General features: G+C 43.4%; 2 protein-coding genes and 1 pseudogene across 11 annotated transcripts; 2 read left to right on the top strand and 1 right to left on the bottom strand.

Moving 5' to 3' along the window:
- Positions 1 to 12,373: 12,373 nt before the first annotated feature.
- LOC148000882 (disks large homolog 5-like) lies at positions 12,374 to 22,232 on the top strand. Of its 9 annotated transcripts, none has more exons than XM_087586815.1 (7): positions 12,374 to 12,711; positions 15,137 to 15,242; positions 15,458 to 15,595; positions 16,337 to 16,499; positions 17,642 to 17,773; positions 18,231 to 18,407; positions 21,350 to 22,227. In XM_087586815.1, exons 2-7 carry the CDS (start codon positions 15,221 to 15,223, stop codon positions 21,372 to 21,374), a joined length of 657 nt encoding a protein of 218 aa, XP_087442941.1. In that variant the 5' UTR covers positions 12,374 to 12,711; positions 15,137 to 15,220; the 3' UTR covers positions 21,375 to 22,227. The 9 variants fall into 9 exon arrangements, with proteins under 9 accessions (XP_087442941.1, XP_087442943.1, XP_087442945.1 ...); XM_087586817.1 differs by having other exon boundaries at positions 12,381 to 12,711; positions 15,368 to 15,595; positions 21,624 to 22,232; XM_087586819.1 differs by having other exon boundaries at positions 12,381 to 12,711; positions 15,368 to 15,595; positions 21,350 to 22,231.
- Positions 22,233 to 38,212: 15,980 nt separating this feature from the next.
- On the bottom strand, positions 38,213 to 49,038 carry Rrs1-ps14 (ribosome biogenesis regulator 1 homolog, pseudogene 14; annotated as a pseudogene).
- On the top strand, positions 46,631 to 59,545 carry LOC148000881 (uncharacterized). Of its 2 annotated transcripts, none has more exons than XM_087586809.1 (7): positions 46,631 to 47,038; positions 49,491 to 49,569; positions 49,695 to 49,923; positions 50,666 to 50,828; positions 51,987 to 52,118; positions 52,576 to 52,752; positions 56,320 to 59,545. In XM_087586809.1, the coding sequence occupies exons 3-7, from the start codon at positions 49,773 to 49,775 to the stop codon at positions 56,402 to 56,404; spliced, it is 708 nt and encodes a 235-aa protein (XP_087442935.1). In that variant the 5' UTR covers positions 46,631 to 47,038; positions 49,491 to 49,569; positions 49,695 to 49,772; the 3' UTR covers positions 56,405 to 59,545. The 2 variants fall into 2 exon arrangements, with proteins under 2 accessions (XP_087442935.1, XP_087442934.1); XM_087586808.1 differs by having other exon boundaries at positions 46,702 to 47,038; positions 49,464 to 49,569.
- The last annotated feature ends 11,977 nt before the right edge of the window (positions 59,546 to 71,522 follow it).

Below are 71,522 nucleotides of genomic sequence, written 5' to 3'. Positions count from 1 at the left end.
ACCTTGAGATGTGGCATGGAACACGCCTCACATTTACCTTTTGACGACTTGTCCATCAACAACCAACCACCCCGAATGAGGCAGGTCTACATTCCTCATGAAGAGATTTTTACCATGTTCCTTGCCGTTCTGCTGTGTTTGAAAGGCCAGCAACGGGCTGGACATATATGTTGAAAAATCAGCATGAATTGAATGCTGACTAATTTACTTGTTCTATTTGGTTTTTACTTTGAAGTTTGGTTGTTTTATGCATTTGTTTTTATTTGTTTAAGTTTGAAGTTTTTTATTCATTTGTTAACTTTAGTGTATTTAATTAATATTAATTAATGAATTAATATTCCTAAGGCTATACACATTGAACTCATTGACTCCCCAATTTAAAATGTTCTTGAATAAATTAATGTTTGCCTATAAATAAAAACGTGACCTTTAACCCTTCACTCACAAGACCGTCCTGAGTCGTGTGTGGTTCTTCCTCCGGTAACAGCACAAGTGTAAGGCAACAGTGGTTTTCTGCAAGTCTCATGCAGCGTAGGCTTCACCATCAGTTCACAGCCAGCCAGAGCTGCACAGGAAACTGTGCTCTTGGTGTAGACAGTGTGTCATGCTCTGTGGAACCCCCTTCATGATGAAAAATGTCCTTGCTTTATCCCTGTGCTCACAAATTTAGTTTCCTTTATAGTGACAAAGAAAGGACAAGCACAGAAGTATTTCTCTAATACATTAGAGGATATAAAAACATTCATTATGGGAATATAAAGTGTTCAGGGCACACAGAGTTTGATGCCTATGGATTCCTTGAAATATAGCATCAGCTATGACTGCACATTTAATGAATTCCACCAATTTTAGAGGAATGAATTTTTTTGTTGTTGGTTTGTTTGTTGTTATTGATAATGATGCTCTGCTGAGTTCATTTTGATATATATCATAGCTTCTTTTGGGCGGAGGTCTTACAGTTTTGAATTATTTCTTTTTGCAATTTGTAGTGATATTTTTATCTATATTTAAAATATTATGCCCCTTTCCAGTTTCATCCCAGAAAACCCCTATTCTCTCCCCAGAACGCCTACCTACATGTGGGTGCTACCCCAAGTGCCTGTCCTCTCCCTCCCACCTCCCCATATTCGTTTGCATGCAATTCTGCCAGGGACCAGCAGAGGGCAGTGGATTTCACTGGGATGTGATGTGACAGAGAATTGTTAATTGCCCCTTAGGTCTTCTGGGATTCAAATTCTCAAACAGATGTCTCCAGTCCCTGTCCTGGACTTTTGTAATGAATTCTATTATTTACAACTAGTCTGCCAATTCTGTGAGTTCATTGAGAGAGCATTATCTAACTTGTCATTAATGAGTTTTTAAATGGCCATTTACAGAAATGGTAAACATTATTTCCCTGTGCACATTCACTAATGGGCTTATATAAAACATATTTGAAAAACTAAAACACTATATACAAACATAATTCAAATGCGGTATATATATAAGCATAATACTCACAGTTGAAGAAACTTAAATGACCTACAAACTCATGTTAAATATGTATCATCCTTGGACACTACAGAAATGCCAATCAAAATTTTTCTGAGATATTTTTTCATACCTTTCATAACTTAGTTCAGTAACACATAAGAGAATTCCCTCCTCCTGGGTATGGAGCAAGGGGAACATTGAGAGTCTCCTGTAGATTTGCAATGCAAATTTCTGTAGCAACTTTGGAGATCAGAATGCTGTTTCTTCAGGAAGGTGGTAATGGGTAAACCTCAAGACACAACACCAAGGCATATATCCTAATGTTGACTCATCCTAGTATAGACGCCCTTTCTCCACCATGTTCAGTGCAGCTCTCTTATAATATTCAGAATTTGGAAATATTCAAGTGGTCCCTTACGAGATGAGTGCATAAAGAAAGCATGGTGCATTTCCAGACTGGATTGCTGATCAATAACTACAAAAAGGAAAAAGGAAAGCATGTAATTTTCAGGACAATGAATGGATCTTGTAAAATCATCCTGGATGTGGTAATCCAGATCAATGAGGACAAATGGGATTCGTATTCACTTTAATCTGAATGTTAATTCTTCAATCTGTGTGACTGTGTGATCAGTTGAGTGTGAGGGTCTAGGGACGTGGGCCAGACTGTCCCCATTTAGGGAAGTACAAGTTCACTCATGGATGCTGAGGGACAGTGTCAGGACAGGAATGTTGAATGTGAAGAGACAGGGCGAGGGCGGCAGTGGAGGGAACATAGAGAGGGACAGCTGATATTGAGGGTCATTTGAGGCAGTGAACTGAAGCCTAATGGAGTAGAAATACAAATTATTTTTTCAAAATTTTTATCGAGGTAACTAAAGATTTATTATGGGTGCAAGGACAGAAGATAAAATATCGATTGGGTTCATCTATGTGAAATTTCAATAAAAATGAGTCACAAAACTTATGGAGTTCAATCTTCAGTTAATATAAGTAACAGACAATGTATATCTGGTCCTTATGGAGACATATGTCAAAATCTCTGTTGAAAACATAAATATATTATCAATGTGCAAATGTGTTCTGGGCACTGTCCAACACTTTCCCTTCTATTAGCTTCTGCAGATCTGGGTTTATGTTAATGTCCTTGATCCACTTGGACTTGAAATTTGTAGAAAGAAATGGAAATGGATCAATTTGCACTCTGCTACATGCAGACCACCACTGAAGGTAGCGTCATTCTTAAAATGCTTTCTGTTTTCCATTCAGTTGTTTTGGAATCATCGTCAAAGATCAAGTGATCATAGGTGTGTGGGTTTATTTAAGGGTCTTCAATTCTAGTTCACTCCTCCACCTGTCTGTGTTACCATCACCACTAAGCTTTTTCTCACTGTTTCTCTGCAGTACATCTTCATGCCGGAATGGCGATTCGCGCCGAAGTTCTTATATTATTGAGAATTGTTTGGGCCATTCTTTCTTTCTTTTTCTTTTTTTTTTTTTTTTTTGTGAAGAATTGAGTTGCATTTTGATGGAGATTTTTTAATCTGGAGACTGCTTTTGTTTAGATGACCTTTTTTTAACCATGCTCCTTCACGATGATCCCTGAACACAGGAAACCTCCCATCCTCTGAGGTCCTCTTTCATTGCATTCCTAAGAGACTTCTATTTCTTGCCATATGGTTTTTCACTTCCTCGGTTCGAGTTATGCCAAGATTTTTTTTTTTTTTTGGAGAAATGCAGTGACGCTTTTAATCAATCACACTTGTGTTTTCGCACTTGACCGGGACAAAAATAAGGTCCGCAGTCTACCTTCTGACTGATGTTTTCCTGAGACAGGGTCTCATGTAGCGCAGCCTCACCTCAAACTCTCTGTGTGGACAGTGATAACCCTAACCTTCTGATTCTCCTGCCTCCACTTCCCAAGTGCAGGGATTAGGGGTGTGCCGACAAGCTGATTTCTGTAAATGGAGTTCTGGGAACTTAACCCAGGGCTCCATACGTGGTAGGCAGGCACTCTAGCCAGGGACCCACACCCTCAGGTCACTGTAGCTGATCTAGAGCTACTGAGACATCAGGATTATCCATCATGGCCAGAGTAGCTGCTTCATGACAAACTCTCAATAATCAGATACTATTTTAATAATTATATCTATAACCAAATACTATTATAGATAATATTATTAAACAATCAAATAGTATTTAGGGAAAAACTTTAAAGTTGAGTTTCATGTAGAACATTACATTTCTCCCTGGAACTGTCATTTGATTGATTAAAAACTAGAAATGATATGAATGCTTTTTCCAGTCACAGTAGTTAAGTCCTCCTAAGTCACTAGACATCCTCCCATAGACATTGCTGGAAATGTACACTCGCAAGTTTGTAGGACCTTGGCAAACCATATTCTTTCTTTGAGCTTTCAGAGATGGTGAGCCTGTTTGGGTCAGTCTGAGCGTTATGATGGAGGTTTGACTGTGGCATCAGCACATAAGCAAAAAGCATTCTTTCTTGTATAAATCTAGACTGTCCCACCCACTCACACCAAACGAAATTAAGACAGTATTTCTAGTGTCCATCTCATCCCCCTGAGAGAACTCTAACTTGATGACATTGAGGTATTACCAGTCCACATTTGAGGTATTACCAGTTTGTGTCAAGTATACTAAACACCCGGGAAGCTTCGTAAGTAACAAAGTAAAATATTTCCCCTTTCTGCTAATGAGAATAAAAGGCACCATGGGTAAAATGCACATCGTGCATTAAGCTTCCCAAATACCAAAGGCAGCATCTTAGGCCGGCCCTTAGAAAACGGGATACTGGAAGACATTTTTAAAGTTTTCCAAATCTGTACAAATGTAATTCACATTGCTGTGGAGTCCAACACATTCACAGATGACAACCACGTACTTTGTCCCTCTCACTGGGCACACAGCCCCCGGTCGCGGTGGGCTCCTTCCCTGACAAGGCCGAGCACTATGACATGTGCTCCTTGAAGGACCACCTCTGGCTGTCTGAGTTGCTACAGTCTCGCAAGTTCGGAGCAAAGGCAGAGTTGAACTCCTCCTCTGTGGCCTCCACACATTTCCTGCTCTGCCTGTAGCCTAACGTGCCGTCTGTCCTCCTGTAGGATGAACTCTTGATTCTCTGGAACCGTATCTTTCCAGAGATCCGGGATAAGGATCCTTCCCTTCCTCCACTGCTATGCTTTGAGACTCTGGGGCTCTCCGGAGTTGCCCAGGTACTCAGAGGTGTTCCAGTCAATGACATCGATAACCGGGCACACCACGGCCGACTCCTTCTCGTGGATCCTCTGCAGCTGACTCCAGCCACCCCTCATGACAGTCACAGTGACAGTCCAGAAATGTCAGCCTCAGAGGCTCCCAGTAGCCGGCTTGCACTAGGCCCTCTCTTGCTAGCTCGGATCAGGCGCACTGTGGGCAGCTGTGACAGCTCTTGGCCAGGGGCTCCTTCAGGTGATCTCTGTCCTGTAGTCATCTACCAGAATGATCTCCTCCAGCAGGATGTCAGGGGAAGTCTCGAGAACACTGTAAACTGTCCGAAGGAGTGTGGACCAGGCTTCATTATAAAATGCTATGACAATGGATGTCTTGGGCAGGTTATCATAATCATACCCGCAAGTCCATGGAAGCGGGAACCTGGCATCCTGGAAAGGTGCTAAGACAAGCACAGGGCTCTGGGCTGCACTCCTACCTCCAGTGGCGCCAACCAGCTATGGGCCCTCAGCGCCACTCTACAACTAACTACCTGGTGGCCGGCTATGCTGCTTAGCCTGGCTAAGAGGCGCTCCCACCACCCGCCTTGCCGCTCGCGCCCTACTTACCCTCTGGGCAAGGCCCACGCCCCTGCCTGTGCCCATGCCACCCCGTCCACGCCCTACGGCTTCCAGCCCATGGTGTGTTGCTGAAGCACAAGGGGGTGGACGAGGGCGCGGAGACCCGCTACCACAAGTACGGGTACTAGCCCACCTCAGAAGATGTCCAGTGTTGGGAGAAAGCGAAGCCACGCGGGGCGACAGAGGATGGCAGCAGCGGTGCTCTCAAGGTCCCTGGCTCCCCCACCTACAACCCGCAGCTGGAGCCCTGTGACAAGTTTGCAGAGCGTGTTCCTGCCAGGCACAGAGGCTCCCTGGAGCAGTCAGGGGAGCCCGCCAAAGGAGTGGACCCGGGGCGCTGGAGCTGGTGAGTGGCAGGATGGTGGACTGTGGGCACCTGGTGTATTGGTTAGACATGGCAGGTCAGGGCTCCCTCCGCGGACGGTGCTGTTCTTCAGGTCCCGCGGCTGATTCAAGGAGCTGCTGGGGCACTGCCTTGCCACCCAGCTTGGTGCCACGCTGCTGAGCCCATGGGAAAAGGCCTGGTGGCCTCCTGCCCTGTCAAGGGTGTGCACCTCCTGCAGGCAGCCTTTGCTGTGCTCTGAGGGAGCTGGAGCTGGCCTCTTAGTGCAGGGCTCCCAGGGCTTCTTTGGGGTGAGCTGGGGCAGTTGTGTCAGCAGGCAGCAGCCCAGGCCAGCCTCTCCAGAGTGCACAGGTCCCTCTCCTACAAAGACATGGAGGCTGCTCTAGCCAAGGTGGGCCCTCGGGCTCCTCCCAAGGAGCTGTATTCATTATTTGAGTGGGACAAACTGTATGGGTCCTGACACTGAGGGTGGCAGAGGAAGTCAACTCTGCCTGGGGCGTGGGGGGACTGAGGTGGAGATGGCTTTGGCCAAAGGAGTGATGAATGTGGGGTGGGAGAAGAAAGGCTCTCCTGGTGGATTTGTTTTTATGGGAAGGAAAATGCCTGCAGATTGATGTTGTAAGCGCCGGTGGACTCAAGTTTTTCCTATTTATTGTGGACGGGAGGTTCGCCATCTCTGCTCAGCAGACCAGACACACCTGACATGAGTTGGCATCGGGGCCTAAGGAACTCCTGCTCTCTCTCCTTAGCCTCTGTCTCTTGTCCTCTGGACCACACCCTCCTTTCCCATTCTACTTTCTCAGTACTGGCCTAGTTTCCTCCTCAGGGTGTTGTCACTTACCCCTTCCTTTTCAGCTCCTCCTTCCCACCCCCATCTATCACCCTCTGCTTCTGTCTCTGCCTCACCCTGTGTCTCCCTGACGCTGTGCTTTAACCCACCCTCCCTCATTGTTCTGACTAACACTGCAGAGACTCTTGGCAGAAGTTCTTTTGGCCTGGAGGCTGAGAAAGGTGGACCAGGTAGCCCCAGGCCTCCTCTGTACCCTACCCACCTGAAATCTTGGGGTCTTAGGGGTGGGACAAGGATAAAAACTACCCAAAGAAGGCTTTTGTTTTGCTCTTTGGTTTGTTCATTTTTTTTTTGAGGGGAAGTCCCAGAAATGCAGGTTGCTTAATAATTTAGGTCTCTTATTTTTGTAATATGTATTTTGTATTTGATGTGTTTTGTTTTATTTTGACAATTCAGGAAGAAACTGACCTCAGAAAGAGTGTTTGAGTTTGGCTGCTCTCCTATTACTCCAAGCCCTGTCCCTGGGGAGTAGATTCTCCCAGACCAGAGAGGTTTGGGCTAATGAGGAAGACCAGACATGAGCCCCATACTGCTGTTCCAGGGATAGAAACAATGTATCTAAGAGCTTCCTCCCCAGGACTAGCTTGCAAGCAAGAGGTGAGGATGGGTCAGAGGCCCCAGAGGAAGGGGCTTGCTGCTTTCTTGCCATTCTCCACCTTGGGCCCCAGTCCTCAGCTTCCAGTGGTCTGCAAACCTTCCAGAGAGTTGGGGTACTCTTGTCCATTTTCTGCCTTAGAGGTGACCCAGGCAGAAGGTTCTCAGGCTATGTGACTGAAAGTAGGTTCTGTCAGAGATGCTCAATAAAAAGCTAAGAGGATTTCCTCAGGCATGAATGTGGTCTGGCCACAAGTCTGGCTGGGCAAACTATTGAATACTAGGACCCAGGCCACCTGTGACAAGGCAGAGCAGTGCCCTGGAAAGGTTTCTGTGTCTCTGTGTGGGGAATGTCTACTTGTCCCTGTGGAGTGCTGGGTCTGGCTAGACCTGGAGGGCCTGAAGGGAACTGGGTGTTTTCCTATGATTCTGGTCCAGAGCCCTTCTCTGCAAACCACATCCCTCCTGCTCCTTCTCTTGACAAGGCTTCACCTCCTTGGCCCCTCAGGCCATTTCACAATCTTTGGTGCAAGAAAGGACCCCTCCCCCCATCTTTGTCCCACCTTAACCTCCCTGCTTTGCCCCTACAGCTCCTAGGTCTCTTCATTTTCTGGATGCTGAGGCTGCCATGAGAGACATGGCAGGGGAGGAGTGCTGAGGCAGATGTGAGCAGAGGAGGGTGAACAGGGGAGTTGCTGTGTCCCCTTCATGTTTGTTCTCTGCAAGCCACTCTCTGGAGCCAGCCAACCAAGTGCAGGACTGGGTACCTCAAAGTAGCCTCGAGTGATGCTGCAGATGACCCTCCATGGGGCACAGAATAGGGGAATCTCTAAGATCTCAGGGTGGGGGTGGGGATACCAGGGCAGGGAAGTGAGGTTGGGAACCCAGCTGTCCTTTCAGGCAGCAGCATCACAAGGGGCTAGGTAAGATATAATGGACCAGTACCTAAGGTCCCCACACTTGCTTTGCTGGGCTCTTTCTGTTTCCAGGTTTGGAAGCTTTTCACAAGAAGATAGTCCCCAGCGGCAGCACCTACCCCACGAGCATGGGGCAGGATGGCAGGGCAGAATGACAGGGCAGGTTGAGCCCTAGCAATGTTGAGGTCATAGCAAAGAATCCAGGGATAGAGCACAGGGGAGGGCACACTGGCCCTCCATCCCCTCTGCTAACATTGGTTTGGGATCCTCTCTCAGTTGTGACACATTTCTACCTCATTCTGCTGTATCTTGTACATCCTGTTTATCTCCTGTCTGATGATGCTCTGTAGTTATGGTCTGTCTGCCTCAGAAGAGACTGTATTTTAAAAGAAAATGTTATGCAGTACTAAAGATTAAGAAAAAGAAATAGAAACACAGAGAAAGATACAAAGAATCAAGAAAACCAAGAACCGGTTCTTTGAAAACCTCAGTAAGATAGAGAAACCTGTAGACAAACTAATTCAAAGTCACAGCGATTGTATCCAAAGTAACACAATCTGTAATGAAAGGGGGAAAACACCAACAGAAAATGAGGAAACTAAAAAATCATGACTCACCAGAACTGGGAAATCTAGAAAAAATGTGAAATTATACACAGATACCATGTACAAAGTTAAGTCAAGTTCAGTTAAACTATGTAACCAGTTCCATAACATAAACTGTTGTCCTTTTAACCCTCCCAACAAAGTAGCCCTGTCCATAGGAGGCCTCTAAGTCTCTAATCTGGAGGGAGAGTGTACAAAACATTTTTGAGGCTTTACAGACAGATGATTTGGTTCCAATCATAGAACTTCTATATGTCTCCAAACATTTTCATCCATAGGATCATGAAAGAAATGTTACTGCAAAGTATGTGTAACCACTCACCGTAGTCATGCAATCCCGGTCCAAGTTAATAAACCCTGCAGCATCCGGCTGGCCCAAAAGTCACCTCAGAGAAAGGAGGCTCACACATCTGCTGCATTGCAGGCTCACTGCTGGTTCTGTGAGTTATGACACAGAGTTAAGCAAAGGATAAAAGGCTAGAACTTATATGTGCAGACAGAATTTGAAAATAATCTGGATATGATAAAAAAAGAAAAAAGTCTTGTAAGTGGACAGGCCAGGTGTTACGCAACTTTAATCCTGGCACTCAGGAGACAAAAGCAGGTGGATCTCTGTGGGTCTGAGGATAGCCCAGTCTACATTGCAGATTCCAAGAAAGCTAGGGCTACCCACTGAGACCCTGCCTCAAAAATAAATAAATAAATACATACATACATACATACATACATACATAATCTATAGGACTGAGGAGATGGGTCAACCAATAAAGAATGTGCTTTGCTAGCATTAGGACCGGAGGTGGATTCGCAGAACTCATGTTGAAAACAACAAAAAACAAAATCAAAAACAAAAAGACAAAACCAAGAGAGGCAGTGAGTTCCCGAGGACTTTCTGGCCAGCAGTCTAGACTATGTGGCAAGTAAATTCTAAGCCAGCAGGAGACCATGTAGATGGCATCCCTAACGTGACACTCAAGGTTGTCCTCTCTCCTGCACACGAGTGCACCTGTGTGCATGCACACACACACACACACACACACACACACACACACACACACACACACACACCAATGAAAACAATACTAAAAAGAAGAGAAATTTTCTGAGCCTTTAACAAATGTTTCGTCTCCTGCAGCAGGCAGGAGAGAGTGTACCAATGGGGAACAGGACACAGGACTGCAGCCAGCATCAGCAGGATGAAAAGGAGGCCAACACTGGGAGCTCAGCCCATGCAGCATGAGAGATGGAGGGGGAGGGGAGGGCCAGAGCAGCTTTACCAGTGAGGGGGTGAGGGGTGTGAACCAGCAGAGGAAGACCAGCCCAGGGGAGTTTAGGGAGACATCAACTGGAGCTCCCACTCCCCACCAGGACACTCATAGAGGTTTATCTCTCCTCCCAGGCACCCACCTTGGCCCCTTGGCAAACTCCACAAACTTCCTCCCAGAGAACAACAGGGTTTGATGAGCGATGTTAGGGTTACACCCTACATCATTATTTTACCATATCATCACTACTACATTTCAGAGAGTGCAGTATAATTTGTTATTGCTCAAATTAATGTAACATAGATGCTAGAGAATATACAATGAACTGAGCAAGCCTGTGTGGTCCTCTCTGTGCCGGTACCCGGGACACCGTTCCTCATCTGATTCCCCTATTCAGGTAACTTTACATATCTCAGACTGAGGCCATTTCTATAGAGCAAAAAACACAATGTTTTGTATAGAAACCATCAGCTGCAGAAGTCATAGTGTAAGTTCTGCTTACTATTTAGAAGAATCCATGAAGAAGAGTCTCAATCACATAGGCGCTGCGGAAAATTTCCTGAACAAAACACCAATGACTTATGCTCTAAGATCAAGAATCAACAAACGGGATCTCATAAAACTGCAAAGCTTCTGTAAGGTAAAGGACACTGTCATTAGGACAAAACAGCAACCAACAGATTAGGAAAAGATTCTTTACCAATCCTTTATTTGATACAGGGCTCATATCCAAAATCTATAAAGAACTCAACTAGTTAGACTGCAGAGAGCCAAAGAACCCTATTAAAAATGGGGTACAAAGCTAAACAAAGAATTCCCAGCTGAGGAATATCGAATTCCTGAGAAGCACCTAAAGAAATGCTCAACATCTTTAGTCATCAGGGAAATGCAAATCAAAACAACCCTGAGTTCCACCTCACACCAGTCAGAATGGCTAAGACCAAAAACTCAGATGGCAACAGATGCTGGTGAGGATGTGGAGAAAGAGGACCACCCCTCCATTGTTGGTGGGATTCCAAACTGGTACAAGCATTCTGAAAATCAGTTTGGAGGTTCCTCAGAAAATTGGACATTGCAGTGCCTGAGGACCCAGCTATATCACTCCTGGGCATATTCCCAAAAGATGCTCCAACATGCAAGAAGGACACGTGCTCCACTATGTTCACAGCAGCCTTATTTATAATAGCCAGAAGCTGGAAAGAACCCAGATCCCCTTCAACAGAGGAATAGGTAAGGGAAATGTGGTACATCTACACAATGGACTACTACTCAGCTATCAAAAACGATGACATCATGAAACTCATAGGCAAATGGATTGACCTAGAAAATATCATCCTGAGTGAGGTAACCCAATCCCAGGAAAACAAACATGGTATTCACTCACTGATAAGTGGATATTAGCCCAAAAGCTTAAATTATACAAGCTACAATCCACAGACAAAATGAATCTCAAGAAGAACAACCAAAGTGCACATGCTTCACTCTTTCTTAAATGGGGGAACAAAAGCATTCATAGGAGGGGGTATGGAAGCAAAGTTTGGAGCAGAGACTGCCTCACATTGGTATACAGCCCATATATATGACCACCAAAACTAGATAAGATTGATAAAGCTAAGAAGTACATGCTGACAGGAGTCAGATGTAGCTGTCTCCTGAGAGGCACAGCCAGAGCATGTCAAATACAGAGGCCAACGCTAGCAGCAAACCACTGAGCTGAAAGCAGGATCCCCGTTGGGGAATTAGAGAAAAGATTCAAAGAGCTGAAAGGGCTTGCAACCCCATAAGAACAACAATGCCAACCAAGAGCTTTCAGGGATTAAACCACTACCCAAAGACTGTACATGGACTGACCCAGGGCTCCAGCTGCATATGTAGCAGAGGATGGCCTTGTTGGGCACCGATGGAAGGAGAAGCCCTTGGTCCTGCCAAGGCTGGACCTTCCAGTGTAGGGGCATATGGGGGGGAGGAAGGTGGGCAGACGGGTAGGGAAACCCTTAGAGAAGAATGGAAGGGGGATTCAATAGGGGACTTCTGTTTGGGGATCCAGGAAATGGAATAACATTTGAAATGCACATAAAAAATATCCAATAAAAGACAAAAGGGAACATGGCCTGCCTAGTGTACTGTGATTGGTGTAGCACTCTGTGAACCTACCTTTCTTTCAGCATTAAAACATTTACCGTGTAAGGTGTGACACTTCAGTGAACATATGAGAAAATAATGACACACAGTGTCCCACTACTAAAATAAACCAAATACTAACCCTAACTTACTGAATACGATTTGCGGTTGATGTTTTCTGTAAAAAACTCTCTTTTTATCTTGCTATAAACACAAGTGTTGGGCCCTACCTTGGGGTATTTCCCTTCCCCCTGGCTGAGCCTTTCAGCTTGCTGTGGCAAGAGGTTGTTGATGACCTTGGCAGCTGCTCTTGCCCCTGTTTTGGGGTGGGGACTTTCCAGGACGTTATTTCCTGGTTCCTGGTTGGGGTCTTCCAACTGCTACTTTGAGACGTGTCTAGTACTTTTCCACTGCTTTTGCCTCTTGTATATAAGGAAATCTCAGTAAAGCCTGGACGGCTTTCTCGCAGGCCCACGACCGGTTCTAGTGTGGTAATGATGCAGGAGTCCCAAATGGAGGTTCCACTGGGATTGGAGAGGACAACTCAATGAGATCATGCCAGGAATCCGGCCGGTGAAAAAGGAGGGATATAGTGGGGAAAATGGGCCACAAAAGGCCTCCAGTAATCAAGATCCAGAAGGACCACCAGAATTGAAATCACGTGCAACGAAAAATAAAGATTTGGGCTAGTGGTGAGTAAACCTTGTAAAAAGCGACAAGGTAATGATGATAAGATGTTTTTTGTGTATGTGTTCTTTTAGAGTTATGCTAAAACCTAAAGAAGTGATGTCAATGCTCATACATTCTTTTAGTCTTTGGACCCTGACTAGAGACCGGTTATACCCTAGACAAGAGAGAAAATGGGTTTAAGAGAAAAACAGTCCTTCTGGACTCTCCACAGATGCTTTGGTGAAAGAAGGAAAATGAGCTTAAGCTTTTTTGGAGCTCTCCTGGGGACAGAAGGAGGGCGGCAGACGTCCTGGCTGCTTGCTGGCTCCTATTGGAGAAGTGCTTATATCTGGTTCTGGGTCCTTTAAGTACGATATCTGGGACCTTTTGGTGGGACACCATCTAGCTCCTTCCCTCTATGTCTATTGTCTGTCCTTGGTGCACCAAGCTGTCCACGGATGTCAATTTATGTCTGGGTTTTTGCTTCTCGTTGCTTGAATGTTCTGTGTTTCATGTTTAAGAGAAAAAATGGTGAAAACTTTAAATGCTGGTTGATTCCCCCCTTGATTTAGTTTTAAGTCCTTTCAAGAAAGAAACAAATAAATAAAAACAGTTTCAATTGACCTTTGGAGCCCTGCATCCTAGATAACTGTTTATCTCTGGTGTTAACTATCATGCGTGTCTGTGACTGAATCCGGCCTCAATGGAGGAATGTAGCTAGGAGCATAGGTCTGTCCACTGGGGAAGCTCCCCAGGGGGCTGGCTAAATGTCTACACTAGCTGGCCTTCAAGGTGCCAGCAGCTTCAAAGCTTCTATGGTAATGGAGCTGATGTCTGTTTCTCTTAGAAAAATCTTAGATTGTGATTACTGGATTCAACAGGTAATAAGGTACTTCTTTTAAAAATGACAGCTACAAAAAGTAAGAATGGTGTTTGATCTAAATACTAAAGATATGTGTAATCACTTCATTTTTTCTGTTTGGTTTTAAATGTATAATACGCTCTACATGTCTTGGCTATAGGTTACTGGCTTTTAAGTTATTGGGTATGGTTAAAAATTTGTAACATTGGTAACAGAAAGTTGGCTTAAAACTGGAGTCATTCTAGACAACACGTGGCATGAGCCAACCCAGGGGAACAGGTCTAGATTGGGATACTATTTGAATATAACTCTTATCATGGAAACCGGACTTATAAAAGAATTTAGGGCAATGTCTCTTTGTTGGGGTATTAGAGCCTGCAGCATCGTTCGTTCATATGCAAGGCTTGGCCGTCATACTTTATAGCATGAGGAATGGACTTGTTGTTTTGGAGAGACTGGATTTTGGAGGATAGATAGTTTGGTGGAGGGTGAGTTTTGCTTTCCAAAGTTATGGCTGTGCTCAGGTGTTATAAGGGAAACTTAAAGATTGTGGTTAATGATTGCCAGTGTTACATTGGCTACAGTTTACAGTTCGATCACAGAGAGATGCAGGATTCTAACTCACACATATTTGTAATTAAGGAAGAATCAAATAGGTGGAGATTGTTACGAAGGGTTGATGAGGCTATGGAACTTATAAGAGCATTGCAGCCTGGTTGCTTACTGCAACTGCTATTTCAAGAAATACGTATAGAATTTTTATAGGTTTAAGAGATTGTTTTTATGCTGTTTCTTGCACTCTTGGGTTGTTGTGAAATATTTCATTTCTTGTGTTTCCTTGGGTTTTGTTTGACTTGCCCATACATTTGTATGTCTTTTTGAAAGAAAAATGTATTCGTTTTTACTTATTTTGGTGAATGGTTCTTTGGATGACTTTTGTCTGTGGTTCCTCTGAATGCAGTTCCCTCGGTGGCCAGATGAGGGCACCAGAAACCAAGTTATAAATGATGGTTAAGCACCCAGTAGTTCCTCTGAGTGAAGCCAGCAGGTTGCCCAGGTCAAACTCCAGTTCTAGCTCCTGTGCACCATGATGTGCTACAGCTTCTCTGCTTCCTCCTGCTCTTCCTTGGCCAGCAGCACCTCTGCATTCTGCCCCTCCATGGCTCTCGCTTGGGTCTCAGGTCCCTCACTTTTGGGGATTTTAACTTTTAAGAATGGACAGAAAGTTTACAATTTGATGTTTGCCCTAGATGTGAGCACCTATGTTGCCAGGAAAAGCGAGGTTCCATTGCACAAAATGGGATTGTAAGACAGAGATTTCAGGAAAAAACATGGGTGAATATATTGAAACCATTTCTCCTCCCAAGGCACACTCTATGAAACAACATTCTCCAACTTGCATATATTTAAGGGTGTAGGAAAAGAAATATTGGCCTCTAGGGAACAGTATAAACTGTGGGAATTGGATTATATGTCACACACATGGACCCTGGACCCTGGGTTTATACATTTCAGGAAGAAGAATATTCATCATCCAAGGTCTTTAGATCTTTGGCTATTAACAAATATGTTCTATCCGTTTCAAGGCCTGATACAACTCTCCCTCTCCTCAGCAACTGAGTTGTAATGAAGCAGTGACAACTCTGAAGCTCTGGAAGGAGAGTGTGCGAATGGATGTTCCCTCGCTCAAAAGTGAGTCTCTGGGAAAGCCACTGCAGAACCTGGTCAGTCTGGGTGGAGGTAGTTAGCAAGTAAGCTATGGCATTTCCCAGTAACATCACCGGTAGTGTCTTCCCTGGAAATTCTCTTGTATCCAGGAGACACTAGAATCTTCTGTGATGTCAGCAGTGTTGTGGTGACACCAAATGCCTGAGCGATTTCCGTTCATTTCCTAATGGGTTCCCGAGGAGGCATGTTCTCCAGGATCCTCAGTCTCTTTTGGAGGGACAATCATATCCATGCAGAGACCAGACCAAGGCAGAGGGAGGCCAGCCTTCTATCACGTTGGAGAACAAGACGAATGGAAAGGTCCTTGAGGAGGTCACGTGAGTACTGGGCAGGGCAGGGGAGCTTCCTGGAGGAGGTTGGCTTGAGCTGGTCCTTCCAGGAGTAGGATGTATGATTTTGAGCCTCAGTTTTCCTAAATGGCAGACCCAGACACAACAATTTCTGATCATTAGTTTGACAGAGAACCAAGAACTGTTATATGTCAAGGGGCTTTCCTTGGATCTCTTTAGTGTCATGGGCAGTGTCAAAGAATACCAGGATGAGTGTCTGTAAGAATAACAAAGTGTCTCTCTCAGGATAGGCTGTTGAAGCACTTCATTCTCAGCTGTGTCCTGTAGACTACATGGGTAATTGATGCCAAGAGGGATACTCTCCTGGTCATATATCATGGTCTCAGTTACTTTGTACTTGAACACACGTGACTAGGGATTCAAGATGTTAAACAGTTTGGACTCAAGGACTTACCTGCCTCACATCATACATTAGCTTAGAAGGTCCTCGAATTCTTCTTCTTTAGGCCAGCTTTAGAATTTCAGTGCAGAAGAATGGCTGTAGGAGGTGTGGTCTATATCTATGATGGCATATGTCACCATATGTCTATGATGGTGGGGAACAGGGACTGAGCTGAGTTCAGCTTAAAGATAGCTTTCTTGCTCCGTCAGGGATTCACTATATCTGTAGAACTGTTCATCCTCAGACTTCTGTTTTAGAGTAAGCATAGTTTTTCTTGACACTATGTCCACATATATGCCTGTTTACTGGTGTTTATCTACCTACAGAGTCTAATCAGAAGGCATCATCCCAACCCTCCACGACACCTGTTGAAGAGGAGAGAATGAAGCGTTTGGAGAACCTCAAAATTGCCCTCCACAAGATGCAAAAGGAGAGAGATGAACTCAGGAGAATCCTGGCGGATTACCCTGGAAAGAATTTAAATGACAGGTAGTCACAATGCAAGTTCTGTTAAATCCACATTTCCTCACATCACAGTAGGCTACAACTCCAGGGTGGGCTCATGGTCAAAATCACTTTCCTGATTGCATCAGAATGTGAAGATCAGATGGGAATGAGATGGTGGCACAGGCTATTTTAATTCCTACAAACGTAAATCATAGCCTGTGGCCTCAGTTACATACTGGGAATGAGGGTAGTAGTGTGTGAGCTCTCAGTGTGTGGTTTAAGTAGCCTGGACAGGTGTTGGGTTGTGGGAATTTCTAGGTGCTCTGATTATGAGCAATCATTGTTGTAATTGACGTGGAGGTGCTTTGGGTTCAATAGGTCCTGTGAAGAGCTGGAGGGGCCTAATCCCTCTTGCTGCCTCACGTGTGTGACTGCACTGTCAACAGGTTATCATTGCTTTTCTCTGATTTTATTGATTGTATTTTGAGATAATGCCACATTCTTGTATTTATTTGGCATTCTAATTGTATGAGAGAGAGAGAGAGAGAGAGAGAGAGAGAGAGAGTTTTGTGTGAGTTTGTGTGTGTGTATGCATGTGTGAGTGCGTTTGTGTGTATAACTTAAGATATGGGTATTCTGTGTTCTGATTTGGCCTGAGAATTATCCTATGTCAATTTCCATGGCATGATAATGATGTGGCTGAGAGCCTCACTTTGAACAGTACAACATTTCACATCTGGTCAGGTGGACACACATGGGAATCTCCTGGTGTGTGTTATAAATTCTTTTCCCTGTAAATACTGTCCATGTTCCTTTGGGTTTTCATGTAGCAATAGATTCTATGATTGAGAATTGTTACCTAAGAACAGGAGAATAGGCTTCATGGGTTTAAGTTGGAGCCTGGATGGTGGCACAGGACCCTCGAATGTTCTTGGCAAGCTAGTCTATTCCTTCAAACCCTGTCAGGGAGCTCAATCAAATCAGCTCCCTGCTTTTGTTTCCTGGCACTGCTGTCCCTGCGGCCATAATAATAAACTTAATAAATACCAAATGGACCCAGTACCAAGGAGCAAGGGTGTGGCATGTCCTAGGCTGGGGTAGTTCAGGATTCAGTCTAAATTCATATAATTCTTGTATCCTTCATTCATAATGTTATTTGATCCTTGGACCACGCCCTGCCACAGGAACAAGTTTGAGTCCGAGATGCTCATGATGCAGCACGAGGAAGTGATGACCGACATGAAGAAAATGAGCGAGCAGATCAATACCGCTTTGGTCAAATGTAAAAACCTTACACTGGAAAATGACTGGTACTGGTGAGTAACTTACAAGGTTGTGACCCCAGCACTAGGCAAGCATATGTCAGCCCATTCTTATCTTTGAAATAAAGTGAGGATCAGGCTTTATAGTGTTTGAAGCAGACCAGGAAGCCTGTCTCTAAGGAAGGCTCTAAGACATACAGGACACAGAAATATTGGCCTCCAAGGGACATTCTAATAAAAAGGACATATAAGCACACATAATGATTAAGTCCTCTTCTGGGAAAAACTTGAATCAATGGTGTCAGGTTTTTGAGAAGTGCCCTGAGTCTTCTGGAATGTTGCTCTTTTCTCCATTTGACCTGTCTCTAGGTTATGCTCCATGGCTACTGTGGACGTGGACTATAATCTGGGGCTCTCTTCGGATCAGGATCCTAGAAGGAGGAATGGACTTGGAGAAGTGGGAGGAAGTTGGAGACTGGCTGGGATTCACCATTTTTTCTTTGTGTCTCAGCCGCAGCTTCTGCCCCCTCCTAACTGAGTGTTTTGAGCTGAAGAACAATGCCCAGAGAGCATGGAATGAGTACAAAGGGCTTCTAAGGGATCAGATTGCACTGGAAGAATCCACTAAGGAAACAACAAGGTTCTGTGGGGAAGCCAGTATGAAAATCCATGTAACAAGCAGCCTCAGGTAGGGTGAATGAAACATCAAGGGCAGGTTTTCCTGATATCTCAGCATAAACCAAGTCAAACCAATTTAACCTTTCTCTAACTTATCCAGACACTCTCCTAGGACTCATCCAGTTGTTCATTTCTTTGCCCATTTACAAAACTTTCTGTGATCCTAGCTTCATGCAAGAAACTGGAGGATTGACAACCAAGTCCTCCTGCTCAACTAGAAAATGCATTTCCTTAAGGGGGATCTGTTGATCACACATTGCACACTTACATGCCATTATGCTAGAGGGATGCCATGTGGTAGCCATCTTTGTAGTGCACAGAACTGATTAGAGTTCAGTTCAATTGCCAAAGAATGGCTCTCACTTTCAATTATGATGGGGCTTGTGGACTTTCTCTCCTTTTCCCTGTACATTGAAAATGGTCCCTTCTGCCTGTCCAAATCATGGTTTACAGTGACAGAGCTTGAGAAGCAGTGTGTCAGTCCTGTTCTATGTCAGTGTTTTAGTGTTCTTTCCTGTGTCTCATGTCCTGGAGCTGACTGGATGAACAGGGATGTAAGAAAGGCTTCTCTCAGGGTGAGGGTTTGTGTGAGATATGTGAGGGTTAGAGGGAAATTTTTCTCCAACTCTCTCAACCTCGTGTGCCCAAGAAGTGCATTCCCTACACAGGTTTACTCTATAACTGATGGATAGCAGTGTCTACGCTCTCACTTGACACATTTCCTTTGCCTAATCTGTATTCAACAACTGTGCTTCCAGAAGGATGGCCTCCTCATTCTTTTCTGCTTCTCACTTGTGATTTCTGTCCTCTCTCTCTCTCTCTCTCTCTCTCTCTCTCTCTCTCTCTCTCTCCCTCCCTTCTTCCCTCCCTCCCCCTCTCCATTTCTCTCTGACTCTGTGTGTGTGTGTATGTGTGTGTGTGTGTTTGTGTCGTTGGGCACAGATGTGTGAACATGGTTATGGCTATGGTACATATGTTACATTGGGAGTTGCTTGTTTTAAGTGTTTGCGGTATGGGTGCTTACATATAGAAGTGTGTGTATATGTGTGTTTGTGCATATGTGTGTGTGTGTGAACACAACAAGTTTCTGAACACAGACACATATTTATATATATTGTATTAGTCTATATGTACACATATAGAAATGTAAAAGAGAGAAGAAGAGGAAACGCAATGTTTCCAATTAGTTTTAAACTGTTCTTAATGGGGTTTGATTACTATTGGAATTATTACAGTGGGAAAACTATTCATCAACATTGACATTACTTGGAGAAATCTCAGGAATAGGGTACAGGGATGTGAGGAGAGGCTGCTATGTGAAATCCATGTACCTGAGTGTGGAAAGTGATGACTCAGGGCTCTTCTGCCTCCTTTGCTCTCGGTGTGCAGTAACACTGGAAGGTCACGTGCTTGTTGTGTCTTCTCAACATCCTGGTTATGTTAATCGTTACCTGCCACCACTTTCTCTCCAGAATCGCCTAAACTTGGTTGAATATACCTTGGCTTTGGAGTTTTCTCTGGAAATTGTTAATTGAAAGATTAATTTGCTTAGAGTTGCATCTGGAGGTAGAAGATGTCCAGGAGTTATGCTGAGGTGGAATCACATCTTTGCCTCAGACAGAACCTTAGGCTCAAAATAGTCCACAGCACTCACCCTGTGTTGGGTTGTGGCACTCTTAACCATTGTTATTCAAAATCATTTGATCTGAGTGAAAATCATCTGCAAGGAGGGTTTAGAAAGTGATGACCCTTAGACATCGCTGGAGGTGTCAAATGGGTAGCCCTGTGAGAAGCCATGTACAACTCTTGTGAAAGTTCAACCTTTGACACAGCGATTCCAGAACAAGAAGTAGGTGTCAGCAGAGAAACTGTGGCACATTAGTGTTGTAGTGGTTCACCTCAGAGCAGCCATGAAGCAAAATTATCCAGAAGTCCACCAGTCAGAAAGTGGAAAGGTACAATGTTGTCCAGCATTTCCATGGACTGTGGCTGAGTTTGATTATACCTGCCAGCATTTGGCTTTGAATCAGTCAGCCTTATCTCACTCGAATTATATCTGATAGTATCCCATTACACGTTTTACCTTGGATTGTGGTTATGGAGATTTCCTAGCTGTTTGTGCTGGTAGTTTGGCTGCCCTGTCAGGTACTGTATCCTAAAGGGACCTCATATTGAAAAATGCAGCTCACTTTGCATGCACTGGGAAACAGTGAGCAGAGGACAGAAGAGGCTCACCTGCCCCCACCCAGTGCTCTGTTGCCTGAAATCAGCCTCCTGTGCACAGCCTTGTGAACTTGCTAAGCAGGCTTGGCTAACAGGCCTAGATGTCACATTTCTAATTCCTGATTTTCAGGGGAATACACTTTAGTGGCTGAGAAGATGCAGCATCATTTCGGTGTCACTGAGATGATTTGAAAGCACAGGATGAGAGGACCCAAGTAGATTCCCTGTGCTTATGAACTGTCTTATTGGGTGTGTGAATTTCATCATAGTTCTCAGCATCTGTCAGCTAGGAGCAGCTCAGAATATTATTCCTGTCCATTTTAAAAGAAATTCCATCCATGAAGTGTATGTGATCCATAGAGATTCTGGCTATTGTGTACTGATCCCTCCAGTCTGAGCTCTCTTGTATTATCTGAGCCCAGTGCCTTTAAATCTCCCCACAAATAGTTTATGATACCCATAAACAAAAGAGTGGTATAGTTTACTTTCTGCATGAGTATCTCCTTTAGAGTTCAATGCCTTCTCTTGGCAAGATTTCCATGCAGTCTATTCTTCCCATATATAATATCACTTCAGTGTGCATGTACTTCTTGAGATATTGTTTCTCTGGGTCTTTGCAGATAGTAAGGTTGTCAGGTGGACCCCAGGCATATTCCTGCACTGGAGGAATAATAATAGTCTTCATTTCAGTGATGGCCAAGCTTCCAAGGCCTTCCTATTGTTTTCTAGGTTGTTCACATCTCTCCTCATCTGACATTGAGACATTGCTACATGATATTAAAATGTATGTGGGCGGTTGGAGTTATCTGCTGTTCAGTGTTCAATTATTAGCAGTTTTAAAAGCTGGGAAAATATGCAGGCCTGTGGGATCTCTTACCCTTCTGTCTTGGGCATGAGAAAATGACCTCAGATGAAAGATCATCCTGGATTATCCTGCTGAATTGTGTGCTGTGTATGGGAGAAGTGACATGGCAGGTCCTCACCAGGCCTTTTCCACCCCTAGGTATGAAACACTCCAGCAGACGCTTTCCCGTGGCCCAGACCAGGCCTACAGCTCTCAGAGACAGACCTGTCCACCAGGAGCACTGAGGGTGCAAAGATTGACAACACCTGCCGCATCTCCGTCCTTGTAACCGTTCCAATCTTGGGCTGAATTTGAAAGACCTTGAGATGTGGCATGGATCACGCCTCACGTTTAACCCTTTGACGACTTGTCCATCAACAACCAACCACCCCGTATGAGGCAGGTCGACATTCCTCTTGAAGAGATTTTTACCATCTTCCCTGCCGTTCTGCTGTGTTTGCATGGCCAGCAACAGGCTGGAGTTACATGTTGAAAAATCAGCATTAATTGAATGCTGACTAATTTACTTGTTATATTTGGTTTTGAGTTTGAAGTTTGGTTGTTTTATGCATTTGGTTTTATTTGTTTTTTTTTTGAAGTTTTGTTATTCATTTGTTAACTTTAGTGTATGTAATTAATATTAATTAATTAATATTCCTAAGGCTATATACATTGAACTCATTGACTCCCCAATTTAAAATGTTCTTGAATAAATTAATGTTTGTTTATAAATAAAAATGTGACCTTTAACCCTTCACTCACAAGGCCGTCCTGAGTCGTGTGTGGTTCTTCCTCCTGTAACAGCACAAGTGTAAGGCAACAGTGGTTTTCTGCAAGTCTCATGCAGCGTAGGCTTCACCATCAGTTCACAGCCAGCCAGAGCTGCACAGGAAACTGTGCTCTTGATGTAGACAGTGTGTCATGCTCTGTGGAACCCCCTTCATGATGAAAAATATCCTTGCTTTATCCCTGTGCTCACAGAAAATTTAGCTTCCTTTATAATGACAAACACAGAAGTATTTCTCTAATACATTAGAGGAAATACAAACATTCAGTACGGGAATATAAAATGTTCAGGACACAGATTTTGATGCCTGTGGATTCCTTGAAATATAGCATCAACTCTGACTGCACATTTAATGAATTCCACCAATTTTAGAGGAATGAACATTTCTACTATTTTTGTTGTTGGTTTGTTTGTTGTTATTCATAATGATGCTTTGCTGAGTTCATTTTGATATATATCATAGCCTCTTTTGGGCGGAGGTCTTACAGTTTTGAATTATTTCTTTTTGTAATTTGTAGTGATATTTTTATCTATATTTCAAATATTATCCCCTTTCCAGTTTCATCCCAGAAAACCCCTATTCTCTCCCCAGAACGCCCACCTCTATGTGGGTGCTACCCCAAGTGCCTGTCCTCTCCCTCCCACCTCCCCATATTCGTTTGCATGCAATTCTGCCAGCGGCCAGCAGAGGGCAGTGGATTTCACTGGGATGTGATGTGACAGAGAATTGTTAATTGCCCCTTAGGTCCTCTGGGATTCAAATTCTCAAACAGATGGTCCATGTCTCCAGTCCCTGTCCTGGACTTTTGTAATGAATTCTATTATTTACAACTTGTCTGCCAATTCTGGGGTTCATTGAGAGAGCATTATCTAATTTGTCATTAATAATTTTTTAAATGACCATTTACAGAAATGGTAAACATTATTTCCTTGTGCACATTCACTAATGGGATTATATAAAACATATTTTAAAAACTAAAACACTATATTTAAAAAAACGTAAATCAAATGGGCTATATATATAAGCATAATACTCACAGATGAAGAAACTTAAATGACTTAGAAACTCATATTAAATATTTATCATACTTGGACACTACAGAAATGCCAATCAAAATTATTCTGAGATATTTTTTCATACCTTTCATAACTTAGTTTAGTAACACATAAGAGAATTCCCTCCTACTGTGTAAGGAGCAAGGGGAACATTGAGAGTCTCCTGTAGATTTGCAATGCAAATTTCTGTAGCAACTTTGGAAATCAGAATGCAGTTTCTTCAGGAAGGTGGTAATGGGTAAACCTCAAGACACAACACCAAGGCACATATCCTAATGTTGACTCATCCTAGTATAGACACCCTTTCTCCACCATGTTCAGTGCAGCTCTCTTATAATATTCAGAATTTGGAAATATTCAAGTGGTCCCTTACGAGATGAGTGCATAAAGAAAGCATGGTGCATTTCCAGACTGGATTGCTGATCAATAACTACAAAAGGAAAAAGGAAAGCATGCAATTTTCAGGACAATGAATGGATCTTGTAAAATCATCCTGGATGGGGTGATCCAGATCAATGAGGACAAATGGGATACATATTCACTGTAATCTGAATGTTAATTGTTCGACCTGTATAACTGTATGATCAGTTTAGTGTAAGGGTCAAGGGACGTGGGCCAGACTGTCCCCATTTTCGGTGTTGTTTGCCTTGATCATACGGTCGTATGCCTTTCTGAAAGAGAAATGTATTCATTTTTATTTATATTGGTGAATTGTTCTTTGGCTGACTTTTGTCTGTGGTCCCTCTGCATGCAGTTCTCTCAGTGGCTAGAGGATGGCACGAGATATCCTGTTATAGATGATTGTTAAGAGCCCTATAGGTCCTCTGAGTGAGCAGCAGATTTTGCATTGGGTTCTGTTGTTTATGGTTTGCCTCTCCCCAAATGGTTATCTCTGATGTTAACTGTCATGAGTGTCTCTGACTGGATCCAGCCTCATTGGAGGAATGTAGAGCTCTATGAGCTGGGCAACAGCTGATCTCCTGGGAGTCAGGTAGTACTATCTCTGTTTAGGGTGTGCCTCCTGGGTCTCTGGTTTGAGCAGGCCTCCAGGGTCCCTGGAAATACAAACCCACAGGCCTCATAGAATTTTGAGAGAGTCTGTACTGTTATTTTCTAGCTTCCCTTCCCATTTCCTACATCTTCAATAGAGCACAGAGTTGACAACTATGAATTATATTTCCTAGGTGCCTCTCAAACCAAGAGTTTGCATGTGACTAAGTTTTGTCCAGAAACATATGAACGGAGTCCATGGGCAAAATGTCTGCCATTGTCTTCATGATGTTTACCCTCCGTAGTATGGAGGATCAAATTTCCATATTCTTAAAGATAGTTGATTTATACAATATCAAGAATGTATGTGTAAGTTATCAATATCCAGTGTTCATAATTGTCTTATTTTGGCTCCCAAAAAGTTGTACTTCCAGACCTGAGGGTCCCTGAGGGCTTCAAGTTGCCATTGCCAATGTTTGGACAGAAAGACATAAGGACAGGGCAAGGGATTGGGAGGGAGTGGAGGATGAAGAGAATTACCATGATCCAGAGTTAGAAGGGTCAGATTTAAGAGCTACAGAAGAGAAAGCAGCCTACAATGTAGGTGGAAGGGAATAGGACCCTATTGGGGGAGTGGGGTGTTTCCCAGAAGGTAACAGGCAGCAAAGATAAAACATAGATATAAAAGGTATTAATCCTGGGATGCTGGGTGGAAGGGAGGTGTATGGTAGCTGTCAGGAGGATTAGAAATGTCCAGACATTGATTGTGTGTGTGCCTGTGTGTGTGTGTGTTTCATTCTCAAAATCAGAGAACTCTTGGGCAGGTGCCATGACTGCACTAAGGAGCCAAAGCTGTTTAATTAATTCACTGCTACAGTCTGGTACATTGAGGTACCAGGTGAGGGTCATATTAACCTGGACACGGGGTACACCGCCCAGTCAGCCAAGGCACAGTTTATTCAGTTTCATTTCTGTTAAAGACAAAGCAGGATAAAAGTTTCCCACTGTTTCTAGTCTCTCCAGAAGCTGTTTCCCTAGCCATAGCATATCTTGGATCTTAGTGACCCAAACCACCTTGCAGAATGAGAAACATGTCAGCTATCCAACTCTTAGACGTGTTAGAGGTGCTTCTGTCTAATTAAGCTATAAAGAAAGTTACTTTCTCGTGAGAAAATGACCATGAAGTCCACGTCCTCAGGTTTGCAGCTTCCTTGGCAGACAGAGCACCAGGATCCTCTGCTTGAGGACGTTCACCTCCTCTGTATCTCAGTGTGGTGAGAGTGAGCGAACCATCCTAGGGTGCCCTGCCTCTGGAAAACTAGGAACAGTCGCCTCACGGCATTTCTCTACAGTACAGTAAAATAGTGTCACCCCTAATCCCTAGAGAATGGCTCAGCAGACAGAGGGACCTGTGGCCCTCAATAGCCGGAGAAATGCTGCCCTCTGTGGATTGGCTGCCTAATTTTGGGCTATCACAGGCAAGGAAAAGTCTCAATATTTGCACCAGATCCAGCCTTTTCCAATAGTTTGGCCCTAATAAATTTAAGGACACAGTCATTTTAGTATTAGTAATTTATTCCACATTTCATCTACCTAATCCAGACTGTACCTAAATCGGGGAAAATGAAAGGAAGTAAATTCTTAGTCATCTCAGATGTCAGAGTCAGGGACTTAGAGAATTATACAACGTTTGTTGTGTGACTAAACCTTCAAGAAGTTCCTCTTAAGCCTTGAGTGTGACCAAGGAAGACTAAGCCAGAAAGCAACATTCTGGTTCACTTTTATACCAGACTCAAGGACAATCATACACAACACACAGTCAGTCAGACATTTTATGGCCTCTCCTGCTCACATGGAAACCATGGAGCCAGAAACCCAGACGATAAACTTCAGTCCAAACAAAAGAAGCCAATTAAAACAACAACAATAAAGAAACCTGGTTTGGTGGCACACACCTTTGCTGGGGAGACAGAGACTCCATGTCCTCCCTAGCCAGCCAGCCCAGCTGACCTGTCCTATTCCGAGGCAATGAAAACTCCCGGTTTATAAAAATGGTGGACGGCACCTGTAGAGTAACAACCAAGGTTGTCCTCCGGCCCCCACACATGAAAGCTGGATTCTGGATGGTGTTTTCTTCTCCTCTGGAAGACACAGGAAACTCTACCATTCAGCTCCTCCAAGGCTTCAGGCATCTGCATGGATGGCACAGCAAGAGGAGAGACAGTGTCAGTGCATCCACTGCTCCACCATAGTCTGCTTTCTCATTAATAAACAAAAGGCCTCCCAGGAATTCTGAGGCCTGCAAAGAAGGAGGTAGAAACAGCTTTTGAATGACTCCAAAGCGTTTTTAAAAAATCTATTGAATGGGTTCTCATTTGAAGTTAATAGAACACTCACTTCCTAGTTTGAAAATTGGTATTTGAGGAGCAAATTAAACATCGAAGCTTTTTAAAAATGTATCTTAAGGAAACCAAAAAGGTCCAAATGATGACTGTTCTATGTATAGAAGACTGTTAATTAAGAATATGGAAAGCAAGACAGAATCAGAAAAGCCCACATTCTGTAATTCCTATTAAATTCAGCAATTTAGTTACTATGTTGAATTCTAATTAAAATGTTTAGTTGTTGGGACATAAGAAAGTCACATAGGACCAAAAGTAACACTGCAGAGATTGCTTTCTTGTGGTTGGTGGTGAGGGAGGGGCTAAGGGATCAGTGAAAGCTCAGACTGGACCAACAAGCTCATCAGGAAAGGAGATTGCCACCAAGCCTGGTGACTTGAGTGTGATCCCTGGAATCAGGTCCAAAGGAGAGAACTCCTCCCAAAAGTTACACTTTGCTACATAGTACACAGTGGCAATCATGTACACAAGTGCACACACACACACACACACACACACACACACACACAGAGAGAGAGAGAGAGAGAGAGAGAGAGAGAGAGAGAGAGAGAGAGAGAGGAGAATAAAAATAATATATTTTGTAAAGGTTCGAACGTCACAATGCCTAAGAATGAATCTTAGCATCCAATCAGTGTTGCAGAACAGAAGGGAGAAGCAGGCCACATTCAGCAGGAGCAGTAGGCCAAGTCTTCAGCAAGCAAGCAAGTTTCTAAGAAGGTGGGTCCTGAGGCAAAAACGGTTGGGAACCAGGCTGTGTCCGAACAAATGGACCATCAAAGGATTTTTTGAGAACTCGATGCAGACATTTGCATTTGTACCAGAATTATTGTTAATGTTGGCATTCATTCTACACTCCACCCAGCAGTTACCTAGCAACAGCCAAGTAGGCCTGGCTTGCTATAAAAGAGACTCTTTAGCCTCTCATGTTCCCTGACTCTAACCCCTTTGCTTTCCCTGACCCATTCCCCTTTTCTTCCCCTGCCCCATTGCTCTTCACATGCCTGATGCTCTAGAAAGCCAAAGAGGGCATCAGATCCTGTCAGTTTTGAGTTGACAGGTTCTTGCTAGAATAGAACTTGGATTCTCTGAAAAAAAGTCCAATGCTCTCAACCACTGAGTCAAGCTCCCTGGGTAAGCCATCCCCAAATAGGAGTTGAAGTGTCATTTCCACATCTAGATACCAGGATAAAGAGTCCCACCTCTAAATCCCATCTGTGAGTTCAGAGCATTCCAGGGGGATCTGAAAAGATCTTCCCAGTACAGGCCCAATACCTCTGAGACTTTCTCATGCTCTTCCCACCCCAGCTTTAGTCTCCTTGATGTTGGCCTGGGCCCTTGAAAATGAAAGAAGTAAAAAGTTCTTGAGAAGCTGTGGCTTTTTGTTTAGCTTCTGGTTCTTGGTGTCTTTAGGGAAAAGCTGGATTATAGGAAAAAGATTTTGCACATGAATTTGGGATCCTAGAATTCACATCCAACAAACTGGCGAGACTGGGCTCAGAGCTGGAGAGGGGAGACTCAGGTGGAACTTGAGAACTGTGCAAAGCTGCATCCCATTTCCCTTTGCAACTGCAAGAGCAGGAGAGACCGATTTCACAGTTGTGCTGTGTTGTGCTGTACTAGGCTTGGTAATGAGGAAGGACAGGGCCTCCCTTTGTAGCCTCAGACTCCAGCCTCTGCTGTCTCAGTTCCCCAAGCATCAGGAGGGCAGGTGTGGGCTGCCACAGCGCTAGCAGGAACAGGAAGATTTCTGTGTTCTGTTCTCTTCTTCATGGGCTGAGGCTGAGCCTGGAGTCTCCATGTCAGTAGCATCCTTCAAGGCTGTTCCTCTGCAGCTCTGAAACCTTTTTTTTTTCAATGTAAACTAAGTTTATTTTTCCTTTGAAATAGTGTTCATATAGCACTACAGCTAGGTAAAAAAATGTGACATAATATAAGTCTTCTCAAAAGCCAGAGTTTTGTTTTCTTTGCTGTTTTTTAGTGAGCTTTTTAAAAGATGCAGCCTATTCTAACAGGATAAATATTTTTAACCATTTCACTTTGAGTTAATGATGGCTCACAAATGAGCAACACTCCTCATTGAGGAAAACAAAGAGCTGTTGTCCACAAGGGACAGCTCACTCACCCAAACAAAAGGAGTTGTGTAAAAATCACTAACTGTTCCCATATTAAACCTTGACCCCTGGGGAGATGCCTGGGGAGGTTCACTGTCAGAATATTCAAGTCCTGGTGCTCCCTCTAGAGGAACGACTTGATAACCTTCAAAACTTCATTTGGAAATAACAATTAAAATCTGATTTTAACTAAGCTATAAAATTTTAAAGCTGAGAGGTAACATTTGAACATTTTTAGTTGGAAACCTCTCCGGAAGGTGTCATGCTCTAAAGCACCCATGAAATGGGCACAGCCAGTGTCCTTGCTACTCTTCTAGTCCTTTCTGTACAGCAACACAGGGACAATCATCTCCAGTTTCTGAACTGCAGTCAGCTGTGAGCCTTGCTCCAGTGTGGGACACCTAGCTTTCCTCCAGTCCTTAGGGATAGCATTCTTAACCTTTGAATGCCTGCAGCATTGCTCACCTTTGGCCCTTCTTCCTCCCTCCTTCCTGTCCTTCTATTTGTCTGTGCTAGACAAGCTTCTGCCATTAGACTGTCACCCCACATCTGAGTTTCTTTTCACAGGATTAAATCACCAAATCATATAAAGTGACATCCCCTGAGATGACAGCTTGTTTCCATGTCCCTTCCTTGCGGCTCTTCTCTTGAGAAAGGCTCTCAATGCACAGCCCAGGCTTAACACAACCTAGAGCCCTCCTGCCTCTGCCTCCCAGTCCACATCGCTTTCATGTGAAATGAGATTCAAAGCTCAAATTTCAACATTTCTCCCTAGTACTGGGAGCTTCTCTCTTGAGGATGCTCTGATAATTTACTGGACTAGGGTTGATTCCAACCAGTTTGACTTTGGGTTAGTAAAATTTTTCACTGAGTTCATGGACTTCATTTCTTCTCTTTGAGAGTTTCTGAGAACCTGTTTCTTATTTTGTTCTTCAGGGCCCAAGAGTCCAGAGATTAGAAATGTACCAAAGGTGAAGGTTCTAGTAAGAAACCTCTTCCCATAAACTCAGGCCTTAAAGGGAAGGCTAAGGATGACTTAGAAGTAAAGTATTTTTACACCCTCTTCATGGGGAGAATAAAAATCAGTAAGATAGACAGAAAGAGGACACTAAAGAAAACAGAGCCCTGCCCATGAACCTTACAGGTACCTGTTGGTTGGGGTTCTCTGTGAGCTTCTAGCCCCAACATCATCTCACCTGGATGTTCTACTAACATCATGCCTGGTTGAGTTACAGTTGTTTAAGATCAGACATAGTACCAGTGTCGTAGTCAATGTTCTATTGCTATGAAGAGACACCATGACCATGACAACTCTTATGAAGGAAAACTTTAAATTGGGACTGGCTTAACATTTTCAGGGGTCCAGTCTATTATTGTCATGATGAGGGGCACACAGGAAGTCATGGTACTAGAGAGACAGCTGAGACTTCTACATTTTAATCAGCAGGCAGCAGGAAGGGAGCAAAGACATTGGCCTAACCTGACCATTGTCAGAGTCTCTTTTTGATCCCAAGAAACAAATAGATTTAGGTCTGTGGAGATTTCCAGACAAATGTGGTGGTTAGACCCTGTAATTCTAACACCCTGGAGACAGAGAATCTGTCATGGTGAAGACCACCTTCAGCCCACAGTGAGACCCTGTCTCAAAACAAACACACACATACACACACACACACACACACACACACACACACACACACAACTAAAAAAAAAAAAAACAAAAGAGCCTGAGGAAATGGACCACACCTTGATTATATAACCTTCTGGATACCCTGAGGGATTACTACGGTCAGGCTTGTTGCACAATAAATCTTAAGAGTGAACAGCACTGATCAATCCATAGGCCTTGACTGAATACAAAGAGAAAGGGTGTGGAGCATAAGCATTCATTGCTCTCTGTGTCCTCAGGGTGGATACAATAGAGACAGCTGCTCAACCTGTCATGGTGGACTGTGGCCTCAATTGTTGGCCATCATACACCCCTTCATTAAGTTGATTCTCCGGCATGTGTTTTAGTAATGGAGAAGGAACTCATGTGGTAGGACATGTAAAAATCAGTGTGAAAAGGCAAGCATGTTAAAAGTAGGGAAAGGGTCCAGAGGAAGCTTCATAAACAAGAAAATCTCCAAATTGCAGACCTTAAGCATACTGTATATACAACACCAACATTAACAAGTAAAACACACCCAAATTTCAAGGAGAGACATTCTAGGCATGTTGGCACATGTGTGTAATCCGGCACATGGGAATATGAAGCAGGAGGATCCCTGTGAGTTTGGGTCAGCCAGGATACATAGTCAGTTCAAAGCCAGCTTAGAGTTTGTCTAAAAAGAGTTTTTTTTAAGTGAGATAGCAAGTCCAGAATAGATAAACAGAAACGTCCAATAATAGAAGTGTTACTGAGGATGCAGACTGATAGGAAGCACCCAAAATCCTGGGATGTGGTGTAAGTTGGAAAACATTTTTATGCCAATAAAACTAGGTGTGCCCATCCTCTGTGATCCTGAAGTCACAGGCCTGTGTACACTGTCTTAGAGGATCTGCCTTCTCAGACCCAAATCCTGCATTTCAAGATGCAGGAAGCAGAGCCACACTGGCTGCAGGTTGAGTCCGCAGGGTGAGTCCGCAGCCATAAGTGCTGTGGATCCCCCTCAGTCCTCCAATTCTTGAGGGAACCAGCTACTAATGGTCCAGATTTGGCTCCTCAACCCTTGGTTAAGTTGTTAGAGTGAGCAGGCTATGTAGTCTCTGGGGCCTGGAAAACATTTGACTGTCATTCTTGGAATTAATCTGCTGTGCTTGGCTAAAACATCTTCACCCAGTAACTACTAGCCGATATCTTGGTGACATTAAACATGTACCCTTTGCCTGGAGATTCCCCGGGGTGACCTTAGATTGGTCCCATTTCTAGCTGATAGAATTGGAGGTAGAGCTTAGATTGGCTATGAGCTCCCTGCTTCTGATATTTTGGATTGTCAGGGTTTCATGTCTTTCCTACAAACAAAGACAACATAAGAAAATGACAGTTTATTGAGGTTGGAAGCCCACTCTGGCTGGCATCATTGCCATGGCACCATTCTGTGAATGGCATATAAAACTGGGCTCTAGCATTCATGTGGTAATTTGTGCTAAACCAAGTTTGCTGAGTGATCAAGACAAGAGAGATGAAGAAATAGAAAATATTTGGTAACTTAACATACGATTTTATAGTTTTAAGCTTGGAAAGTTTTATAATCGTACAAATATTATTTTAAAATGTTTTATGTGTTCAAGCATGTATGGATTAATTAAATGATTAGTGAAACAGATAAATCTAAAGAAAATAAGAAAACTATCATTATAAGAACTGTGTCTGTTTTGTCTTTAGTGTGTTAGAGACTCTGGGGGTGACCTATATTCTGTAGCCCCGTTTAGCTGGGTGTGGTGACAGTGGGTGCTGAGGACTGCAATATATGGGCTTTCACTGTTGGTTCCAAGCTCTGTGTCAGGATCCTCTCTGTCCACATAAGGTTTCCAGTCTGGAACATTTGGTCAAGCTCAGACATGAGCAAGGGTTCAGCCTTGTGAATAGTCCTCTGGGTCTGTTGCAGGGTCTCCAAGAATGTGATGGGGGAACGGCTAGTAACTTTTACCTAGTGAACATCTCAATATGGGGGGCATCTGACCCTTAGGAGGGCAAAAGGTAGGAGGTTAGCCTAATTTTCATTGGTCTCATGGACACATTTATTTTACCGTTCATGAGTTTTGCAGCCTCTATGCACAACGTAATTTTAGATGAACATTTAGGGCCTTTGCCAGATTTAGGGGAAACTTTGGTCATGAAGGTGAGGGCGTTTTCAAAATTCAGAGGTAGAGGCAACCCATATACAGAATTGTTTGTCTTCTGAGAACAGCAGAGTATGGGTCTTTTGTTAAACAAGAACTGCCATCCATTTGCCTCCTGTTTCTTTTTGTCACTTCATTTCTTCCTGTGTTCTTCTTTGAAGGTGAGTGGTCCCCTCTCTCTAAAGAGGGCCCAAGGACACTGGCATTGGCAAATGCATGTCAACTGTTCATAGTGTGCATGTCTTTGCCCTTCTCCCAGTAAAATGAATGGGATGAGGCCAGAAGGTCAGCCCTTTGTGCTGAAGTCCATTGGCTGAGGGACTGGGCCTGTACCATCCTGGGTAGGTGACCACTGCAACCTAGTGTACCTGATTCCATGTTGAAGAAAACTGCTCCATATAAACCTCTCCATGTGTGACATTGGACTGCATCAGTCACTTTTAGGAAGGGCAGAGTGCAGCTGCAGTGGAGCCCAGAGTGGAAGCCAGAGGCTTCCAGCCAGCCCCAGAGCAGGGCAGGATGCAGCAGCCACAACTGCAGAGGTAGCAGCAATCAGGCCTGGGTTCCTGCTTAAGACTGGAGATGAAGCTGCTCACATCCACCTTCTACCACAGCTGTGGGTGTTTCTGGATTGCCAGACCCTGCCTGCAGGATCTGAGCTTTGAGCTCCTGTTGATCAGAACTGGAGGAGCCAGAGCCTGGGCAGTTCCTGGAGTACATTTCCCCTTAAGAGGGTTGGTAGAGTCCTATCCACATCCACGGCTATGTCCCTCCTCTGTTCGGGGGAGTCTGATGACCTGAATTTGGCTGCTGTCTTGGAGTGGCTCCTTTGGGTTATCATCTGGTAGTGGGCTGGCTGGGCTGACGGCTATCATTTTATTAAGTCAGATATAGGTCTGGCCCAGAAGACCTGCCTCATAATGGGTTATTTCAATGTTATGCATCCACTTACTGCAGTTCCCCTCATGAGGTCCATTACAATGATGGAGATGTAAGTTAATAACAGTTCCTGGCACAAAGTCAATGTGTTTATTATTGTGGTTGTAGCCCCAACTGCTCACAAAAAAGGAGGCCTAACAGGATCAAGTCTTTTGGATAGATAGGCCACTAGCCTCCTCCAGGGTCACAGTGCCAGAGACATCCATCATAGCCATCCTACTGCATAAAACCCCTTCTGGGCCTGTGTCCATCACCCACAATACTACTCAGGAGTCCTTCCTGCCTGCATCACCATAGCAACAGTAGCACCGACTTACAGCCACAGTTGCTGCCAGTAGAGGGGTACAGCATGAATGGGCCAGCATGATCAGTGAGCCTATGGGAAGTTGTGTATCATCCCAGGGGCACCAGTAGCTGTTGTCCCAGGAGGGCTCACTTCCCTTCTTTTTTAGATCTTTGACTCGAATCAGTAGAAGTGACAGAAATATACAGAGAGATAAATACATAGAGAAGATTATCAGGATCCCAACCATACATTCATGCACCTGAAGAGACCATAAGGACCTCAGTCATACATCCTCACCTCCTGCATCACATTGGTCCCCTAAACAGAAGGTGCCTTCACCAGACTTAACTCTAGAGTGACAAACCAGGCAACTTTCAATTTTGTTCCTTTTGTGGAGTGGAGGTGTCAGATTCTTCAGAAGTGTTGGGCAGCAAACCATCAAAGGGAATTCATGAGGCTCTGGAACGTCTCAGGTTGTACAACAATCGGAGTTCTTGACCTTTACATCCTTTCCAGCTCCAGGGGACTCCCAGACCACCAGAGCTTTAAGGTCTGGAGGCAAGATGGAGGTGTGTTAGTGGGAGTGGATTTTGAGGCGTCAAAGGCGCCCACCATTCCCAGGTAGCATTTGTTTCTTCTACTTCTTCATCAACACTGGAACTCTCAGCTGTTCATCCCACATCTTCTTGCTCTAAAACTCTGAAATTGAAAGTCCCCAATTAAATATGTTGTTCTATATGTCACCTGGGTCACCTGTTTAGTCCTTCTCCGTTTTAGCATTCTGTTAATAGGAATAACAACAGAAACCAAGCTTTCTGAATTTTGTAGATTCTTTGTCAGGGCATGGTAAGACATGCTACCTTCTATGTGATGATTTTCTAGACTAAAGTGATTTCTAAATCTTGCTTTTCTCAAGACTGGATTGGTCACCTTGTCAATAACAGATGGGGCCCGCTGATTCTTTTTAGTAAGTCAGGTAATTGTGAAGGGCAGGAAAAGGAAGCCCCAAACACCCAAGTGCAATTAGCTGTGAACTTAGCTTTGCTGCACCTGGAGGCCATTCTGGGAAGAGAAAGCATCCATTCCAGGCCGTCCAATGAGAGGAGGTGATTGGCTTCATCCTGAGAATAGGTTGAGTAGAGTTAAAATTTGCATTTCTGATAATTTCCAGGTAATGAAGCTACTAGTACTTGTCCAGGTCACAGTTTCAGAAGTGTTGGTCTAGCATGCCTGACTGGTAAGTGAGGAGGTTATTCAGATTTTGATATTTGTGGAATTTCTACTTTCCTGAACTTCTAGGAGTACATGGCAAGAAGGCTTGAGTCTAAATGAAGAACTTGTCTTCATAGTTTGCATGGTGGTTAGTGTTTGTTGATCGTCAACTTGACAGCACCTGGAATCTCCCTGGAGACTCAGCTCTAGGCACCCAAGTGGAAGATCATTTGATTATTAGCTCTATTATATAAGGCATTACTAGATGTAGGTTAGCCTCGGGACATGCCTGTGCAGAACTCTTCTGATTAGACTGATTGAAGTGGGAAGACCCACCCTCTGTGGTTGACTGGGACAGTGGACTGGATAAGAGGGATGAAGTGATCTGAAGACCAGCATCTTCCTCTGCTCTCTGCCTGCAGTCAGTACAACAGCTCTCAGGCTCCTGCTGTCCTAACTTTCCACTGTGGTGCATCTTGCAACTATAAAACAAAGTAAACTTCTCTCCCTTAACTGTTGCTTTTGTACACATATTTAATCCCAGCAACAGAGAAGTGACAAAGCCAATCAACTGTCACTTAAGCTCCTGAACATCCACAGGAATCTCAGCCAGGAGTCATAACCTATTGTCCAGGAAAACTGGAAATTTAGGGGAAGAGACACTCTTTCACCATGCTTCTCCATTCATAAGCATTTTATGGGAACACAGACACTCAGAGACAAAAAGTGGTCAAATGCAATGGAACTTAAAGTACACAGCCCCCAATGACATGGTGGATCCCATGAGTCACGTGGTAGATGCCATGAGTCACATGGTGATTCCCATAAGTCACATGGTGGTTCCCATGAGTCAGATGGTAGATCCCATTAGCTCTGCTTCCTAAGCTATTGTGTACTTACCTCCTTTTCCCCTGCTACCTGAATCCAGCTCCATCTTGCCTGAATCTTTCTGCCATGTGTCACAGTATTACCACTTTGATTTCCCATGATTCTGTGCCTTTCCCTTTGTATTCTGATGGCCATGGTGCTTGTTCAAAAACCACCAGCTGTGATGGATTTACTCCTGGTGCTATCCTATAGCCACATAGTTGAATTCAATCATTAACCTTAGTGGTTTCAATTCTGCTGAGTCTAACACTAGTTTTTGTTCACATTTAGAGGACAGAGCCTTTGACTCCTTTTTATCTTTGAGGGGAGTCTTTCAACTAAGCTTCTCTGCCCCTGCACATAGAGTCTCTATGCCCCCTTGCAAGTACATAAATCATTAAATACCCCTCCGTCCGATTCGGTTGGTTTCAAGGCATGAAAAACCAGGGCCAGGCTGTTTACAGATTCATTACTTCCTTACCTTGTCCAGTACAAAGACTGCAGCACTGTATCAGGTGTGACACATGCTCTCATGCTCCCTGTTGCCCCTGCCCTCCCTGGTCAGAGTCCACATCCTAGGGTGAGCCTCCAACTCCATCTATCAAACTGCCCTCATTTCAAAGCCCCCAGTTATAAAAAGGCAGGGCCTGCCAGTACTCTAGCTCCTACTGCTGACCCACCCATTACTCCCCAGTGTGAAAACTGCCACTCTTGCAGGCCTTCTCTGTGAGGTTTGGGTCATGAATCCACACTTGGGACAAGACGAAGCTCCTAAGCCTGCTGCCCTCCTTCATGCCTGTCTGCCTCTGCTCATTCTGATGCCTCAGACCCAAAGCTCACCCTGGTTGCCTTTTCCTCCTATTTTCTCAGTTTAGTTCTAGACACTTTTTCAAATGAACTTTCATGTAAAAAGAATACTTATTCTCTCAAATCTTGGAAAACATAAAGAATTATGGACAAGAGCAACTGTGATTCATACTTTTGATTTATTTTTGCAAGGCATTATCTTTGTAGACATATTTATTATTCCCATCTGTAAGTAGTTTGTATATAAATGTGTGTTTGAATTTGTTTGTTTAGTCCTTATCCTGGTAGTATCTTTCATTTCTTTCTTTTCTTCTACTTATCGTAAGGCTACAATTTTTTAAACTGTAATTTTGACAATATCTCTAGTTCTTCTTTTCGGATGGAATTTCAGGTTGGAAATGCTGGCACCCTAGGACTTTTTAGGCTCTTAGTGTATCTGTAGCATGGCTGTTATCAAGGAAGGATGTAGAAATTGACAAACTTCCCAGAGGATCGTGAATATTTACATCTCAATAACCTCCCTGTAGGTCACAGAGTTTTGCTTGGCCGTCCATCATTTAATTCAGCGTCTGTATGTCTGTGATTAGGCTGCATGGTTTTCTACATTTCTCAAGGATATGTGTTCCTTCTTCTGTGCACTGTCTTTGAACGTGCTGTCAGTTTTCAGTTGTCCTGTGTAGCCATTCTCAGTGCTTTAAGGAAACACTTGCTCCCTGAGAAGTTCTTCAGACAGGTTTGCTCTGCTGGGGACATGTTAGCACTGCAGGAGCACATTGCTACTGAGAATCTCCATTTACATTAAACCGTTCAGTCTTGTCTCCCTCTAGTGGACAAGGAGCAAAGTGCACCCAGCCAACTGCTGTGCATGAGGTCTGTGCCAGGGGTTTAATACTTTACTGATCAACCAGTGAGGATCCCTGCCCAGTGGACTGTAACTGGACATGGCTGTCATCAGAGCAGTTTGTCAGCATTTCATGTAAAACAAACAGGAACATTAAGCTCTTGGATAAGCCTAGGGAATTTTGTTTAGGTAATATTAAGACCTACTTTGGAAAATCCACACTTGCATAGCTAGAGATTGAAATATTGATGCCAATTATTTGCTCATAGAAACAATATCAGATGCTTTTCTTTTACATAAAAAACATCATTCTTTGAAAACCTTATAAAATTACATTTATGGATTCATCTGGCGCTTTATTAAATTCTCTAACAAATACCATAGCACACCTTCTAACAGTAGAACACAAAAAATTACACCTACTTGGAAGTGTGGTCACCGTCTCTCTCATTTCTGCTTCACGATGCCAGCAGTAATAGTGGTGACCGTGACCACTTAGACCCTTCACTTCCCTGGCACAGTCCTGTGGCTTTTAACGTTTTCATGTTCTTCTTACAAAAGACTCAGTCATTGTCTTCATTTGACAAACCTAGGAATGGGTTAAACAGCCAAACAGCACTGTCCTTCAAGTCAGCTTAAATATCACCCTTTCTAGGAGTCTCTTTGAGATGGTGTCTAAAGGTCTCAGCATCCAGGTTAGAATCCTCTCTTCAGAGTCGTGGCTTTCAGGGAAGATGGAGACATCTACATCCAGTTTTCCTAGTTTTATGGGAAAGTCACTGCTCCTGCTTTCCATGATTCTCAAGCCGGAATGCGATGGAGTGAAGATGGCTTCAAGAACAGGTTCTGGGATATTATAAACACTTGATAATGAACTCGTGTATCATTTGCTCAGCAGGAGGTGCCCCTTTAATCTGCCAAGCTCTCCTTTAGCCTTAATCATTCTTCTCCCTTACAGTCTGTGCAGATGCATAGGATGTTTTTCGCATTGTGTATCTCATTCAGCTACAGTGTGCTGGATGAGGTAGGTAGGATGAGGTCTGATGTCTCCTGAATGGATAGGACTCAGACCACAACCTTAAATTGATTTAGAACCAAACATTTCACAGATGTGGGATATATTTCTTGGTTATGTCCTCAGAGAGAGGTGTGGTGAAATGTAATTCCAACCAAAATTCCAACCATGTAAGAATGATTGATAAAGGAATGGTTCTTGTATAACTAAAAGAAACAGTATACTTATAAATTAAAAATATATTTATTTATTTTATATGTTTAGGGTTAGAGGCATCACTGTACACATGTGGAAATCAGAAGTTAACTCATGGGAGTTTGTTCTCTCCTTTCTACATGTGCATTTTCAAATCATTTGTACATGTCTGTGTGTGTGTGTGTGTGTGCCCGTAAATTCATGCACACTCATATATATGCATGTAATTAATAATATTCTGAATATAAAAAGAGCATTTGTTTGAGAGAGTGCCCTATGGTGGGTTCAACACTTATTGAGTAAAAGTTTTTGTTGTCAACTTGATGATGCTTTACAAGGATGATGGGGATTCAAACTCTGGTCCTCACATTTGAATGGCAAGCGATTCACTAACTGCGCCTTCTCTCCAGTACCCTACAACTACATTTCATAAGCTTCCTATGTTTACTATATGATTAGTAGATAGAGATTCAGATTCTATCCATTTAGATTAAGTTGTATGTGTCTTAGTGATTTTTGAGAACATGAAGAGGTCCTTAGATGCCTGCAGTTGTGACTCATCTCTTTAATCCCAGCACTCGGGAGGCAGAGGCAAGTGGATCTCTGACTTTCAGGCAGCCTCGACTATGACCTTGTCTTCAAAAACAAAAGCAAAGCAAAGAAAGAAAAAAAGAAAGAGGAAAGAAAAAAGGGGTCCTCAGAAACAAGTCTGCGGACTGCTGCCTTAGGCTAGCATGAAGTCTCCTGAGGAGGTCAGACTCCTGATAATTTGCTATAATCACGAGGTGCTAATAATAAACGAGAGCCACTGTTATTAACCATGCTGATATTAATTAGTGAGGCCAACACTGCGTTCTGTGGTGTACCTATACACAAGCACACAGGCATGCATATACACTCACATGCTCATAGGTGAACAAATACATATTTGCTCCAAATTGTTTGGAACTAGAAAACCTTTTATTTTTCCCCAAAATGTGGAATATGTGCATACCCATGAGACCTGGTAGAACAGAACCCTCCTGGAAGTGTCCCAAGGAAGCTTTGGAGACATTGGACACTTGCATGGTGCAGCCCAGCTCCCCCTTACTCTGGTGTCAGGAAGGTGCAGGCCAGCCAAGCTGGGCATCTGCATCTTGTGCATGCAGACTAGTTGCACAGATGGTTCAGCTAGTTCTTGGCCATGCATTCTTCTTGGCCTAAATCCTTTTTGGAGAACTGGTCTTCCATGGAGTTTGCACACCCAGGCACCTCAATCAGTCACTCCTCAGTGTCATCCAGGGAGGGCTTGTAGCTACAAGGGCATCACTACTGGCCATTCACCTCGTCCCACATGAGGTTGGTCCTCTTCTTGGAATGGATGCTCTTAAAGCTCACCAACTTCTACCAGCAAGGGAGAGCCCTTGGCCAGGCAGTGGCTTCCTGCGGGGAAGGCCTGTGTCAGGCTCCTGCAAGCACACTACCACTGCCTCCTCCATGCCCTTGGTCAGCAGCTTCCACAGCTGGTTGTTGAGATGTTCTGGGTTTTCCCACTCCGGGGCACACAGCTCGGCCTCCAGCAAGGCCCTGGCCTGGCACAGCACCATTGAGGGGTTGCTGTCAGAAGCCAGCAGGTTGCCCAGGTCAAACTCCAGTTCTAGCTCCCTGTGCACCATGATGTGCTACAGCTTCTCTGCTTCCTCCTGCTCTTCCTTGGCCAGCAGCACCTCTGCATTCTGCCCCTCCTTGGCTCTCGCTTGGGTCTCAGTTCCCTCACTTTTGGGGATTTTAACTTTTAAGAATAGACAGAACGTTTACAACTTGATGTTTGCCCTATACCTGAGCACCTATGTTGCCCAGAAACAGGAGTTTCCATTGCACAAAATGGGATTGTAAATCAGAGATTTCAGGAAAAAACATGGGTGAATATATTGAAACCATTCCTCCTCCCAAGGCACAGTCCATGAAACAATATGCTCCAACTTGCATACATTTAAAGGTGTAGGAAAAAAAATATTGGCCTCCTGGGAAGAGTAAAAACTGTGGGAATTGGACTATATGTCACATGCATGGACCCTGGTTTATACATTTCAGGGAGAAGAATCTCCCTCACCAAGCATATTTAGATTTTTGGCTGTTAACAAAGATGTTCTGTCCATATCAAGGCTTTAACCAACTCTGTGTCGTTGGGCACAGATGTGTGAACATGGTTATGGCTATGGTACATATGTTACATTGGGAGTTGCTTGTTTTAAGTGTTTGCGGTATGGGTGCTTACATATAGAAGTGTGTGTATATGTGTGTTTGTGCATATGTGTGTGTGTGAACACAACAAGTTTCTGAACACAGACACATATTTATATATATTGTATTAGTCTATATGTACACATATATAAATGTAAAAGAGAGAAGAAGAGGAAACACAATGTTTCCAATTAGTTTCAAACTGTTCTTAATGGGGTATTGATTACTATTGAAATTATTACAGTGGGAAAACTGTTCATCAACATTGACATTACTTGGAGAAATCTCAGGAATGGGGTACAGGGATGTGAGGAGAGGCTGCTGTGTGAAATCCATGTACCTGAGTGTGGAAACTGCTGACTCAGGGCTCTTCTGCCTCCTTTGCTCTCGCTGTGCAGTAACACTGGAAGGTCACGTGCTTGTTGTGTCTTCTCAACATCCTGGTTATGCTAATCGTTACCTGCCACCACGTTCTCTCCAGAATCGCCTAAACTTGGTTGAATATACCTTGGCTTTGGAGTTTGGTCTGGAATTTGTTAATTGAAAGATTAATTTGCTTAGAGTTGAATCTGCAAGCAGAAGATATCCAGGAGTTACGCTGAGGTGTAATTACATTTTCGCTTCAGACAGAAACTTAGGCTCAAAATAGTCCACAGCACTCACCCTGGGTTGGGTTGTGGCACTCTTAACTATTGTTATTCAAAATCATTTGATCTGAGTGAAAATCATCTGTAGGAGGGTTTAGAAAAGTGATGACCCTCAGTCATTGCCGGAGGTGTCAAATGGGTCGCCCTGTGAGAAGCCATGCACAACTTTTGTGAAAGTTCAACCTTTGACACAGCGATTCCAGAACAAGAAGTAGGTGTCAGCAGAGAAACTGTGGCACATTAGTGTTGTAGTGGTTCACCTCAGAGCAGCCATGAAGCAAAATTATCCAGAAGTCCATCAGTCAGAAAGTGAAAAGGTACAATGTTGTCCAGCCCTTCCATGGACTGTGGCTGAGTTTGATTATACCTGCCAGCATTTGACTTTGAATCAGTCAGCCTTATCTCACTCGAAATATATCTGATAGCATCCCAGTCCAAGTTTTAACTTGGATTGTGGTTATGGAGATTTCCTAGCTCTTTGTGCTGGTAGTTTGACTCCCCTGTCAGGTACTGTATCCTAAAGGGACCTCATATTGAAAAATGCAGCTCACTTTGCATGCACTGGGAAACAGTGAGCAGAGGACAGAAGAGGCTCACCTGCCCCCACCCAGTGCTCTGTTGCCTGAAATCAGCCTCCTCTGCACGGCCTTGTGAACGTGCTAAGCAGGCTTGGCTACCAGGACTAGATGTCACATTTCTAATTTCTGATTTTCAGGGGAATACACTTTATTGGCTGAGCTGTCTTTAGGCTATGCTCACTGTGTACTTACCCCATTCCAGATTTTTTTTTTCTTATGCCACAATAGTAGACCGGGTGATCTCTTCTATTACCATTAAGTGGGAAACTAACCACATTCTGCAAAATACTCTGCTTGTATGTGTGAATAATATATTTGGGTGAGTTCAAAAGTGTGTATGTCTGAGTGTCTGTCTGTCTGTCTGTGTCTGTATACATGCATGTCTCCATGGGGAATATAATCTTCTAATGACCAGGATGAGGAGAGAATGGAGGAAAGTCTGCAGGACGCCCTGAATCAGAAAAAACTGGTCACTGAGCAAAAGGCCTTGGCTGAGAAGATGCAGCATCATCATAGAAACACAGAGAAAGATACAAAGAATCAAGAAAACCAAGAACCGGTTCTTTGAAAACCTCAGTAAGATAGAGAAACCTTTAGACAAACTAATTCAAAGTCACAGCGATTGTATGCAAAGTAACACAATCTGTAATGAAAGGGGAAAAATACCAACAGAAAATGAGGAAATTAAAAAAATCATGACTCACCAGAACTGGGAAATCTAGAAAAAATGGGAAATTATACACAGATACCATGTACAAAGTTAAGTCAAGTTCAGTTAAACTATGTAACCAGTTCCATAACATAAACTGTCCTCCTTTTAACCCTCCCAACAAAGTAGCCCTGTCCATAGGAGGCCTCTAAGTCTCTAATCTGGAGGGAGAGTGTACAAAACATTTTTGAGGCTTTACAGACAGATGATTTGGTTCCAATCATAGAACTTCTATATGTCTCCAAACATTTTCATCCATAGGATCATGAAAGAAATGTTACTGCAAAGTGTGTGTAACCACTCACCGTAGTCATGCAATCCCTGTCCAAGTTAATGAACCCTGCAGCATCCGGCTGGCCCACAAGTCACCTCAGAGAAAGGAGGCTCACACATCTGCTGCATTGCAGGCTCACTGCTGGCTCTGTGAGTTATGACACAGAGTTAAGCAAAGGATAAAAGGCTAGAACTTATATGTGCAGACAGAATTTGAAAATAATCTGGATATGATAAAAAAAGAAAAAAGGCTTGTAAGTGGACAGGCCAGGTGTTACGCAACTTTAATCCTGGCACTCAGGAGACAAAAGCAGGTGGATCTCTGTGGGTCTGAGGATAGCCCAGTCTACACTGCAGATTCCAAGAAAGCTAGGGCTACCCATTGAGACCCTGCCTCAAAAATAAATAAATACATACATACATACATACATACATACATACATACATACATACATACATACATAATCTATAGGACTGAGGAGATGGGTCAACCAATAAAGAATGTGCTTTGCTAGCATTAGGACCGGAGGTGGATTCGCAGAACTCATGTTGAAAACAACAAAAAACAAAATCAAAAACAAAAAGACAAAACCAAGAGAGGCAGTGAGTTCCCGAGGACTTTCTGGCCAGCAGTCTAGACTATGTGGCAAGTAAATTCTAAGCCAGCAGGAGACCATGTAGATGGCATCCCTAACGTGACACTCAAGGTTGTCCTCTCTCCTGCACACGAGTGCACCTGTGTGCATGCACACACACACACACACACACACACACACACACACACACACACACACACACACACCAATGAAAACAATACTAAAAAGAAGAGAAATTTTCTGAGCCTTTAACAAATGTTTCGTCTCCTGCAGCAGGCAGGAGAGAGTGTACCAATGGGGAACAGGACACAGGACTGCAGCCAGCATCAGCAGGATGAAAAGGAGGCCAACACTGGGAGCTCAGCCCATGCAGCATGAGAGATGGAGGGGGAGGGGAGGGCCAGAGCAGCTTTACCAGTGAGGGGGTGAGGGGTGTGAACCAGCAGAAGAAGACCAACCCAGGGGAGTTTAGGGAGACATCAACTGGAGCTCCCACTCCCCACCAGGACACTCATAGAGGTTTATCTCTCCTCCCAGGCACCCACCTTGGCTCCTTGGCAAACTCCACAAACTTCCTCCCAGAGAACAACAGGGTTTGATGAGCGATGTTAGGGTTACACCCTACATCATTATTTTACCATATCATCACTACTACATTTCAGAGAGTGCAGTATAATTTGTTATTGCTCAAATTAATGTAACATAGATGCTAGAGAAAATACAATGAACTGAGCAAGCCTGTGTGGTCCTCTCTGTGCCGGTACCCGGGACACCGTTCCTCATCTGATTCCCCTATTCAGGTAACTTTACATATCTCAGACTGAGGCCATTTCTATAGAGCAAAAAACACAATGTTTTGTATAGAAACCATCAACTGCAGAAGTCATAGTGTAAGTTCTGCTTACTATTTAGAAGAATCCATGAAGAAGAGTCTCAATCACATAGGCGCTGCGGAAAATTTCCTGAACAAAACACCAATGACTTATGCTCTAAGATCAAGAATCAACAAACGGGATCTCATAAAACTGCAAAGCTTCTGTAAGGTAAAGGACACTGTCATTAGGACAAAACAGCAACCAACAGATTAGGAAAAGATTCTTTACCAATCCTTTATTTGATACAGGGCTCATATCCAAAATCTATAAAGAACTCAACTAGTTAGACTGCAGAGAGCCAAAGAACCCTATTAAAAATGGGGTACAAAGCTAAACAAAGAATTCCCAGCTGAGGAATCTCGAATTCCTGAGAAGCACCTAAAGAAATGCTCAACATCTTTAGTCATCAGGGAAATGCAAATGAAAACAACCCTGAGTTCCACCTCACACCAGTCAGAATGGCTAAGACCAAAAACTCAGATGGCAACAGATGCTGGTGAGGATGTGGAGAAAGAGGACCACCCCTCCATTGTTGGTGGGATTCCAAACTGGTACAACCATTCTGAAAATCAGTTTGGAGGTTCCTCAGAAAATTGGACATTGCAGTACCTGAGGACCCAGCTATATCACTCCTGGGCATATTCCCAAAAGATGCTCCAACATGCAAGAAGGACACGTGCTCCACTATGTTCACAGCAGCCTTATTTATAATAGCCAGAAGCTGGAAAGAACCCAGATCCCCTTCAACAGAGGAATAGATAAGGGAAATGTGGTACATCTACACAATGGACTACTACTCAGCTATCAAAAACGATGACATCATGAAACTCATAGGCTAATGGATTGACCTAGAAAATATCATCCTGAGTGAGGTAACCCAATCCCAGGAAAACAAACATGGTATTCACTCACTGATAAGTGGATATTAGCCCAAAAGCTTAAATTATACAAACTACAATCCACAGACAAAATGAATCTCAAGAAGAACAACCAAAGTGCACATGCTTCACTCTTTCTTAAATGGGGGAACAAAAGCATTCATAGGAGGGGGTATGGAAGCAAAGTTTGGAGCAGAGACTGCCTCACATTGGTATACAGCCCATATATATGACCACCAAAACTAGATAAGATTGATAAAGCTAAGAAGTACATGCTGACAGGAGTCAGATGTAGCTGTCTCCTGAGAGGCACAGCCAGAGCATGTCAAATACAGAGGCCAACGCTAGCAGCAAAACACTGAGCTGAAAGCAGGATCCCCGTTGGGGAATTAGAGAAAAGATTCAAAGAGCTGAAAGGGCTTGCAACCCCATAAGAACAACAATGCCAACCAAGAGCTTTCAGGGATTAAACCACTACCCAAAGACTGTACATGGACTGACCCATGGCTCCAGCTGCATATGTAGCAGAGGATGGCCTTGTTGGGCACCGATGGAAGGAGAAGCCCTTGGTCCTGCCAAGGCTGGACCTTCCAGTGTAGGGGCATATGGGGGGGAGGAAGGTGGGCAGACGGGTAGGGAAACCCTTAGAGAAGAATGGAAGGGGGATTCAATAGGGGACTTCTGTTTGGGGATCCAGGAAATGGAATAACATTTGAAATGCACATAAAAAATATCCAATAAAAGACAAAAGGGAACATGGCCTGCCTAGTGTACTGTGATTGGTGTAGCACTCTGTGAACCTACCTTTCTTTCAGCATTAAAACATTTACCGTGTAAGGTGTGACACTTCAGTGATCATATGAGAAAATAATGACACACAGTGTCCCACTACTAAAATAAACCAAATACTAACCCTAACTTACTGAATACGATTTGCGGTTGATGTTTTCTGTAAAAAACTCTCTTTTTATCTTGCTATAAACACAAGTGTTGGGCCCTACCTTGGGGTGTTTCCCTTCCCCCTGGCTGAGCCTTTCAGCCTGCTGTGGCAAGAGGTTGTTGATGACCTTGGCAGCTGCTCTTGCCCCTGTTTTGGGGTGGGGACTTTCCAGGACGTTATTTCCTGGTTCCTGGTTGGGGTCTTCCAACTGCTACTTGGAGACGTGTCTAGTACTTTTCCACTGCTTTTGCCTCTTGTATATAAGGAAATCTCAGTAAAGCCTGGACGGCTTTCTCGCAGGCCCACGACCGGTTCTAGTGTGGTAATGATGCAGGAGTCCCAAATGGAGGTTCCACTGGGATTGGAGAGGACAACTCAATGAGATCATGCCAGGAATCCGGCCGGTGAAAAAGGAGGGATATAGTGGGGAAAATGGGCCACAAAAGGCCTCAGTAATCAAGATCCAGAAGGACCACCAGAATTGAAATCACGTGCAACGAAAAATAAAGATTTGGGCTAGTGGTGAGTAAACCTTGTAAAAAGCGACAAGGTAATGATGATAAGATGTTTTTTGTGTATGTGTTCTTTTAGAGTTATGCTAAAACCTAAAGAAGTGATGTCAATTCTCATATATTCTTTTAGTCTTTGGACCCTGACTAGAGACCGGTTATACCCTAGACAAGAGAGAAAATGGGTTTAAGAGAAAAACAGTCCTTCTGGACTCTCCACAGATGCTTTGGTGAAAGAAGGAAAATGAGCTTAAGCTTTTTTGGAGCTCTCCTGGGGACAGAAGGAGGGCGGCAGACGTCCTGGCTGCTTGCTGGCTCCTATTGGAGAAGTGCTTATCTCTGGTTCTGGGTCCTTTAAGTACGATATCTGGGACCTTTTGGTGGGACACCATCTAGCTCCTTCCCTCTATGTCTATTGTCTGTCCTTGGTGCACCAAGCTGTCCACGGATGTCAATTTATGTCTGGGTTTTTGCTTCTCGTTGCTTGAATGTTTTGTGTTTCATGTTTAAGAGAAAAAAATGGTGAAAACTTTAAAGGCTGGTTGATTCCCCCCTTGATTTAGTTTTAAGTCCTTTCAAGAAAGAAACAAATAAATAAAAACAGTTTCAATTGACCTTTGGATCCCTGCATCCTAGATAACTGGTTATCTCTGGTGTTAACTGTCATGCGTGTCTGTGACTGAATCTGGCCTCAATTGAGGAATGTAGCTAGGAGCATAGATCTGTCCACTGGGGAAGCTCCCCAGGGGGCTGGCTAAATGTCTACACTAGCTGGCCTTCAAGGTGCCAGCAGCTTCAAAGCTTCTATGGTAATGGAGCTGATGTCTGTTTCTCTTAGAAAAATCTTAGATTGTGATTACTGGATTCAACAGGTAATAAGGTGCTTCTTTTAAAAATGACAGCTACAAAAAGTAAGAATGGTGTTTGATCTAAATACTAAAGATATGTGTAATCACTTCATTTTTTCTGTTTGGTTTTAAATGTATAATACGCTCTACATGTCTTGGCTATAGGTTACTGGCTTTTAAGTTATTGGGTATGGTTAAAAATTTGTAACATTGGTAAGAGAAAGTTGGCTTAAAACTGGAGTCATTCTAGACAACACGTGGCATGAGCCCACCCAGGGGAACAGGTCTAGATTGGGATACTATTTGAATATAACTCTTATCATGGAAACCGGACTTATAAAAGAATTTAGGGCAATGTCTCTTTGTTGGGGTATTAGAGCCTGCAGCATCGTTCGTTCATATGCAAGGCTTGGCCGTCATACTTTATAGCATGAGGAATGGACTTGTTGTTTTGGAGAGACTGGATTTTGGAGGATAGATGGTTTGGTGGAGGGTGAGTTTTGCTTTCCAAAGTTATGGCTGTGCTCAGGTGTTATAAGGGAAACTTAAAGATTGTGGTTAATGATTTCCAGTGTTACATTGGCTACAGTTTACAGTTCGATCACAGAGAGATGCAGGATTCTAACTCACACATATTTGTAATTAAGGAAGAATTAAATAGGTGGAGATTGTTACGAAGGGTTGATGAGGCTATGGAACTTATAAGAGCATTGCAGCCTGGTTGCTTACTGCAACTGCTATTTCAAGAAATACATATAGAATTATTATAGGTTTCAGAGATTGTTTTTATGCTGTTTCTTGCACTCTTGGGTTGTTGTGAAATATTTCATTTCTTGTGTTTCCTTGGGTTTTGTTTGACTTGCCATACATTTGTATGTCTTTTTGAAAGAAAAATGTATTCGTTTTTATTTATTTTGGTGAATTGTTCTTTGGATGACTTTTGTCTGTGGTTCCTCTGAATGCAGTTCCCTCGGGGGCCAGATGAGGGCACCAGATACCAAGTTATAAATGATGGTTAAGCACCCTGTAGGTCCTCTGAGTGAAGCCAGCAGGTTGCCCAGGTCAAACTCCAGTTCTAGCTCCTGTGCACCATGATGTGTTACAGCTTCTCTGCTTCCTCCTGCTCTTCCTTGGCCAGCAGCACCTCTGCATTCTGCCCCTCCATGGCTCTCGCTTGGGTCTCAGATCCCTCACTTTTGGGGATTTTAACTTTTAAGAATGGAGAGAAAGTTTACAATTTGATGTTTGCCCTAGATGTGAGCACCTATGTTGCCAGGAAAAGTGAGGTTCCATTGCACAAAATGGGATTGTAAGACAGAGATTTCAGGAAAAAACATGGGTGAATATATTGAAACCATTCCTCCTCCCAAGGCACACTCCATGAAACAACATTCTCCAACTTGCATACATTTAAAGGTATAGGAAAAGAAATATTGGCCTCTAGGGAACAGTATAAACTGTGGGAATTGGATTATATGTCACACACATGGACCCTGGACCCTGGGTTTATACATTTCAGGAAGAAGAATATTCATCATCCAAGGTCTTTAGATCTTTGGCTATTAACAAATATGTTCTATCCATTTCAAGGCCTGATACAACTCTCCCTCTCCTCAGCAACTGAGTTGTAATGAAGTAGTGAGAACTCTGAAGCTCTGGAAGGAGAGTGTGCGAATGGATGTTCCCTCGCTCAAAAGTGAGTCTCTGGGAAAGTCACTGCAGAACCTGGTCAGTCTGGGTGGAGGTAGTTAGCAAGTAAGCTATGGCATTTCCCAGTGACATCACCGGTGGTGTCTTCCCTGGAAATTCTCTTGTATCCAGGAGAACACTAGAATCTTCTGTGATGTCAGCAGTGTTGTGGTTACACCAACTGCCTGAGCCATTTCCCTTCATTTCCTAATGGGTTCCCGAGGAGGCATGTTCTCCAGGATCCTCAGTCTCTTTTGGAGGGACAATCATATCCATGCAGAGACCAGAACAAGGCAGAGGGAGGCCAGCCTTCTATCACATTGGAGAACAAGACGAATGGAAAGGTCCTTGAGGAGGTCACGTGAGTACTGGGCAGGGCAAGGGGAGCTTCCTGGAGGAGGTTGGCTTGAGCTGGTCCTTCCAGGAGTAGGATGTATGATTTTGAGCCTCACTTTTCCTAAATGGCAGACCCAGACACAACAATTTCTGATCATTAGTTTGACAGAGAACCAAGAACTGTTATATGTCAAGGGGCTTTCCTTGGATCTCTTTAGTGTCATGGGCAGTGTCAAAGAATACCAGGATGAGTGTCTGTAAGAATAACAAAGTGTCTCTCTCAGGATAGGCTGTGGAAGCACTTCATTCTCAGCTGTGTCCTGTAGACTACGTGGGTAATTGATGCCAAGAGGGATACTCTCCTGGTCATATATCATGGTCTCAGTTACTTTGTACTTGAACACACGTGACTAGGGATTCAAGATGTTAAACAGTTTGGACTCAAGGACTTACCTGCCTCACATCATACATTAGCTTAGAAGTTCCTCGAATTCTTCTTCTTTAGGCCAGCTTTAGAATTTCAGTGCAGAAGAATGGCTGTAGGAGGTGTGGTCTATATCTATGATGGCATATGTCACCATATGGCTATGATGGTGGGGAACAGGGACTGAGCTGAGTTCAGCTTAAAGATAGCTTTCTTGCTCCATCAGGGATTCACTCTATCTGTAGAAATGTTCATCCTCAGACTTCTGTTTTAGACTAAGCATAGTTTTTCTTGACACTATGTCCCCATATATGCCTGTTTAGTGGTGTTTATCTACCTACAGAGTCTGATCAGAAGGCATCATCCCAACCCTCCACGACACCTGTTGAGGAGGAGAGAATGAAGCGTTTGGAGAACCTCAAAATTGCCCTCCACAAGATGCAAAAGGAGAGAGATGAACTCAGGAGAATCCTGGCGGATTACCCAGGAAAGAATTTAAATGACAGGTAGTCACAGTGCAAGTTCTGTTAAATCCACATTTCCTCACATCACAGTAGGCTACAACTCCAGGGTGGGCTTATGGTCAAAATCACTTTCCTGATTGCATCAGAATGTGAAGATCAGATGGGAATGAGAGGGTGGCACAGGCTATTTTAATTCCTACAAACGTAAATCATAGCCTGTGGCCTCAATAACATACTGGGAATGAGGGTAGTAGTGGGTGAGCTCTCAGTGTGTGGTTTAAGTAGCCTGGACAGTTGTTGGGTTGTGGGAATTTCTAGGTGCTCTGGTTATGAGCAATCATTGTTGTAATTGACGTGGAGGTGCTTTGGGTTCAATAGGTCCTGTGAAGAGCTGGAGGGACCTGATCCCTCTTGCTGCCTCACATGTCTGACTGCACTGTCAACAGGGGATCATTGCTTTTCTCTGATTTTATTGATTGTATTTTGAGATAATGCCACATTCTTCTATTTATTTGGCATTCTAATTGTATGAGAGAGAGAGAGAGAAAGAGAGAGAGAGAGAGAGAGAGAGAGAGAGAGAGTTTTGTGTGAGTTTGTGTGTGTGTATGCATGTGTGAGTGCGTTTGTGTGTATAACTTAAGGTCTGGGTATTCTGTGTTCTGATTTGGCCTGAGAATTATCCTATGTCAATTTCCATGGCATGATAATGATGTGGCTGAGAGCCTCACATTGAACAGTACAACATTTCACATCTGCTCAGGTGGACACACATGGCAATCTCCTGGTGTGTGTTATAATTTCTTTTCCCTGTAAATACTGTCCATGTTCCTTTGGGTTTTCATGTAGCAATAGATTCTATGATTGAGAATTGTTACCTAAGAACAGGAGAATAGGCTTCATGGGTTTAAGTTGGAGCCTGGATGGTGGCACAGGACCCTCGAATGTTCTTGGCAAGCTAGTCTATTCCTTCAAACCCTGTCAGGGAGCTCAATCAAATCAGCTCCCTGCTTTTGTTTCCTGGCACTGCTGTCCCCGCGGCCATAATAATAAATTTAATAAATACCAAATGGACCCAGTACCAAGGAGCAAGGGTGTGGCATGTCCTAGGCTGGGGTAGTTCAGGATTCAGTCTAAATTCATATAATTCTTGTATCCTTCATTCATAATGTTATTTGATCCTTGGACCACGCCCTGCCACAGGAACAAGTTTGAGTCCGAGATGCTCATGATGCAGCACGAGGAAGTGATGACCGACATGAAGAAAATGAGCGAGCAGATCAATACCACTTTGGTCAAATGTAAAAACCTTACACTGGAAAATGACTGGTACTGGTGAGTAACTTACAAGGTTGTGACCCCAGCACTAGGCAAGCATATGTCAGCCCATTCTTATCTTTGAAATAAAGTGAGGATCAGGCTTTATAGTGTTTGAAGCAGACCAGGAAGCCTGTCTCTAAGGAAGGCTCTAAGACATACAGGACACAGAAATATTGGCCTCCAAGGGACATTCTAATAAAAAGGACATATAAGCACACATAATGATTAAGTCCTCTTCTGGGAAAAACTTGAATCAATGGTGTCAGGGTTTTGAGAAGTGCCCTGAGTCTTCTGGAATGTTGCTCTTTTCTCCATTTAACCTGTCTCTAGGTTATGCTCCATGGCTACTGTGGACGTGGACTATAATCTGGGGCTCTCTTCGGATCAGGATCCTAGAAGGAGGAATGGACTTGGAGAAGTGGGAGGAAGTTGGAGACTGGCTGGGATTTACCAATTTTTCTTTGTGTCTCAGCCCCAGCTTCTGCCCCCTCCTAACTGAGTGTTTTGAGCTGAAGAACAATGCCCAGAGAGGATGGAATGAGTACAAAGGGCTTCTAAGGGATCAGATTGCACTGGAAGAATCCATTAAGGAAACAACAAGGTTCTGTGGGGAAGCCAGTATGAAAATCCATGTAACAAGCAGCCTCAGGTAGGATGAATGAAACATCAAGGGCAGGTTTTCCTGATATCTCAGCATAAACCAAGTCAAACCAATTTAACCTTTCTCTAACTTATCCAGACACTCTCCTAGGACTCATCCAGTTGTTCATTTCTGTGACCATTTACAAAACTTTCTGTGATTCTAGCTTCATGCAAGAGACTGGAGGATTGACAACCAAATCCTCCTGCTCAACTAGAAAATGCATTTCCTTAAGGGGGATCTGTTGATCACACATTGCACACTTACATGCCATTATGCTAGAGGGATGCCATGTGGTAGCCGTCTTTGTAGTGCACAGAACTGAGTAGAGTTCAGTTCAATTGCTAAAAGAATGGATATCATTGTCAGTTATGATGGGGCTTGTGGACTTTCTCTCCTTTTCCCCGTACATTAAAAATGGTCCCTTCTGCCTTTCCAAATCGTGGTTCATAGTGACAGAGCTTGAGAAGCAGTTTGTCAGTCCTGTTCTATGTCAGTGTTTTAGTGTTCTTTCCTGTGGCTTATGTCCTGGAGCTGACTGGATGAACAGGGATGTAAGAAAGGCTTCTCTCAGGGTGAGGGTTTGTGTGAGATATGTGAGGGTTAGAGGGAAATTTTTCTCCAACTCTCTCAACCTCGTGTGCCCAAGAAGTGCATTCCCTACACAGGTTTACTCTATGAGGGATGGATAGCAGTGTCTACTCTCTCACTTGACACATTTCCTTTGCCTCATCTGTATTCAACAACTGTGCTTCCAGAAGGATGGCCTCCTCATTCTTTTCTGCTTCTCACTTATGATTTCTGTTCTCTCTCTCTCTCTCTCTCTCTCTCTCTCTCTCTCTCTCTCTCTCCCTCTCTCTCTCCCTCCCTCCCTCCCTCCTTCCCTCCCTCCCCCTCTCCATTTCTCTCTGACTCTGTGTGTGTGTGTGTGTGTGTGTGTGTGTGTGTGTGTGTGTCATTGGGCACAGATGTGTGAACATGGTTATGGCTATGGTACACATGTTACATTGGGAGTTGCTTGTTTTAAGTGTTTGCGGTATGGGTGCTTACATATAGAAGTGTGTGTATATGTGTGTTTGTGCATATGTGTGTGTGTGAACACAACAAGTTTCTGAACACAGACACATATTTATATATATTGTATTAGTCTATATGTACACATATAGAAATGTAAAAGAGAGGAGAAGAGGAAACACAATGTTTCCAATTAGGTTTAAACTGTTCTTAATGGGGTTTTGATTACTATTGAAATTATTACAGTGGGAAAACTATTCATCAACATTGACATTACTTGGAGAAATCTCAGGAATGGGGTACAGGGATGTGAGGAGAGGCTGCTGTTTGATGTCCATGTACCTGAGTGTGGAAACTGCTGACTCAGGGCTCTTCTGCCTCCTTTGCTCTCGGTGTGCAGTAACACTGGAAGGTCATGTGCTTGTTGTGTCTTCTCAACATCCTGGTTATGTTAATCGTTACCTGCCACCACGTTCTGTCCAGAATCGCCTAAACTTGGTTGAATATACCTTGGCTTGGAGTTTGGTCTGGAATTTGTTAATTTAAAGATTAATTTGCTTAGAGTTGAATCTGCAAGCAGAAGATGTCCAGGAGTTATGCTGAGGTGTAATCACATTTTGCCTCAGACAGAAACTTAGGCTCAGAATAGTCCACAGCACTCACCCTGTGTTGGGTTGTGGCGCTCTTAACTGTTGTTATTCAAAATCATTTGACTGAGTGAAAATCACCTATAAGGAGGGTTTAGAAAGTGATGACCCTCAGACATTGCTGGAGGTGTCAAATGGGTAGCCCTGTGAGAAGCCATGCACAACTTTTGTGCAAGTTCAACCTTTGACACAGCGATTCCAGAACAAGAAGTAGGTGTCAGCAGAGAAACTGTGGCGCATTAGTGTGGTAGTGGTTCACCTCAGAGCAGCCATGAAGCAAAATTATCCAGAAGTCCACCAGTCAGAAAGTGAAAAGGTACAATGTTGTCCAGCCCTTCAATGGACTGTGTCTGAGTTTGATTATACCTGCCAGCATTTGACTTTGAATCAGTCAGCCTTATCTCACTCGAATTATATCTGATAGCATCCCATTACAAGTTTTACCTTGGATTGTGGTTATGGAGATTTCCTAGCTGTTTGTGCTGGTAGTTTGGCTGCCCTGTCAGGTACTGTATCCTAAAAGGACCTCATATTGAAAAATGCAGCTCACTTTGCATGCACTGGGAAACAGTGAGCAGAGGACTGAAGAGGCTCACCTGCCCCAACCCAGTGCTCTGTTGCCTGAATCAGCCTCCTGTGCACGGCCTTGTGACCTTGCTAAGCAGGCTTGGCTACCAGGACTAGATGTCACATTTCTAATTTCTGATTTTCAGGGGAATACACTTTATTGGCTGAGCTGTCTTTAGCCTATGCTCACTGTGTACTTACCCCATTCCAGTTTTTTTTTTCTTATGCACAATAGTAGACCGGGTGATCTCTTCTATTATCATTAACTGGGAAACTAACCACATTCTTCAAAATACTCTGCTTGTCTGTGTGTACAAATATATTTGGGTGAGTTCAAAAGTGTGTATGTCTGGGTGTCTCTCTGTCTGTGTCTGTATACATGCATGTCTCCATGGACAATATAATCTTCTAATGACCAGGATGAGGAGAGAATGGAGGAAAGTCTGCAGGACGCCCTGAATCAGAACAAACTGGTCACTGAGCAAAAGGCCTTGTCTGAGAAGATGCAGCATCATTTTGGTGTCACTGAGATGATTGAAAGCACAGGATGAGAGGACCCAAGTAGATTCCCTGTGCTTATAAACTGTCTTATTGGGTGTGTGACTTTCTCCATAGTTCTCAGCATCTGTCAGCTAGGAGCAGCTCAGAATATTATTCCTGTCGATTTTAAAAGAAATTTCATCCATGAAGTGTATGTGATCCATAGAGACTCTGGCTATTGTGTACTGATCCCTCCAGTCTGAGCTCTCTTGTATTATCTGAGCCCAGTGACTTTAAGTCTCCCCACAAATAGTTTTACGATACCCATAAACAAAGGAGTGGTTTATTTTCTGCATGAGTATTTCCTTTAGAGTTCAATGCCTACCCTTGGCAAGATTTCCATGCAGCATATTCTTGCCAAATATAATATCACTTCAGTGTGCATGTACTTCTTGAGATGTTGTTTCTCTGGGTCTTCGCAGATATTGAGGTTTTAACTGGACCCCAGGCATATTCCTGCACTGGAGGAATAATGATAGTCTTCATTTCAGTGATGGACAGGCCTCCAAGGCCTTCCTATTGTTTTCTAGGTTGGTCACATCTCTCCTCATCTGACGTTGAGACATTGCTAAATGATTTTAAAATATAATATGTATAGACGTTTGGAATTATCTGCTGTTACTTTTCAATTTTTAGCGGTTTTAAAAGCTGGGAAAATATGCAGGCCTGTGGGATCTCTTACCCTTCTGTCTTGGGCATGAGAAAATGACCTCAGATGAAAGATCATCCTGGATTATCCTGCTGAATTGTGCGCTGTGTATGGGAGAAGTGACATGGCAGGTCCTCACCAGGTCTTTTCCACCCCTAGGTCTGAACACTGCAGCAGACGCTTGCCCATGGCCCAGACCAGGACTACAGCTCTCAGAGACAGACCTGTCCACCAGGAGCACTGAGGGAGCAAAGATTGACAACTCCTCCCGCATCTCAGTCCTTGTAACCGTTCCAATCTTGGGCTGAATTTGAAAGACCTTGAGATGTGGCATGGAACATGCCTCACGTTTAACCCTTTCGACTTGTCCATCAACAACCAACCACCCCAAATTAGGCGTCTACATTCCTCTTGAAGAGATTTTACCATCTTACCTGCCGTTCTGCTGTGTTTGCATGGCCAGCAACAGGCTGGAGTTATATGTTGAAAAATCAGCAGGAATTGAATGCTGACTAATTTACTTGTTATATTTGGTTTTTAGTTTGAAGTTTGGTTGTTTTATGCATTTGGTTTATTTGTTTAAGTTTGAAGTTTTGTTATTCATTTGTTAACTTTAGTGTATTTAATTAATATTAATTAATCAATATTCCTAAGGCTACATACATTGAACTCATTGACTCCCCAATTTAAAATGTTCTTGAATAAATTAAAGTTTGTCTATAAATAAAAATGTGACCTTTAACCCTTCACTCACAAGACCGTCCTGAGTCGTGTGTGGTTCGTCCTCCTGTAACAGCACAAGTGTAAGGCAACAGTGGTTTTCTGCAAGTTTCCTGCAGCGTAGGCTTCATCATCAGTTCACAGCCAGCCAGAGCTGCACAGGAAACTGTGCTCTTGATGTAGACAGTGTGTCATACTCTGTGGAACCCCCCTTCATGATGAAAAATATCCTTGCTTTATCCTTGTGTTCACAAATTTAGCTTCCTTCATAATGACAAACAAAGGAGAAACACAGAAGTATTTCTCTAATACATTAGAGGAAATACAAACATTCAGTAAGGGAATATAAAATGTTCAGGGCACACAGAGTTTGATGCCTGTGGATTCCTTGAAATATAGCATCAACTATGACTGAACATTTAATGAATTCCACCAATTGTAGAGGAATGAACATTTTTACTATTTTTGTTGTTGGTTTGTTTCTTTTATTGATAATGATGTTTTGCTGAGTTCATTTTGATATATATCATAGCTTCTTTTGGGCAGAGGTCTTACAGTTTTGAATTATTTCTTTTTTTGCAATTTGTAGTGGATATTTTTATCTATATTTCAAATATTCTGTCCCTTTCCAGTTTCATCCCATACAATCCCTATTCTCTCCCCAGAATGCCTACCTCTATGTGGGTGCTACCCCACATGCCTGTCATCTCCCTCCCACCTCCCCATATTCGTTTTCATGCAATTCTGCCAGCGGCCAGCAGAGGGCAGTGGATTTCACTCAGACCTGATGTGACAGAGAATTGTTAATTGCCCCTTAGGTCCTCTGGGATTCAAATTCTCAAACAGATGAGCCATGTCTCCAGTCCCTGTCCTGGACTTTTGTAATGAATTCTATTATTTACAACTTGTCTGCCAATTCTGTGAGTTCATTGAGAGAGCATTTTCTAATTTGTCATTAATGATTTTTTTTAAATGGCCATTTACAGAAATTGTTAAACATTATTTCACTGTGCACATTCACTAATGGGCTTATATTTGAAACAGATTTGAAAAACTAAAACACTATATTTAAAAAAACGTAATTCAAATGGGCTATATACATAAGCATAATACAGTTGAAGAAACTTAAATGACTTAGAAACTCATATTAAATATTTATTATCCTTGGACACTACAGAAATGCCAATCAAAATTATTCTGAGATATTTTTTCATACCTTTCATAACTTAGTATAGTAACACATAAGAGAATTCACTCCTACTGGCTTATGGAGCAAGGGGAACATTGAGATTCTCCTGGTGGCAATGCAAATTTCTGTAGCAACTTTGGAAACCAGTATGCTGTTTCTTCAGGAAGGTGGTAATGGGTAAACCTCAAGATACAACACCAAGGCATATATCCTAATGTTGACTCATCCTAGTATAGACACCCTTTCTCCACCATGTTCAGTGAAGCTCTCTTATAATATTCAGAATTTGGAAATATCCAAGTGGTCCCTTACGAGATGAGTGCATAAAGAAAGCATGGTGCATTTCCAGACAGGATTGCTGATCAATAACTACAAAAGGACAAGGGAAAGCATGTAATTTTCAGGACAATGAATGGGTCTTGTAAAATCATCCTGCATGAGGTGATCCAGATCAATGAGGACAAATGGGATACATATTCACTGTAATCTGAATGTTAATTGTTCGACCTGTGTAATTGTATGATCAGTTTAGTGTAAGGGTCAAGGGACGTGGGCCAGACTGTCCCCATTTTCGGTGCTGTTTGCCTTGATCATACATTTGTATGCCTTTCTGAAAGAGAAATGTATTCATTTTTATTTATATTGGTGAATTGTTCTTTGGCTGACTTTTGTCTGTGGTCTCTCTGCATGCAGTTCTCTCAGTGGCCAGAAGAGGGCACGAGATATCCTGTTATAGATGATTGCTAAGAGCCCTATAGGTCCTCTGAGTGAGCAGCAGATTTTGCATTGGGTTCTGTTGTTTATGGTTTGCCTCTCCCCAACTGGTTATCTCTGATGTTAACTGTCATGAGTGTCTCTGACTGGATCCAGCCTCATTGGAGGAATATAGAGCTCTGTGAGCTGGGCAACAGCTGGTCTCCTGGGAGTCAGGTAGTACTGTCTCTGTTTTGGGTGGGCCTCCTGGGTCTCTGGTTTGAGCAGGCCTCCAGGGACCCTGGAAGTACAAACCCACAGGCCTCAGAGAATTTTGAGAGAGTCTGTACTGTTATTTTCTAGCTTCCCTTCCCATTTCCTACATCTTCAATAGAGCACAGAGTTGACAACTATGAATTATATTTCCTAGGTGCCTCTCAAACCAAGAGTTTGCATGTGACTAAGTTTTGTTCAGAAACATATGAACAGAGTCCATAGGCAAAATGTCTGCCATTTTCTTCATGATGTTTACCCTCCGTAGTACTGAGGCTCAAATTCCCATATTCTTAAAGATAGTTGATTTATTCAATATCAAGAATGTATGTGGGGTTGGGGATTTAGCTCAGCGGTAGAGCGCTTGCCTAGCGAGCGCAAGGCCCTGGGTTCGGTCCCCAGCTCCGATAAAAAAAATGCTGACCCCTAACACTGTGTATAAAAATACAAAATGTAAATAAACAATACAAACAAATTTTCCTTTAAAAAAAAAGAATGTATGTGTAAAGTATCAATATCCGGTGTTCATAATTGTCTTATTTTGACTCCCAAAAAGCTGTACTTCCAGACCTGAGGGTCCCTGAGGGCTCCGAGTTGCCATTGCCAATGTTTGGACAGAAAGACAGAAGGACAGGGCAAGGGATTGGGAGGGAGTGGAGGATGAAGGGAATCACCATGATCCAGACTTAGAAGGGTCAGAGTAAGAGCTACAGGAGAGAAAGCAGCCTACAATGTAGGTGGAAGGGAATAGGACCCTATTGGGGGAGTGGGTGTTTCCCAGAAGGTAACAGGCAGCAAAGATAAAACATAGATATAAAAGGTGTTAATCCTGGGATGCTGGGTAGAAGGGAGGTGTATGGTAGCTGTCAGGAGGATTAGAAATGTCCAGACATTGATTGTGTGTGTGCCTGTATGTGTGTGTTTCATTCTCAAAATCAGAGAACTCTTGGGCAGGTGCCATGACTGCACTAAAGCTGTTTAATTAATTCACTGCTACAGTCTGGTACATTGAGGTCCCATGTTAGGGAGGTATTAACCTGGACACGGGGTACACAGCACAGTCAGCCAATGCACAGTTTATTCAGTTTCAACTTCTTTTAAAGACAAAGCAGGATAAAAGTTTCCCACTGTTTCTAGCTCTCTCCAGAAGCTGTTTCCCTAGCCATAGCATATCTTGAATCTTAGTGACCCAAACCTCCTTGCAGACTGAGAAACATGTCAGCCGTCCACTCTTAGACGTGTTAGAGGTGCTGCTGTCTAATTAAGCTATAAAGAAAGTTACTTTCTCATGAGAAAATGACCATGAAGTCCATGTCCTCAGGTTTGCAGCTTCCTTGGCAGACATAGCACCAGGATCCTTTGCTTGAGGACATTGTCCTCCTCTGTATCTCAGTGTGGTGAGAGTGAGCGAACCATCCTAGGGTGCCCTGCCGCTGGCAAGCTAGGAGCAGTCACCTCATGACACTTCTCTACAGTACAGTAAAATAGTGTTAACCCTAAACCCTAGAGAATGGCTCAGCAGACAGAGGGACCTGTGGCCCCGAATAGCCAAAGAAATTCTGCCCTCTGTCGATTGGCTGCCTAATTTTGGGCTATCACAGGCAAGGGAAAAGTCTCAATATTTGCAGCCAATCCAGTCTTTTCCAATAGCTTTGCCTGTGCCCTAATTAACTTAAAAACACTTAACAATTTTAGTATTAGTAATTTATTCCACATTTCAGGTACATAATTCAGACTGTGCCTAAAACAGGAAAAGTGAAAGGAGGTAAATTCTTAGTAATCTCAGATGTAAGAATCAGGGACTTATAGAATTATACAACCCTTGTTGTGTAGCTAAACCTTCAAGAAGTTCCTCTTAAACCTTGAGTGTGACCAAGCAAGACTAAGCCAAAAAGCAACATTCTGGTTCACTTTTATACTAGACTCAAGGACAGTCATATGCAATACACACATCAGTCAGACATTTTATGTCCTCTCCTGCTCACATGGGAAGCCATGGAGTCAGAAACTCAGATGATAAACTTCAGTCCAAACAAAAGAAACCAATTAAAATAACATCAAAAATAAACCTGGTTTGGTGGCACACACCTTTGCTGGGGAGACAGAGACTCCATGTCCTCCCTAGCCAGCCAGCCCAGCTGAGCTGTCCTATTCCAAGTCAATGAAAACTCCCGTTTTATAAAAATGGTGGACAGCACCTGTAGAGTAAACCCCAAGGTTGTCCTCTGGCCTGCACACATGCAAGCTCACACATGCAGAGCCACTGGACCACACTAGCCTGTAAAAGGCTTTTCATGAGCCAGGAAGATAGCTCAATGGGTAAAGGTTCTTATGTGGCCAAGCCTGACGTAATCAGTTCAATTCCTGGGACCTACACAGAAACCTGACTCCTACCAGATGGTCCTGACCTCCATGCTTTGGTTTGGTCTATTGCTCTGTAATGTAATGATAACTGCAGGCCTCCACAGCCTGATTATCCCAGAGACAGGAGAGTCTACATGTTTACCCAAGTGATACTATGTAAACTTGTGTCCTCAAATTATTTATGGTAGGTGAATAAAGATGCCAACAGTCAATAGCTGGGCACAGGCAGGGTTTAGCCTCCCAGGACTTCCCGCATCAGAGAAGAACCACAAGTGGGAAAGAAGGTGAAGGGGGGAGGAAGCCACCATGGGTCAGGTGGTTGGCTAATTGGAGTTAAGAGAAGCCCAGACGAAACACAGCAAGTTATACAGTGGGATTATTAGCTGGGAAACAGACATAACAGCCAGAGGATCCATATCTGCCCAGGTCCTTTGCTGATTAAGGCTTAATGTAAGCATAAAGCTTTTGGGTGTCTTTTACCTGGGAACTAAGTGGTCAGAGGCAGGGGAGAAACCCCAGGTTGGGATTAAATAATTTCTACAACATGTATACACACAACTACTGCCCCCCACACACAAATAATAAATGTAACTTTTGAAATGGGGATAAGGAACATGTCATCAACCATGAGGATCCAAGTTCTATCACTAAAACCCATGTGGTAGGAGGAGGACCTCCTCACTCATTGTCCTCTGACCTCCATATATGCACAGTAACACATATATACATATGCGCACAGAATACGACAATGGATTAATTAATGGACTACTTAATTAAAGGTTTTTCATATCATCTGTTCTTGGCCCCTGCTCACTTCTGTCTTTTGTTTACAAATGGACCATAAAAGTATTTTTTGAGAACTTGATGCAGACATTTGCACTTGGACCAGAATTATTGTTAATGTTGGCATTCATTCTACCCTCCACTGAGCCAAGGTTCCTGGGCAAGCCATCCCCGAATAGGACTTGCCAGTGCCATTTCCACATCTAGATACCAGGATAAAGAGTCCCACTTTTAAATCCCCTGCCTGTGAGTTCAGAGCATTCCAGGGCTATCTGAAAAGCTCTTCCCAGTACAGGCCCAATACCTCTGAGTCTTTCTCATGCTCTTCCCACCCCAGCTTTAGTCTCCTTGATGGTGGCCTGGGCCCTTGAAAATGAAAGAAGTAAAAAGTTCTTGAGAAGCTGTGGCTTTTTGTTTAGCTTCTGGGTCTTAGTGTCTTTGATGAAAAGCTGGATTATAGGAAAAAGATTTTGCACATGAATTTGGGATCATAGAATTCACATCCAACAAACTGGGAGACTGGGCTCAGAGCTGGAGAGGGGAGACTCAGGTGGAACTGAGAACTGTCCAAAGCTGCATCCCATTTCCCTTTGCCACTGCAAGAGCGGGAGAGACCCATTTCACAGTTGTGCTGTGTTGTGCTGTACTAGGCTTGGTAATGAGAAAGCACAGGGCCTCCCTTTGTAGCCTCAGACTCCAGCCTCTGCTGTCTCAGTTCCCCAAGCATCAGGAGGGCAGGTGTGGGCTGCTACAGCGCTAGCAGGAACAGGAAGATTTCTGTGTTCTGTTCTCTTCTTCATGGGCTGAGGCTGAGCCTGGAGTCTCCATGTCAGTAGCATCCTTCAAGGCTGTTCCTCTGCAGCTCTGAAACCTTTTTTTTTTTTTTTTTATGTAAACCAAGTTTATTTTTCCTTTTAAGTAGTGTTTATGTAGCACTATAGCTAGGTAAACAATGTGAATTAGTATAAGTCATCTCAAAAGCAAGAGTTTTGTTTTCGTTGTTTTAATTTTTAAATGAGTCGTTAAAAAGATGCATCCTATTCTAACAGGATAAATATTTTTAAGCATTTCACTTTGAGTTAATGATGGCTCACAAATGAGCAACTCTCCTCATTGAGGAAAACAAAAAGCTGTTTTGGACAAGGGACAGCTCACTCACACAAACAAAAAGAGCTGTGTAAAAATCACTAACTGTTCCCATATTAAACCTTGACCCCTGGGGAGATGCCCTGGGAGGTTCACTGTCAGAATATTCAAGTCCTGGGGCTCCCTCTAGAGGAACAACTTGAAAACCTTCAAAACTTCATTTGGAAATAACAAGAAAAATCTGATTTTACCTAAGCTATAAAATTTTAAGGCTCAGAGGTAGCATTTGAACTTTTTCAGTTGGAAACCTCTCCGGAATGTTTCTTGCTCTAAAGCACCCATGAAATGGGCACAGCCACTGTCTTTGCTACTGTTCCAGTCCTTTCTATACAGCAACACAGGGACAATCATCTCCAGTTTCTGAACTGCAGTCAGCTGTGAGCCTTGCTCCAGTGTGGGACAGCTAGCTCTCCTCCAGTCCTTAGGGAGAGCATTCTTAACATTTGAATGCCTGTAGCATAGCTCACCTTTTGCCCTTCTTTGTTCCTTTTGTGGAGTGGAGGTGTAAGATTCTTCAGAAGCATGGGCAGCAAACCATCAAAGGGAATTCATGAGGCTCTGGAACATCTCAGGTTGTACAACAATCGGAGTTCTTGACCTTTACATCCTTTCCAGCTCCAGGGGACTCCCAGACCACCAGAGCTTTAAGGTCTGGAGGCAAGATGGAGGTGTGTTAGTGGGAGTGGATTTTGAGGCGTCAAAGGCCCCCACCATTCCCAGGTAGCATTTGTTTCTTCTACTTCTTCATCAACACTGGAACTCTCAGCTGTTCATCCCACATCTTCTTGCTCTAAAACTCTGAAATTGAAAGTCCCCAATTAAATATGTTGTTCTATATGTCACCTGGGTCACCTGTTTAGTCCTTCTCAGTTTTAGCATTCTGGTAATAGGAATAACAACAGAAACCAAGCTTTTTGAATTTTGTAGATTCTTTGCCAGGGCATGGTAAGACATGCTACCTTCTATGTGATGATTTTCTAGACTAAAGTGATTTCTAAATCTTGCTTTTCTCAAGACTGGATTGGTCACCTTGTCAATAACAGATGGGGCCCGCTGATTCTTTTTACTAAGTCAGGTAATTGTGAAGGGCAGGAAAAGGAAGCCCCAAACACCCAAGTGCAATTAGCTGTGAACTTGGCTTTGCTGCACCTGGAGGCCATTCTGGGAAGAGAAAGCATCCATTCCAGGCTGTCCAATGAGAGGAAGTGATTGGCTTCATCCTGAGAATAGGTTGAGTAGAGTTAAAATTTGCATTTCTGATAATTCCCAGGTAATGAACCTACAGGTGCTTGTCCAGGTCACAGTTTCAGAAGTGTTGGTCTAGCATGCCTGACTGGTAAGTGAGGAGGTTGTTCAGGTTTTGATATTTATGGAATTTCTACTTTCCTGAACTTCTAGGAATACATGGCAAGTAGCTTGAGTCTAAATGAAGAACTCGTCTTCATAGTTTGCATGGTGGTCAGTGTTTCTTGATCATCAACTTGACAGCACCTGGAATCTCCCTGGAAACACAGCTCTAGGCACCCAAGTGGAAGATCATTTGATTATTAGCTCTATTATATAAGGCATTACTAGATGTAGGTTAGCCTCTGGACATGCCTGTGCAGAACTCTTCTGATTAGACTGATTGAAGTGGGAAGACCCACCCTCTGTGGTTGACTGGGACAGTGGACTGGATAAGAGGGATGAAGTGATCTGAAGACCAGCATCTTCCTCTGCTCTCTGCCTGCAGTCAGTACAACAGCTCTCAGGCTCCTGCTATCTTGACTTTCCACTGTGGTGCATCTTGCAACTATAAAACAAAGTAAACTTCTCTCCCTTAACTGTTGCTTTTGTACACATATTTAATCCCAGCAACAGAGAAGTGACAAAGCCAATCAACTGTCACTTAAGCTCCTGAACATCCACAGGAATCTCAGCCAGGAGTCATAACATTTTGTCCAGGAAAACTGGAAATTTAGGGGAAGAGACATTCTTTCACCATGCTTCTCCATTCATAAGCATTTTATGGGAACACAGACACTCAGAGACAAAAAGTGGTCAAATGCAATGGAACTTAAAGTACACAGCCCCCAATGACATGGTGGATTCCATGAGTCACATGGTAGATCCCATGAGTCACATGGTAGATCCCATGAGTCACATGGTGGTTCCCATGAGTCACATGGTAGATCCCATTAGCTCTGCTTCCTAAGCCACTGTGTACTTATCTCCTTTTCCCCTGCTACCTGAATCCAGCTCCATCTTGCCTGAATCTTTCTGCCATGTGTCATGGTATTACCACTTTGATTTCCCATGATTCTGTGCCTTTCCCTTTGTATTCTGATGGCCATGGTGCTTGTTCAAAAACCACCAGCTGTGATGGATTTACTCCTGGTGCTATCCTATAGCCATATAATTGAATTCAATCATTAACCTTAGTGGTTTGAATTCTGCTGAGCCTAACACTAGTTTTTGTTCACATTTAGAGGACTGAGCCTTTGACTCCTTTTTATCTTTGAGGGGAGTCTTTCAACTAAGCTTCTCTGCCCCTGCACATAGAGTCTCTATGTCCCCTTACAAGTACATAAATCATAAAATACCCCTCCCTCCGATTCGGTTGGTTTCAAGGCATGAAAAACCAGGGTCAGGCTCTTTACAGATTCATTACTTCCTTACCTTGTCCAGTACAAAGACTGCAGCACTGTATCAGGTGTGACACATGCTCTCATGCTCCCTGGTGCCCCTGCCCTCCCTGGTCAGAGTCCACATCCTAGGGTGAGCCCCCAACTCCATCTATCAAACCGCCCTCATTTCAAAGCCCCCAGTTAGAAAAAGGCAGGGCCTGCCAGTACTCTAGCTCCTACTGCTGACCCGCCCATCACTCCCCAGTGTGGAAACTGCCACTCTTGCAGGGCCTTCTCTGTGAGGTTTGGGTCATGAATCCACACTTGGGACAAGATGAAGCTACTAAGCCTGCTGCCCTCCTTCATGCCTGCCTGCCTCTGCACATTCTGATGCCTCAGACCCAACGCTCATCCTGGGTGCCTTTTCCTCCTATTTTCTCAGTTTAGTTCTCAAGACTTTTTCAAATACACTTTCATGTAAAAGGAATACTTATTCTCTCAAATCTTGGAAAACAAAGAATTATGGAGAAGAGCAACTGTGATTCATGCTTTTGATTTATTTTTGCAAGACATTTTCTTTGTAGACATATTTATTATTCCCATCAGTAAGTAGTTTGTACATAAATGTGTGTTTGAATTTGTTTGTTTAGTCCTTATCCTGGTAGTACCTTTCGTTTCTCTCTTTTCTTCTATGTATCGTAAGGCTACAATTTTTTAAACTGTAATTTTGACAATATCTCTAGTTCTTCTTTGGAATGGAATTTCAGGTTGAAAATGCTGGCACCCTAGGTCTTTTTAGGCTCTTAGTGTATCTGTAGCACGGCTGTTATCCAGGAAGGATGTAGAAATTGACAAACTTCCCAGAGGATCATGAATATTTACATCTCAATAACCTCCATGTAGGTCACAGAGTTTTGCTTGGCCGTCCATCATTTAATTCAGCGTCTGTATTTCTGTGATTAGGCTGCATGGTTTTCTACATTTCTCAAGGATATGTGTTCCTTCTTCTGTGCACTGTCTTTGAACGTGCTGTTAGTTTTCAGTTGTCCTGTGTAGCCATTCTCAGTGCTTTAAGGAAACACTTGCTCCCTGAGAAGTTCTTCAGACAGGTTTGCTCTGCTGGGGACATCTTAGCACTGCAGGAGCCCATTGCTACTGAGAATATTATATAAGGTTGCATTACAACCATTCAGTCTTGTCTCCCTCTAGTGGACAAGTAGCAAAGTGCACCCAGCCAACTGCTGTGCATGAGGTCTGTGACAGGGATTTAATACTTTACTGATCAACCAGTGAGGATCCCTGCCCAGTGGACTGTAACTGGACATGGCTATCGTCAGAGCAGTTTATCAGCATTTCATGTAAAACAAACAGGAACACTAAGCTCTTGGATAAGCCTAGGGAATTTTGTTTAGGTAATATTAAGACCTACTTTGGAAAATCTACACTTGCATACCAAGAGATTGAAATATTGATGCCAATTATTTGCTCATAGAAAAAATATCAGATGCTTTTCTTTTACATAAAAAACATCATTCTTTGAAAACCTTATAAAATTACATTTATGGATTCATCTGGCACTTTATTAAATTCTCTAGCAAATATCATAGCACACTTTCTGACAGTAGGACACAAAACGTACACATACTAAGACAAGAAGAAAGATTCTTCTTTACATTGAACATAGAAACACAAGTTAAACCAAAACCAAAAACTTTTTTCAACTGTGTCATACTCTCAATTTATTTTTCCTTCATTCCTAGTTTGGCTTTTTGAGTTTTGCCATATTTACGTATATACATACATACATACATACATACATACATACATACATACATACATGCATACATTCATACATACTTACATATATACATACATGCATGCATACATATACACACATACATACATACATACATACATACATACATACATACATACGTTAAGTTAATACTATCTCTGAGGCTTCAGGCAAACCAGAGTCTGTGTCATCCAGGGAGGGCTTGTAGCCACAAGGGATCACTACTGGCCATTCACCTCATCCCACATGAGGTTGGTCCTCTTCTTGGGATGGATGCCATTAAAGCTCTGTTCACAACTGCTACCAGCAAGGGAGAGCCCTTGGCCAGGCAGTGGCTTCCTGCGGGGGAAGGCCTGTGTCAGGCTCCTGCAAGCACACTACCACCGCCTCCTCCATGCCTTGGTCAGCAGCTTCCACAGCTGGTTGATGAGATGTTCTGGGTTTCCCCACTCCAGGGCACACAGCTGGGCCTCCAGCAAGGCCCTGGTCTGGCACAGCACCATCGAGGGGTTGCTGTCAGAAGCCAGCAGGTTGCCCAGGTCAAACTCCAGTTCTAGCTCCTTGTGCACCATGATGTGCTACAGCTTCTCTGCTTCCTCCTGCTCTTCCTTGGCCAGCAGCACCTCTGCATTCTGCCCCTCCATGGCTCTCACTTCCCTCACTTTTGGGGATTTTAACTTTTAAGAATGGACAGGAAGTTTACACTTTGATTTTTGCCCTATACCTGAGCACCTATGTTCCACGGAAAAGGGAGTTTTCATTGCACAAAATGGGATTGTAAGACAGAGATTTCAGGAAAAAACATGGGTGAATATATTGAAACCATGCCCCCTCCCAAGGCACAGTCCATGAAACAACATATTCCAACTTTCATACATTTAAAGGTGTAGGAAAAAATGTTGGCCTCAGGGGAACAGTAAAAACTGTGGGAATTAGAGTATATGTCACATGCATGGACACTGGGTTTATACATTTCAGGGAGAAGAATCTCCCTCACCGAGGGTCTTTAGATTTTTGGCTGTTAACAAAGATGTTCTATCCATATCAAGGCTTTAACCAACTCTCCCTCTCCTCAGCAACTGAGTTGTAATGAAGCAGTGAGAACTCTGAAGTTGTGGAAGGAGAGTGTGTGAATGGGTGTTCCCTCGCTCAAAAGTGAGTCTCTGGAGAAGCCACTGCAGAACCTGGTCAGTCTGGGTGGAGGTAGTTAGCAAGTAAGATATGGCATTTCCCAGTGACATCACCGGTGGTGTCTTCCCTGGAAATTCTCTTGTATCCAGGAGACACTAGAATGTTCTGTGATGTCACCAGTGTTGTGGTGACACCAACTGCCTGAGCGATTTCCCTTCATTTCCTAATGGGTTCCCGAGGAGGCATGTTCTCCAGGATCCTCAGTCTCTTTCGGAGGGACAGTCATATCCATGCAGAGACCAGACCAAGGCAGAGGGAGGCCAGCCTTCTATCACGTTGGAGAACAAGACGAATGGAAAGGTCCTTGAGGAGGTCACGTGAGTACTGGCCAGGCAAGGGGAGCTTCCTGGAGGAGGTTGGCTTGAGCTGGTCCTTCCAGGAGTAGGACATATGATTTAGAGCCTCAGTCTTCCTAAATGGCTGACCCAGACCCAACAATTTCTGATCATTAGTTTGACAGAGAACCAAGAACTGTTATATGTCAAGGGGCTTTCCTTGGATCTCTTTAGTGTCATGGGCAGTGTCAAAGAATACCAGGATGTGCCTCTGTAAGAATAACAAAGTGTCTCTCTCAGGATAGGCTGTTGAAGCACTTCCTCTCAGCAGTGTCCTGCAGATTATGTGGGTCATTGATGCCAAGAGGGATACTCTCCTGGTCATATATCATGGTCACAGTTACTTTGTACTTGAATACATGTGACTAGGGATTCAAGATGTTAAACAGTTTGGACTCAAGGACTTACCTGCCTCAACATCAGACATTAGCTGAGAAGGTCCTCCAATTCTTCTTGTTTAGGCCAGCTTTAGAATTTCAGTGGCAGAAGAATGGCTGTAGGAGGTGTGGTCTGTATCCATGATGGCATATGTCATCATATGTCTATGATGGTGGGGAACAGGGACCTAGCTGAGTTCAGCTTAAAGATAGCTTTCTTGCTCTGTCAGGGATTCACTGTATCTGTAGAACTGTTCATCCTCAGACTTCTGTTTTACACTTAGCATAGTTTTTCTTGACACTATGTCCACATATATGCCTGTTCACTGGTGTTTATTCACCTACAGAGTTTGATCAGAAGGCATCATCCCAACCCTGCACGACACCGGTTGAAGAGGAGAGAATGAAGCGTTTGGAGAACCTCAAAACTGATCTGTACAAGATGCAGAAGGAGAGAGATGAACTCAGGAGAATCCTGGCAGATTACCCTGGAAAGAATTTAAATGACAGGTAGTCACAATGCAAGTTCTGTTAAATCCACATTTCCTCACATCACAGTAGGCTACAACTCCAGGGTGGGCTCATGGTCAAAATCACTTTCCTGATTGCATCAGAATGTGAAGATCAGATGGGAATGAGATGGTGGCACAGGCTATTTTGATTCCTACAAACGTAAATCATAGCCTGTGGCCTGAATCAGTCTGGGAGTGAGGGTAGTAGTGTGTGAGCTCTCAGTGTGTGGTTTAAGAAGCCTGGACAGTTGTTGGGTTGTGGGAATTTCTAGGTGCTCTGATTATGAGCAATCATTGTTGTAATTGACGTGGAGGTGCTTTGGGTTCAATAGGTCCTGTGAAGAGCTGGAGGGGCCTAATCCCTCTTGCTGCCTCACAGTGTGTGACCGGACTGACAACAGGGTATCATTGGTGTTCTCTGATTTTATTGATTGTATTTTCAGATAATGCCACATCCTTGTATTTATTTGACATTCTAATTGTATTTGAGAGACAGAGAGAGAGAGAGAGAGAGAGAGAGAGAGAGAGAGAGACAGAGAAGAGAGTTTTGTGTGAGTTTGTGTGTTTATGCATGTGTGAGTGTGTTTGTGTGTATCACTTAAGATCTGTGTATTCTATGTACTGATTTGGCCTGAGAATTATCCTCTGTCAATTTCCATGGCATGATGATGATGTGGCTGACAGCCTCACTTTGAGCAGTACAACATTTCACATCTGCTCAGGTGGACACACATGGGAATCTCCTGGTGTGTGCTATAAATTCTTTTCCCTGTAAATACTGTTCATGTTCCTTTGGGTTTTCATGTAGCAATAGATTCTATGATTGAGAATTGTTACCTAAGAACAGGAGAATAGTCTTCATGGGTAAAAGTTGGAGCCTGGATCGTGGCACAGGATCCTCGAATGTTCTTTTCAAGCTAGTCTATTCCTTCAAACCCCATCAGGGATCCCAAGGAAATCAGCTCCCTCCTTTTGTTTCCTGGCACTGCTGTCTCTGTGTCCATAATAATAAACTGAATAAATATCAAATGGACCCAGTACCAAGCAGCAAGGGCGTGGCATGTCGTAGGCTGGGGTAGTTCAGGATTCAGTCTGAATTATGTAATTCTTGAATCCTTCATTCATAATGTTATTTGTCCTTGGACCATGCCCTACCATAGGAACAACTTTGAGTCCGAGATGCTCATGAGGCAGCACGAGGAAGTGATGACCGACATGAAGAAAATGAGCGAGCAGGTCAATAGAGCTTTGGTCAAATGTAAAAACCTTACACTGGAAAATGACTGGTACTGGTGAGTAACTTACAAGGTTGTGACCCCAGCACTAGGCACAGCATGTGTCAGCCCATTCTTATCTTTGAAGTAAAGTGAGGATCAGG

This window comes from Rattus norvegicus, chromosome 15, assembly GCF_021556685.1.
Source record: "Rattus norvegicus strain SHRSP/BbbUtx chromosome 15, alternate assembly SHRSP_T2T, whole genome shotgun sequence".
Classification (NCBI taxonomy): domain Eukaryota; kingdom Metazoa; phylum Chordata; class Mammalia; order Rodentia; family Muridae; genus Rattus; species Rattus norvegicus.
Note: the sequence above shows the minus strand (reverse complement) of the source record. Positions and strands in the feature narration are given on the sequence as shown.

Excerpts from the sequence above, each read along its gene's own strand:
- LOC148000882 (XM_087586811.1), top strand. The coding sequence starts at position 15,221 with ATGGATGTTCCCTCGCTCAAAA. Across the intron at positions 15,596-16,336 it reads AAGGTCCTTGAGGAGGTCAC|AGTCTAATCAGAAGGCATCA; the intron begins GTGAGTACTGGG and ends ATCTACCTACAG. Across the intron at positions 16,500-17,641 it reads GGAAAGAATTTAAATGACAG|GAACAAGTTTGAGTCCGAGA; the intron begins GTAGTCACAATG and ends GCCCTGCCACAG.
- LOC148000881 (XM_087586809.1), top strand. The coding sequence starts at position 49,773 with ATGGGTTCCCGAGGAGGCATGTTCTCCAGGATCCTCAGTCTCTTTTGG. Across the intron at positions 50,829-51,986 it reads GGAAAGAATTTAAATGACAG|GAACAAGTTTGAGTCCGAGA; the intron begins GTAGTCACAGTG and ends GCCCTGCCACAG. Across the intron at positions 52,119-52,575 it reads CTGGAAAATGACTGGTACTG|CCCCAGCTTCTGCCCCCTCC; the intron begins GTGAGTAACTTA and ends TTTGTGTCTCAG.